The sequence below is a fragment of the Xenopus tropicalis genome, chromosome 10 (assembly GCF_000004195.4).
Source record: "Xenopus tropicalis strain Nigerian chromosome 10, UCB_Xtro_10.0, whole genome shotgun sequence".
In the NCBI taxonomy this organism is placed as follows: Eukaryota; Metazoa; Chordata; class Amphibia; order Anura; family Pipidae; genus Xenopus; species Xenopus tropicalis.
This window is the reverse complement of record NC_030686.2, coordinates 4,659,904-4,721,905: the sequence shown is the minus strand read 5'-3', so window position 1 is coordinate 4,721,905 and position 62,002 is coordinate 4,659,904. Positions and strand designations below refer to the sequence as shown.

Genomic DNA, 62,002 nt, shown 5'->3' with positions numbered 1-62,002 from the left:
TCATTCGGGGTGACCCCATTATTATGGGATTCAAGTTTGGGGGGTGTGGCCTCAAAGCTGTAAGAGTGGCAGCAGTTTGAAAATCTTCCCTGTCAAAGTCAATGGGAAAATTGGGGGGTTCGGAGCCACAAAAAGCCGGGGGGCGGGATCCTTAGAAAAGCACAAGCAACCTGCTCCGCTATAGGGCGAAAATGTGTGGGGAGTTTGGGTATTGTACCCCTAAAACTGTAGGAGGAGCAGCGTTTAGAAAATGGGGGGCGCTAAGAATAAGAAGAATCAGCAGAAGTGGTTTCACCCCAACGTAATTAAACAGTTCAGCGGCAATTACCCAATCATTCGTTTAAACAGAGCTCCTTCTCATTGTCTGCGCTTACCTGCGATGTTTCCTGCGCCGACAGATGCGCCATTAGCAGCCCCTCCCCCCGATAATGGGCACAGAACCCCTCAGTGACTGCTAATATCCTTATCATTTACAGTAGGGGGTACATTATCCCTTATAATACATGAGTGATACTCAGAGTTCCCTGTATAACTCAGCCTGCAGCCTTGTGCCTTTATATGGGGGGCACAGAACCCCTCAGTGACTGCTAATATCCTTATCATTTACAGTAGGGGGTACATTATCCCTTATAATACATGAGTGATACTCAGAGTTCCCTGTATAACTCAGCCTGCAGCCTTGTGCCTTTATATGGGCACAGAACCCCTCAGTGACTGCTAATATCCTTATCATTTACAGTAGGGGGTACATTATCCCTTATAATACATGAGTGATACTCAGAGTTCCCTGTATAACTCAGCCTGCAGCCTTGTGCCTTTATATGGGCACAGATCCCCTCAGTGACTGCTAATATCCTTATCATTTACAGTAGGGGGGTACATTATCCCTTATAATACATGAGTGATACTCAGAGTTCCCTGTATAACTCAGCCTGCAGCCTTGTGCCTTTATATGGGCACAGATCCCCTCAGTGACTGCTAATATCCTTATCATTTACAGTAGGGGGGTACATTATCCCTTATAATACATGAGTGATACTCAGAGTTCCCTGTATAACTCAGCCTGCAGCCTTGTGCCTTTATATGGGCACAGATCCCCTCAGTGACTGCTAATATCCTTATCATTTACAGTAGGGGGGTACATTATCCCTTATAATACATGAGTGATACTCAGAGTTCCCTGTATAACTCAGCCTGCAGCCTTGTGCCTTTATATGGGCACAGAACCCCTCAGTGACTGCTAATATCCTTATCATTTACAGTAGGGGGTACATTATCCCTTATAATACATGAGTGATACTCAGAGTTCCCTGTATAACTCAGCCTGCAACCTTGTGCCTTTATATGGGGGGCACAGAACCCCTCAGTGACTGCTAATATCCTTATCATTTACAGTAGGGGGTACATTATCCCTTATAATACATGAGTGATACTCAGAGTTCCCTGTATAACTCAGCCTGCAGCCTTGTGTCTTTATATGGGGGGCACAGAACCCCTCAGTGACTGCTAATATCCTTATCATTTACAGTAGGGGGTACATTATCCCTTATAATACATGAGTGATACTCAGAGTTCCCTGTATAACTCAGCCTGCAGCCTTGTGCCTTTATATGGGGGGCACAGAACCCCTCAGTGACTGCTAATATCCTTATCATTTACAGTAGGGGGTACATTATCCCTTATAATACATTATATGGGCACAGAACCCCTCAGTTACAGGTAATATCTATGTGCCCTGACGTGGCTAATAGGTTACAGAACGTTGGGGTTTGTAGCCCGGTACTGAATAAAGTGCAGGAAGGTTTAGTTCCCCTTTAAAAGCCTCCCGTTCTTTCCACTCATGGAATAAAATAAGAAAGACCAATGGGAAAAGAACCATCAGTTTCTAGATGTCAGTGACACGTTGGTTCAGTCGGCAATAAATGTTACAGAAAATAAATCCTATTAAATGAAAGTAAAAAAACGAACAGAGATTAATGCATCAACCTCCCAATATGTTTTGGTGTCATATTCCCCAAATTATCTTTTATTATTATTATTATTATTACAGGTGTGGGACCTGTTATCCAGAATGCTCAGGACCTTGGGTTTTTCAGATAAGGGGTCTGTCCATAATTTGGATCTTCTACCATAAACCCAATAGGGCTGTTCTGCCCCAATAAGGGGTAATTATATCTTAGTTGGGATCAAGTACAGCTACTGTTTTATTATTACAGTGAAAAGGGAATCATTTAACCATGAAATAAACCCAATAGGGCTGTTCTGCCCCAATAAGGGGTAATTATATCTTAGTTGGGATCAAGTACAGGTACTGTTTTATTATTACAGAGAAAAGGGAATCATTTAACCATGAAATAAACCCAATAGGGCTGTTCTGCCCCAATAAGGGGTAATTATATCTTAGTTGGGATCAAGTACAGGTACTGTTTTATTATTACAGAGAAAAAGGAATCATTTAACCATTAAATAAACCCAATAGGGCTGTTCTGCCCCCAATAAGGGGTAATTATATCTTAGTTGGGATCAAGTACAGGTACTGTTTTATTATTACAGAGAAAAGGGAATCATTTAACCATTAAATAAACCCAATAGGGCTGTTCTGCCCCAATAAGGGGTAATTATATCTTAGTTGGGATCAAGTACAGGTACTGTTTTATTATTACAGAGAAAAGGGAATTATTTTTTAAAAATGTGAATTATTTGAATAAAATGGGAGTCTATGGGAGATGATCTTTCCGTAATTCTGAACTTTCTGGATACTGGGTTTGCGGATAAGGGGGCCGATACCTGTATTATGATTAATATGATTATGTGCAAGCTGCTATCAGTAATACAGAAATAACAAACAGGCTGCGGCCGCTCTTGTTGCAAAACAAAGAAGTTAAAACAAATAAAAAGGAAAGGAAACCAAAGGGTTAATGTGGCGCCAGAGATAAAAAACCTTTTTTTGGGGGGAACTGAAGCCAAAACCCCCCAAAGACCCTGTAAGTTCTATGTGGCGCTTTTCTGAAAAAAATTGCAAGAAAATTTCATGAAACCGCCGAAAATTCATTCAACGCATTATTTCTGCGCGCGGCTGTTTTTCTCTCCCCAAACGCATTAAAGTGAATAGAATTTTTTCATTTTATTGAAACATTTTTTTTTAAGTTTTTAAAACTTGAATAATTCAGTTTCCTAAACTCAAGATCAAAAGTAGCTGAGATCCCTTATTTATCAGGGAAAACTTCATAATTCTTAAAGTTTATAATCAGTTTTTTATTTCACTTCCCCAGTAAGTTTCACTCCCGAACTAAACGCATTGCTGGTTAGTGATTCCCATGTGTGTTGCCATGGCAACAGTGAAGGCATTGTGATGTCATAGTGTTTGCCACAGTGAATGCAGTCTGTGTTCCCATGGCAACAGGGTGATCACATTGTGATGTCATCCTTATCAGATCAGATAAGGAGTCGTCACTGACAATCCTGAATCATTTGCTGGATTGTAGCCAATCAGTGCGCAGCGTTACTGTTTGTCCCTAATCGGCCATTTGTTATCTTCAGATCTACTTCAATCGGATTATCTGTAAGTAATATCTAATTATTAATTATTCTTTTATAAACAATATAATAGAATCTAATGATTTAATAGTATATATTTTATAGAAAGTGGCTGTTTGCCCCAGTTTTCCCCCAAACCGTTACACTTTGCGCCGCTAGGCCCCGCCTTCCTTCCTATTTTTGAAATGCAAATTGCGCCCAAACATTGGCCAATGAGATTGCTGCTTGCACGAGCCCCTGTGCGGGTTTCACGCTGCGACTATAAATGCGCCGTTTGGGGAATCAGTTTAGCGAATATCTTTCCTTTACCCTTTAGGCCGTATATAAAAAGTTTTTGGGGACATTCGCGCTGCAAAAAAAATTGCAATGATGTTCGCACATTAAATGCACCAGTCGTGTCCAGTTTGTTACCAGAAACTCGGGCAAATACATTCACTGGGCAAATAATTCTGCGCTCAGTTTATAAATGACCCCCACTATGTTGTTACTTATAAACCTGCAGCCGGTCATGTGACATTGTATTAGCAACGTCTAACTGGGCTCATAGGGACTTTACTTACACGCCATTGGCTGGTTAGTTACCAATCAGTTCTCATCGTGACTATTAGTTATTAGTTATTATTAGTTATTTTATTGTAACAATCTTTTTAAGTTTTTAAAACCTTAATAATTCTGTTTCCTAAACTCAACTTTCCCTTATTTATCAGGGAAAACTTCATAATTCCTTTAGATAAAGTTTATAATCAGTTTTTTAATTTAGTTCCCCATTAAGTTTCACTCCCAAACTAAATGCATTGATGGTTAGTGATTCCCATGTGTGTTGCCATGGCAGCAGTGAAGGCATTGTGATGTCATAGTGTTTGCCACAGTGAATGCAGTCTGTTCCCATGGCAACAGGGCATTGTGAGGTCATCCTTATCAGATAACCAGATCAGATAAGGAGGCGTCACTGACAATCCTAAATCATTTGCTGGATAGTAGCCAATCAGTGCGCATTGTTTACTGTTTGTCTCTAATAAGTCACTTGTTATAATCAGATCTAATTCAATCGGATTATCTGTAAGTAATATCTAATTGTTGATTTAATTAATATCTAGCTATTTAATAGTATATAAAAAAAATTGCTGGGGGTCATTTATAAAGTGCAGCGCATATTTTTTTCATCTTATTTTTTTCCAATTGCATCTGCTCCCATTTTTGATGCAACCGCGACTTGCTTTGACGCACAATATATGTATATTGTATATATATTGTATATTGAGTTGTATCAGTATTAGAATAATAGAGGAGGGAATAAAACAAATGATTCCATGAAAGTGACAATCGGGGGGACTGACTTGACCTTTAGGCCCAACCCTTTCCCAGGCAATATAGGGAAGCCATTCTACTATTGGGTATTTAGTAACAACACTGTTGCAGTTGGTCTCCCTAATAAATGATTGGTTTAACTCTTTATTTTCTCATTTAGGAATAACAACAATGTTTTCCAGACTTGGAAAAACGCTTGGGAACATCTTTAGGTCTAACCCTAAGGTAAGGCTCAAACTTGTCTCTTTAATATTCCGGGAACATAGAATGGGATTGGCTGCTGGGGCTCCGCTCTGTCATATCGTTGGTTAATTAAGGATTCTAATTAGTGTAAAAACCCCAAAAAGTCTGTTTTACAAACAATGAGACTTCCCATTAGTATTTATTTCTGTTCCCACTACTGATATCTCGCTATTGGCACAGCCGCTCTCTAAATAAGAGCTGGAAAGAACCGCGCAGAATGGCGAGAATCAGTGGGGAAACGGCTAATATCTCCCAAATAAACAAATGTGTCAATTGTAATATGTACAGAACAGCAGCCATGTTACAGCGTTACAGTGGGATTAATATCTCGGCACGATTCTATAATAATAATTCTGAATTATAAAGAACAGAAGAAGTTACCAAAATTTGAGTATATGTTTTTTTTTTACGATTGAAAAAACTCAATGAGACTTTACTGGAGAATATTCTTAAGAACCATGAATAGTCGGTATTTATTCTCAAGGAGAATTGTCTCTAATACATTTATTTAGTTAGTTAGTTATTAATTAAAACATTCAGGTTTTTAACCTCATAGAAAATAAAGAGAAGAACAAGATTCTCGCCTAAATGCTCGCGGGAATAGTCTGTTGCGGTTTTATATTAAATTAGCTAGCATTCGAGAAGAAAATTCACATGAGTTTTGTTGCGTTTTTTTTCACAAACTCGAATTTTGATAAAAATGCCCCTATGTATTCGGCTCAGGTTTCTGGGTATTTGTTGGGCTTCAGCGCTTAATTTTGTGTATTTCATTTCTCCAGGATCCCAAAGCAGCACCAACCTTTCAGCGCGAGATGAAAGGTAAAGAAGCGCTTGAGAAACAGGCTCAGGAGGAAGCGGAAGGATTCGCCCGGCAGCGGGATATTCGAATGGCTTTGCAGGAGAGGATAAAGGAACAACTCAATGATGAATTTCTGGACGAAGCTGTACAATTTACTGTTCAGCAGATCCAGAGAGGATTTGAGATTGATTCCTGCCGAATGCAGCAAGAAGAAGAACAAGAAAAAGCCAAGAAGGAAATAAAAAAGCGCAAATTAAGAAATTTGCTTCTTAGGAAAAGGGAGATCGAACGACAAACAGAACGCGAAACAGAAGTGGAGAGACAGACCGAACAGAGACTGAGACAAATGGAAGAATGGAAACATCTACAGAGAGAAGCGCAGGAAGAAGCCAACAAAGAGATTGCGAAGCGCAAACTCAGAAATGAGCTTCTTCTTGAAATGCTTGTAAACAAGAAAGAAGAGGAGAAAGTAATGGAAGGTCGTGCAATCGTTGAGGAAGAAGAGAAGAAGGAGAGCTTCGTGGCAGTGATGGAAGCACAGAGCCAAGAAGAAATCACTCCACCGGGAGAAGCTCTGATGCTTTCAATTCCAGAAACATCTGCTGAGAAACTGAGGGTGAGTTTGGTTTTCATGTTTAATTCAGGATAATCGGTTTGTGTGGCCGTTCTAGGCCGTCTCTTCTCCAGCCGAGACTTGATGCCGTAACTCGGCCAAGAATCATATTGTTCCATTCAGCTTTAAACGTTTGATTTCAATTTCCACAAATGAAATCATTACTTTTCAATTTTTACAAATTAAGGCAAACGCTCATAAGTTACATTTTTCTAAACGAGCTTTGTGCGCATTATTAGGAGTAACATTTTCCCTTTTTAAGCAAAATTAATTTCAAACAGAAGTCACAATAACATTTACACTGAACCCTTTTTGCTTTGGATCCCTATAGGACTCTTTACCTGAAGAGAATGACGATATCGAAGATATCGAGGCGGCCATAGAGGCTCGAGCTGCAGTCCGGAGAAAGGAGTTTGAGAAGAGCGAAAGAAAGAGAGCAGCTCGAATCCGCAAAGGTGATTTTTCTCCTACAAATGTTTTACTAATTGATGTTCAACCATAAACCTGATCCCAATTCCCAGCTAGAATAATGTACTACTGTACTGTATGTTCTATTGAGAGAGGCACCCAATCCGGGATTCGGCCAAGATTCCGCCTTTTTCAGCAGGATTCGGCTAAATCAATAGTCCTGGCTGAACCGACTCCCAATCGTGTAACTTTGAATTCGGATTCAGGATTTTGGACGAATCTTTCATGAAGGATTCGGCCAAATCCCAAGACAGTGGATTCGGTGCACCCCTAGTTCTAGTCAATTTCTGCATTTTATATTAATTAGTTTTTGAAAATAGTTTCTAATGGTTCTCAGTACGAGGCCATTGATATAATGTTGCCCAAACCAACAGCTTTACACTTAGGCCTCAACCTATTCATTCCAACTCACAAACAGACGGTCCTACAGCCATTTTGTCCCCACAGTTCCCAATGGTACTTTTTGCAAAGTAGTGACTTAAATCTAAACCGACCTTTTTTTTTTTTCTTTTAATCAGCACCTCTAAGGAAACCGCCTTCCTTTTTCGACATTCCTGACAGGGTAAAGGTAAGTTTTGGTTGTGAAATAAATTGGCTTTTCTCACACGAGGAATATTGAACATGAATTAATGGTATTTCCTTCTCTTCTCTAGAGGAGAACTCGTTTCTACCAGATTGTGGAGAAGATTGATGGAACCCTGGACCCGACTGGGTTGGAGAGAAGGTAATGATTCTAAGATATGTTTGTTGTACTGTCTGTGGTTTATTTGGGATGGTGGATTGCATGAAATCTTATCCATAGTGCATATATGTATATATATATAAATGTTCCATAAGAACACCTGTTTGGGCCGAGGTACCCTGCTATGTATATGCATCTTGGCCCATAACAGAGAAGGTACCAGAAATAGGTTTAATCAAATAAATGTGTTTCATTTTAGGCTGGTGGAAAAAACGCCACCAACTATCGAAGACTTCCAACTCCAGTCGTATCTCGGCGAGGGATCGTTCGGGAAGGTGAGCTTTTCCGTCTCTATATTATATATCTAATCCCATTCTGGGTGACCCAGGGATATAACACTTGAACCCTTTGGCTAGAAATGAATCAGCATGAAAAAGTGTTGGGTTCCTGTATTTCAACAGCTTGTGCCTAAGGCCAACGCTGAGCATAAAATAGGCTGCACCGTCATCTACTCATTGGTGCCGGCACAGGGACTTACCTAGAGCCGCTCTAACTAAAAACAAATAAAAAAGCTTCTAGCAACCAGTCAGTGACCAGCAAATGGTGTGCGCTGATTCATTATATAGGTTGTATTGTAAAGATAGGTTGGGATGTAAGGAACAGAGCTAAGGGCCAAGTAGGTTACCCTGGTTAGAAGACCTGGCCTTACCATGTATAATATCCAATTTCCATTCTGTTTTTTCTCTATTACAAATAGAACTGCAGCAGCAAATATGTATTGCACTTTATCTCATGTATCTCTTCCATTGCAGGTCTATAGGGCACAGCACAGAAGCTCAGGGAAGATTTTTGCCATTAAGGCAATTGAGATGCACGAAATCAACGAGAGGGAGATCTTTCACTGGTAAGTTTTGGGTAAAAAAGTGATTTTATTTAGCTATAAAAATCATGATTTTTCCCCCTAAAAGAAAAATGCTCTGTGCCCCTGCGGATAAAAATAATGTGGCTACACAAGTCATATGCACATTCATCTCTCTAACTAATGGGGGCGCTCAGAGATGTAAATCATTAACTGGGGGGCTAATATAATGTAGAATAAGTGCATTTAAGAACAGTTGAACCCTCCCCCCACTCTCTCGGCCATAAGTCAATGTGTATAACTTGTAAACTGTTCTTGTATTAACTTTTAATGGTTTTTATTTACAGTGTCACCCTAGAGCAGCGAATCCTCCGACTAGTCGACGAGGAACAATGTCTGTTCCTTGCTGGGCTACTCGGCTCCTTCCAGACACAAAACCACATGTGTCTGGCTTTGGAGTTCGCGGAAGGAGGAGATTTGGCTGCCTACGCGGATACAGAGGAACTTCCACTCGACAGAGTTCGGTAAGTACTAATTAGCTTTTAGGGAGCTCAACCCAAGGCCAATTACCCCTATGGCATTCTTACCACTATATGGACATAATACCATTATTATTGGCTCAATAACTCACTCAGTAGGTAGAACACTGGCGTCTCTCCCACTAGTCACACAATACTATTTACTGGGAAACATGGGGGGCTGCTCATGTCCTTAAAGGTTTCAGTGCAATTTCAATCCAAGTTCCGCTGAATATTGGGGTCTAAGGAATAACTTACATTTGTAGTAGTTCTATATTGATAGGTTTGCATTTATAAAAAGGATATATGTTTAACTTTATTCATTTATTCTTTGCAGGTTCTATTCCGCTTGCATGGTGCTGGGGATACAATTCCTGCACCAACACAACATCGCGCACAGGTAAGCAACAATGAACATTAATGGGACACAGAGCCCCAATCCTAGAAATCATCATTCTCTTTAGATTATTTATACTAAATCTCTGATATTAAACATATTTTGAATAATAAATGAATCTGTATTTTATAATGTGCTTCTGTTTTATTGTAGGGATATAAAAGCCGACAATGTTCTCCTGTATGAAGACGGGTACGTGAAGATCACCGACTTTGGGCTTTGCAAAGCAGGTAAGTTGTATAAGTAAGATGGTGTAGCATATACACAGTGTAGCAGCTGAGCTGTAGCATTGGCCATATATATATATATATATATATATTATTATAACCAGAGGGAGACAGAGATAGATAATAAGAGAGCTGCTGCTGTTCAGCCAATGAATGCAGCCTTTCTATGGATAAACTCTTAAACTCACTGTTTTCTTTCTGCTTCAGGAATGGCTGCTGACAGCACAGCCTCAAGTCATTGCGGTACCCTTTTCTACATGGCCCCGGAAATCTTCAAAGGTCGATATACAAGATCAGTCGACTGGTGGGCACTCGGAGTGACCATCTACAAACTGCTCACTGGAGATGTAAGTATCCATTTATGGAAAAAACTAGGCAATCGCTGGCATAGGTTTCCACAAATCCACTTTTTATCCACCTTTTGTCTGCTTGCGCAAAAATGTAGGCAGAGAAAAGGCCGATCTTCTGACTTCTGCTCTGTGTTCCAAATGTTCCGACAACCGCGGCATCGCCGTAATCCGCTCTATGCGCTGATTGGCCAATGATGTGCCTGAGAATTTTGCCTCAGCAGAAGTCAGAGGCTCAGCCTTTTCCCCAGCCTGTGTTTCTACCCAAGCCAATAGAATACCTAGTGTCCCGCAGGCCTTAGGGTGATAATAATCCTCTCATAGTATTACCATTTAATGTGAAATGGATCATGGCCACCCTCATAACATGGGAAACCTTGGGAAATTTATATTTTCACTATATATAATTCAGCTTGAAATTTAAAAAATGTATTATTACTAAACTTCCACTCAATGTAATGCAGCTTATGCTGAAGGTAGGGGTTAGAAATCAGAGCAGACAATATCAGATCACATTATTGTATGTTAGTTGTATCTCCCATAAATCACTCTCTGTTTATATTTGTTTGTTTTCCAGGTACCGTTTTATGCCGATACTGATCTCGAGTACCTGATGTTAGCAGGTCGTGAGGAGCCCGAATATCCTGACGACTTAACAGAAGACACTCGAGACATATTGGAAAATGTAAGTATGAAGCAGGATATCCGCATGTTGTTATCTGTATGGGGAGAGTTTTGCTCAGAAGCCTTTCCATTATTACTTACCCTATGCTTATATTTGCCCTTACTCTTATCCTTTATAAAGTAAAGTCCCGCTCTTGTTCTAGTGGCTTCACCAAACCATAACTGTCCCTTTGGGATTAGGGTGTTGAACTGTAAGCTTCTGTCTAACAACAATTTCTTTTTGCAGCTCCTAAAGAAAGATCCAGAGCAGCGCCTTGGGGCCGGAGAACATGGAGCCGAGGACGTGAGGAAGAGCCCATTCTTTGAGGGATTAGACTGGGAGGCTCTTGAAAAGAAAGAGATCGAGCCGCCATTTATCCCCAGAGGAAGAGCACACGGACAACCTGAAATCAGCCTTAAACTAAAGGCTCAGGTTGAAGCCAATGTGTGCGAAGAAGCCGAATGGGCACTGGTGGAGCTGAACTACCCTTTCAGTTCAGCTTCAGAAACAGAAGAAGAATTGTAAGAAACGTTCCTCGGAATGAAGCAGAGATGATTGGCAGGAAGAAAGTCTGTTCCCAGCTTGAGAAATCCAATCAGCGTTCCGGAGTCCTATTATGGATTGAAAATGCAAACATCGCAACTCCGGGAGTAGGAAAAGGGGTGAGTCTGTTGGGCAGGATGTCGGGTCAGTCAAGAGTTAATTTGCCCAACAGGGGTGGAGGAGGGTTCAACTTTAAGCCAAAAACATCGCTTAAAGTTTAAAAAAAAAAAAAAAAAAACATCACCCACGAGCTGATTGGTGCACAGCGACATGAAGAGGGTGAGACTGTTGGGCAGGGAGTAAGTCAGTCAAGAGTTAATTTGCCCAACAGGGGTGGAGGAGGGTTCAACTTTAAGCCAAAAACATTGCTTAAAGTTTAAAAAACAAAAAAAGATCACCCACAAGCTGATTGGTGCACAGCGACATGAAGAGGGTGAGACTGTTGGGCAGGAAGTCAGTCAAGAATTAATTTGCCCAACAGGGGTGGAGGAGGGTTCAACTTTAAGCCAAAAACATCGCTTAAAGTTTAAAAAAAAAAAAAAAAAAAAAAGATCACCCTCGAGCTGATTGGTGCACAGCGACATGAAGAGGGTGAGACTGTTGGGCAGGAAGTAAGTCAGTCAAGAGTTAATTTGCCCAACAGGGGTGGAGGAGGGTTCAACTTTAAGCCAAAAACATCGCTTAAAGTTTAAAAAAAAAAAAAAAAGATCACCCTCGAGCTGATTGGAGCACAGCACCATGAAGAGGGTGAGACTGTTGGGCAGGAAGTCAGTCAAGAGTTCATTTGCCCGACAGGGGTGGAGGAGGGTTCAACTTTAAGCCAAAAACATCGCTTAAAGTTTAAAAAAAAAAAAAAGATCACCCTCGAGCTGATTGGTGCACAGCACCATGAAGTGGGTGAGTCTGTTGGGCAGGATGTCGGGTCAGTCAAGAGTTAATTTGCCCAACAGGGGTGGAGGAGGGTTCAACTTTAAGCCAAAAACATCGCTTAAATAAAAAAAAAAAAAAAAAGATCACCCACGAGCTGATTGGTGCACAGCACCATGAAGAGGGTGAGACTGTTGGGCAGGAAGTCAGTCAAGAGTTCATTTGCCCAACAGGGGTGGAGGAGGGTTCAACTTTAAGCCAAAAACATCGCTTAAATAAAAAAAAAAAAAAAAGATCACCCACGAGCTGATTGGAGCACAGCACCATGAAGAGGGTGAGACTGTTGGGCAGGAAGTCAGTCAAGAGTTCATTTGCCCAACAGGGGTGGAGGAGGGTTCAACTTTAAGCCAAAAACATCGCTTAAAGTTTAAAAAAAAAAAAAAAGATCACCCACAAGCTGATTGGAGCACAGCACCATGAAGAGGGTGAGACTGTTGGGCAGGAAGTCAGTCAAGAGTTCATTTGCCCAACAGGGGTGGAGGAGGGTTCAACTTTAAGCCAAAAACATCGCTTAAAGTTAAAAAAAAAAAAAAAAAAAGATCACCCTCGAGCTGATTGGTGCACAGCACCATGAAGAGGGTGAGACTGTTGGGCAGGAAGTCAGTCAAGAGTTCATTTGCCCAACAGGGGTGGAGGAGGGTTCAACTTTAAGCCAAAAACATCGCTTAAAGTTTAAAAAAAAAAAAAAAAAAAAGATCACCCTCGAGCTGATTGGTGCACAGCGACATGAAGAGGGTGAGACTGTTGGGCAGGAAGTAAGTCAGTCAAGAGTTAATTTGCCCAACAGGGGTGGAGGAGGGTTCAACTTTAAGCCAAAAACATCGCTTAAAGTTTAAAAAAAAAAAAAAAAAGATCACCCTCGAGCTGATTGGAGCACAGCACCATGAAGAGGGTGAGACTGTTGGGCAGGAAGTCAGTCAAGAGTTCATTTGCCCGACAGGGGTGGAGGAGGGTTCAACTTTAAGCCAAAAACATCGCTTAAAGTTTAAAAAAAAAAAAAAGATCACCCTCGAGCTGATTGGTGCACAGCACCATGAAGTGGGTGAGTCTGTTGGGCAGGATGTCGGGTCAGTCAAGAGTTAATTTGCCCAACAGGGGTGGAGGAGGGTTCAACTTTAAGCCAAAAACATCGCTTAAATAAAAAAAAAAAAAAAAGATCACCCACGAGCTGATTGGTGCACAGCACCATGAAGAGGGTGAGACTGTTGGGCAGGAAGTCAGTCAAGAGTTCATTTGCCCAACAGGGGTGGAGGAGGGTTCAACTTTAAGCCAAAAACATCGCTTAAAGTTTAAAAAAAAAAAAAGATCACCCACGAGCTGATTGGTGCACAGCACCATGAAGAGGGTGAGACTGTTGGGCAGGAAGTCAGTCAAGAGTTCATTTGCCCAACAGGGGTGGAGGAGGGTTCAACTTTAAGCCAAAAACATCGCTTAAAGTTTAAAAAAAAAAAAAAGATCACCCACGAGCTGATTGGTGCACAGCACCATGAAGAGGGTGAGACTGTTGGGCAGGAAGTCAGTCAAGAGTTAATTTGCCCAACAGGGGTGGAGGAGGGTTCAAAAACATGGTTAATGGCCATGGACCGTCAACGGCAACCTGTAAGTACTTTGCTATATTGGTCGGATCTCTGAAGGAAACTGGATCCCAGTGCACATTGCAGCAGAAAGTCCGGGGGCCAAAAGGGCGTCGGTGAAGCCCAATGTTAGCCGGGGTTCAGCTTGTTCAGGTTCGTATCGTTACAATAAAGTGATTTTACTCTAATACTGAGCTACTCTGAGACTTTCATTAGGAGTTGGATCTGCTGCAGGGAGTTGGGCGACTGTAATGGGGGGGATTTGGGAATCACTTGGAGCCATTTAGACTTTCCTTCTTTGCGCAGATTATCATTTATGGCTGATAATAGTGTATAACCCCGATGTTGGCAGGAGTTGCCCTTTGTTTGCACTAATTAGGGTATCTAGGGGGTTATGGGGCAGTTGTGCTTTTATTTTTATCTTGCAAATGACGTACGTTTTGGAGTTAATCTGCCCTTTAACTATTAGGTACCTGCCTTTGGGATCTTCTATTTTGCTTGTTCCCAGTGTAAGTGCTTGTGTATTAATATGGCCGCCCCCCTACTACGTGTTGTATACGGAGCTGCGTAACAGGGGCCGACCCAGTCTCTGCGTAGTTTTTGGTTTTCTCCTACTGAGAGATGTGTTTCTTGGGTAAGTGCTACATTGGGGGGCAAAGACTTACGGTGGGGAAGGATTTTATAGCGTTTCATTGGCTGGTTAATGCCTTCCACATCCCACCCCCCCCTTATTGTTTGTGTGTTTGTGCCATGATGGTGTATGATATTCAGTACATACGGCTGGTCAGAGGCTTCTGGGGCTTTGTGGGTATTGGGTCCTGCCGCCTCCTGACTGTCAGTTGGAAGGAGAGAGAACTACAGGGAAGGGGAAGAAAAAAAGAGAAAAAAGTATAAATTGAACATAATAAGAATAAAAAACATTCAACTTTTTAACTCTGCACAAAGGCCTATTGTTACTGTATTCAACTGTGTGTTTGGGGGGTAATAGGGGAGCCAAGGGGCCGGGGGCCACACACATGCCATATTGTGTTATTTTAGGGTACCTGAGGGGAAAGTGGCTATAGGGGGTTGAGAGGGGGGTAGGGTTGGGGGGAAGGGAGGGATCCTAGATCTCATATGCGGCCTTTTCCCCTGTTAAGGTGCCCATACACGGACCGATTCTAGCTGCTGATATCAGTCCCTTACACCGGTTCGGCAGCTTATCGGCCCGTGTAGGGGCAGAAACAACAGGCCTGACCCACATCTGGCCGATTTCAAATCTGGATCAGGTTTAAAAAATGAGTCGAATCAGGGACCGCATCGGCTCGTTGCCTGTACTCGTTGTTCTAATTCGATCGTTTGGCCCCAGAGCCAAACGGCTGAATTAGCCCAACATCACCCTCCCGTAGGTGGGGATATTGGGAGATCTGCTCACTTGAGGGAAATCTTCTCCCAATAATCCCCACCTATGGGTGGGCAGATCTTAGCGTATATGGCCACCGTTACTATATCTATCTATCTTGTATTGAGGTTACCCATAATCCCTGAGCCCAATACGCTGTTCCTGGTTAGTTGCAGTCGCTATTAGTTGATAGTAGGACTCCGGGGTACAGTCAATGTGTCTAGTTGTTGCTTGTTGTAGGGCCCCAAAACTGAGCCGGGTATATTACTTTAGCCCTGGGTATTTCCAGCTCAGAAAGCCATACAAGCAGCAATAAAAGGCATTAAAGGGACAGTACGCTCTATTTCTGGCCATTAGTGCAATAAACAGGGCTTGGCCGGAGCTTACTATTTGGCAGTTGTTTCAGTTAGAAAACTGCATGGGGTTTATTTATTTTTCACAGGACGGGGGCTTCTTAGTGAACAACTGCCGTGTTGTGATTGTGCTCATAGGGATCAGGGAACAGAACGGGACTTTACTTTCAATCTCCCATTTTGCTGTGTTTAGCGCAACCTCCCCACTCATTAAGCTTTTGGGCCAAAACACGGGAGTCGTTTCCCAATAAGATTAGAATTACAAAGTGCGGCGACAGATCCGAGCTCATTCCCATTAACCCGCGAGCTAATAAGTAAGAATCCGACTTTAATGACAACTAGAAAGGGACGTTTGAGAACAAACTTCATGTTGGGTTGAAAAATGTGAAGTCACTGAATGAAATCTGATTGGCTGTTGTTGGCTCCGCCCACTGTTTCTAACCGTGGACCCACAGTTATACAGTAAAAACCACTGTGCAAAGTTTGGGGATCCTGGTTTTAATAGTGTCTGAATGGCAGCAATTTAAATTTCAGAGTGACATCTGATTGGCTGTTGGTGGCTCCACCCACTTTTTCTAACGCTGAACCGCAGTTACCAGGTGACTAGCTCTGCAAAGTTTGGGGACCTTAGTATTAATATTTAGAGAACGGCAGCAGTTTAAATGTAAACATATGAAGTCTATAGGTGAAATCTGATTGGCTGTTGTTGGCCCCGCCCACTTCTCCAAACTTGAAACATAGTCACCCAGTGACAAACTGAGCAAAGTTTGGGGACCCTGGGATTAAACATGTGACAATGGCAGCAGTTAAAATTTCCCCACTGAAAACAATGAAAGAAATGTGATTGGCTTTTGGTGGCCCCGCCCACTTTGGGGTCATCCAACAAATGTCGCTGTTTCATTCGGGGTGACCCCATTATTATGGGATTCAAGTTTGGGGGGTGTGGCCTCAAAGCTGTAAGAGTGGCAGCAGTTTGAAAATCTTCCCTGTCAAAGTCAATGGGAAAATTGGGGGGTTCGGAGCCACAAAAAGCCGGGGGGCGGGATCCTTAGAAAAGCACAAGCAACCTGCTCCGCTATAGGGCGAAAATGTGTGGGGAGTTTGGGTATTGTACCCCTAAAACTGTAGGAGGAGCAGCGTTTAGAAAATGGGGGGCACTAAGAATAAGAATCAGCAGAAGTGGAAGAACAGTCTGTGGGTTTCACCCCAAAGTAATTAAACAGTTCAGCGGCAATTACCCAATCATTCGTTTAAACAGAGCTCCTTCTCATTGTCTGCGCTTACCTGCGATGTTTCCTGCGCCGACAGATGCGCCATTAGCAGCCCCTCCCCCGATAATGGCCACAGAACCCCTCAGTGACTGCTAATATCCTTATCATTTACAGTAGGGGGTACATTATCCCTTATAATACATGAGTGATACTCAGAGTTCCCTGTATAACTCAGCCTGCACCCTTGTGCCTTTATATGGGGGGCACAGAACCCCTCAGTGACTGCTAATATCCTTATCATTTACAGTAGGGGGTACATTATCCCTTATAATACATGAGTGATACTCAGAGTTCCCTGTATAACTCAGCCTGCACCCTTGTGCCTTTATATGGGGGGCACAGAGCCCCTCAGTGACTGCTAATATCCTTATCATTTACAGTAGGGGGTACATTATCCCTTATAATACATGAGTGATACTCAGAGTTCCCTGTATAACTCAGCCTGCAGCCTTGTGCCTTTATATGGGGGGCACAGAACCCCTCAGTGACTGCTAATATCCTTATCATTTACAGTAGGGGGTACATTATCCCTTATAATACATGAGTGATACTCAGAGTTCCCTGTATAACTCAGCCTGCAGCCTTGTGCCTTTATATGGGGGGCACAGAGCCCCTCAGTGACTGCTAATATCCTTATCATTTACAGTAGGGGGTACATTATCCCTTATAATACATGAGTGATACTCAGAGTTCCCTGTATAACTCAGCCTGCAGCCTTGTGCCTTTATATGGGGGGCACAGAGCCCCTCAGTGACTGCTAATATCCTTATCATTTACAGTAGGGGGTACATTATCCCTTATAATACATGAGTGATACTCAGAGTTCCCTGTATAACTCAGCCTGCAGCCTTGTGCCTTTATATGGGCACAGAACCCCTCAGTGACTGCTAATATCCTTATCATTTACAGTAGGGGGTACATTATCCCTTATAATACATGAGTGATACTCAGAGTTCCCTGTATAACTCAGCCTGCAGCCTTGTGCCTTTATATGGGGGGCACAGAGCCCCTCAGTGACTGCTAATATCCTTATCATTTACAGTAGGGGGTACATTATCCCTTATAATACATGAGTGATACTCAGAGTTCCCTGTATAACTCAGCCTGCAGCCTTGTGCCTTTATATGGGGGGCACAGAACCCCTCAGTGACTGCTAATATCCTTATCATTTACAGTAGGGGGTACATTATCCCTTATAATACACAAGTGATACTCAGAGTTCCCTGTATAACTCAGCCTGCAGCCTTGTGCCTTTATATGGGCACAGAACCCCTCAGTGACTGCTAATATCCTTATCATTTACAGTAGGGGGTACATTATCCCTTATAATACATGAGTGATACTCAGAGTTCCCTGTATAACTCAGCCTGCAGCCTTGTGCCTTTATATGGGGGGCACAGAGCCCCTCAGTGACTGCTAATATCCTTATCATTTACAGTAGGGGGTACATTATCCCTTATAATACATGAGTGATACTCAGAGTTCCCTGTATAACTCAGCCTGCAGCCTTGTGCCTTTATATGGGGGGCACAGAACCCCTCAGTGACTGCTAATATCCTTATCATTTACAGTAGGGGGTACATTATCCCTTATAATACATTATATGGGCACAGAACCCCTCAGTTACAGGTAATATCTAGGTGCCCTGACGTGGCTAATAGGTTACAGAACGTTGGGGTTTGTGGCCCGGTACTGAATAAAGTGCAGGAAGGTTTAGTTCCCCTTTAAAAGCCTCCCGTTCTTTACACTCATGGAATAAAATAAGAAAGAACAATGGGAAAAGAACCATCAGTTTCTAGATGTCGGTGACACGTTGGTTCAGTCGGCAATAAATGTTACAGAAAATAAATCCTATTAAATGAAAGTAAAAAAATGAACAGAGATTAATGCATCAACCTCCCAATATGTTTTGGTGTCATATTCCCCAAATTATCTTTTATTATTATTATTATTACAGGTGTGGGACCTGTTATCCAGAATGCTCAGGACCTTGGGTTTTTCAGATAAGGGGTCTGTCCATAATTTGGATCTTCTACCATAAACCCAATAGGGCTGTTCTGCCCCCAATAAGGGGTAATTATATCTTAGTTGGGATCAAGTACAGGTACTGTTTTATTATTACAGAGAAAAGGGAATCATTTAACCATGAAATAAACCCAATAGGGCTGTTCTGCCCCCAATAAGGGGTAATTATATCTTAGTTGGGATCAAGTACAGGTACTGTTTTATTATTACAGAGAAAAGGGAATCATTTAACCATGAAATAAACCCAATAGGGCTGTTCTGCCCCAATAAGGGGTAATTATATCTTAGTTGGGATCAAGTACAGGTACTGTTTTATTATTACAGAGAAAAGGGAATCATTTAACCATTAATTAAACCCAATAGGGCTATTCTGCCCCAATAAGGGGTAATTATATCTTAGTTGGGATCAAGTACAGGTACTGTTTTATTATTACAGAGAAAAGGGAATCATTTAACCATGAAATAAACCCAATAGGGCTGTTCTGCCCCAATAAGGGGTCATTATATCTTAGTTGGGATCAAGTACAGGTACTGTTTTATTATTACAGAGAAAAGGGAATTATTTTTTAAAAATGTGAATTATTTGAATAAAATGGGAGTCTATGGGAGATGATCTTTCCGTAATTCGGAACTTTCTGGATACTGGGTTTGCGGATAAGGGGGCCGATACCTGTATTATGATTAATATGATTATGTGCAAGCTGCTATCAGTAATACAGAAATAACAAACAGGCTGCGGCCGCTCTCGTTGCAAAACAAAGAAGTTAAAACAAATAAAAAGGAAAGGAAACCAAAGGGTTAATGTGTCGCCAGAGATAAAGTCAAACCCTGAGACACTTGGGGCAAAAACCTTTTTTGGGGGGAACTGAAGCCAAAACCCCCCAAAGACCCTGTAAGTTCTATGTGGCGCTTTTCTGAAAAAAATTGCAAGAAAATTTCATAAAACCGCCGAAAATTCATTCAACGCATTATTTCTGCGCGCGGCTGTTTTTCTCTCCCCAAACGCATTAAAGTGAATAGAATTTTTTCATTTTATTGAAACATTTTTTTTTAAGTTTTTAAAACTTGAATAATTCAGTTTCCTAAACTCAAGATCAAAAGTAGCCGAGATCCCTTATTTATCAGGGAAAACTTCATAATTCTTAAAGTTTATAATCAGTTTTTTATTTCACTTCCCCAGTAAGTTTCACTCCCGAACTAAACGCATTGCTGGTTAGTGATTCCCGTGTGTGTTGCCATGGCAACAGTGAAGGCATTGTGATGTCATAGTGTTTGCCACAGTGAATGCAGTCTGTGTTCCCATGGCAACAGGGTGATCACATTGTGATGTCATCCTTATCAGATCAGATAAGGAGTCTTCACTGACAATCCTGAATCATTTGCTGGATTGTAGCCAATCAGTGCGCAGCGTTACTGTTTGTCCCTAATCGGCCATTTGTTATCTTCAGATCTACTTCAATCGGATTATCTGTAAGTAATATCTAATTATTAATTATTCTTTTATAAACAATATAATAGAATCTAATGATTTAATAGTATATATTTTATAGAAAGTGGCTGTTTGCCCCAGTTTTCCCCCAAACCGTTACACTTTGCGCCGCTAGGCCCCGCCTTCCTTCCTATTTTTGAAATGCAAATTGCACCCAAACATTGGCCAATGAGATTGCTGCTTGCACGAGCCCCTGTGCGGGTTTCACGCTGCGACTATAAATGCGCCGTTTGGGGAATCAGTTTAGCGAATATCTTTCCTTTACCCTTTAGGCCGTATATAAAAAGTTTTTGGGGACATTCGCGCTGCAAAAAAAATTGCAATGATGTTCGCACATTAAATGCACCAGTCGTGTCCAGTTTGTTACCAGAAACTCGGGCAAATACATTCACTGGGCAAATAATTCTGCGCTCAGTTTATAAATGACCCCCACTATGTTGTTACTTATAAACCTGCAGCCGGTCATGTGACATTGTATTAGCAACGTCTAACTGGGCTCATAGGGACTTTACTTACACGCCATTGGCTGGTTAGTTACCAATCAGTTCTCATCGTGACTATTAGTTATTAGTTATTATTAGTTATTTTATTGTAACATTCTTTTTAAGTTTTTAAAACCTTAATAATTCTGTTTCCTAAACTCAACTTTCCCTTATTTATCAGGGAAAACTTCATAATTCCTTTAGATAAAGTTTATAATCAGTTTTTTAATTTAGTTCCCCATTAAGTTTCACTCCCAAACTAAATGCATTGATGGTTAGTGATTCCCATGTGTGTTGCCATGGCAGCAGTGAAGGCATTGTGATGTCATAGTGTTTGCCACAGTGAATGCAGTCTGTTCCCATGGCAACAGGGCATTGTGAGGTCATCCTTATCAGATAACCAGATCAGATAAGGAGGCGTCACTGACAATCCTAAATCATTTGCTGGATAGTAGCCAATCAGTGCGCATTGTTTACTGTTTGTCTCTAATAAGTCACTTGTTATAATCAGATCTAATTCAATCGGATTATCTGTAAGTAATATCTAATTATTGATTTCATTAATATCTAGCTATTTAATAGTATATAAAAAAAATTGCTGGGGGTCATTTATAAAGCGCAGCGCATATTTTTTTCATCTTATTTTTTTCATCTTATTTTTTTCCAATTGCATCTGCTCCCATTTTTGATGCAACCGCGACTTGCTTTGACGCACAATATATGTATATTGTATATATATTGTATATTGAGTTGTATCAGTATTAGAACAATAGAGGGGGGAATAAAACAAATGATTCCATGAAAGTATGAAAGTGACAATCGGGGGGACTGACTTGCCCTTTAGGCCCAACCCTTTCCCAGGCAATATAGGGAAGCCATTCTTCTATTGGGTATTTAGTAACAACACTGTTGCAGTTGGTCTCCCTAATAAATGATTGGTTTAACTCTTTATTTTCTCATTTAGGAATAACAACAATGTTTTCCAGACTTGGAAAAACGCTTGGGAACATCTTTAGGTCTAACCCTAAGGTAAGGCTCAAACTTGTCTCTTTAATATTCCAGGAACATAGAATGGGATTGGCTGCTGGGGCTCCGCTCTGTCATATCGTTGGTTAATTAAGGATTCTAATTAGTGTAAAAACCCCAAAAAGTCTGTTTTACAAACAATGAGACTTCCCATTAGTATTTATTTCTGTTCCCACTACTGATATCTCGCTATTGGCACAGCCGCACTCTAAATAAGAGCTGGAAAGAACCGCGCAGAATGGCGAGAATCAGTGGGGAAACGGCTAATATCTCCCAAATAAACAAATGTGTCAATTGTAATATGTACAGAACAGCAGCCATGTTACAGCGTTACAGTGGGATTAATATCTCGGCACGATTCTATAATAATAATTCTGAATTATAAAGAACAAAAGAAGTTACCAAAATTCGAGTATATGTTTTTTTTTTTACGATTGAAAAAACTCAATGAGACTTTACTGGAGAATATTCTTAAGAACCATGAATAGTTGGTATTTATTCTCAAGGAGAATTGTCTCTAATACATTTATTTATTTAGTTAGTTATTAATTAAAACATTCAGGTTTTTAACCTCATAGAAGATAAAGAGAAGAACAAGATTCTCGCCTAAATGCTCGTGGGAATAGTCTGTTGCGGTTTTATATTAAATTAGCTAGCATTCGAGAAGAAAATTCACATGAGTTTTGTTGCGTTTTTTTTCACAAACTCGAATTTTGATAAAAATGCCCCTATGTATTCGGCTCAGGTTTCTGGGTATTTGTTGGGCTTCAGCGCTTAATTTTGTGTATTTCATTTCTCCAGGATCCCAAAGCAGCACCAACCTTTCAGCGCGAGATGAAAGGTAAAGAAGCGCTTGAGAAACAGGCTCAGGAGGAAGCGGAAGGATTCGCCCGGCAGCGGGATATCCGAATGGCTTTGCAGGAGAGAATAAAGGAACAACTCAATGATGAATTTCTGGACGAAGCTGTACAATTTACTGTTCAGCAGATCCAGAGAGGATTTGAGATTGATTCCTGCCGAATGCAGCAAGAAGAAGAACAAGAAAAAGCCAAGAAGGAAATAAAAAAGCGCAAATTAAGAAATGTGCTTCTTAGGAAAAGGGAGATCGAACGACAAACAGAACGCGAAACAGAAGTGGAGAGACAGACCGAACAGAGACTGAGACAAATGGAAGAATGGAAACATCTACAGAGAGAAGCGCAGGAAGAAGCCAACAAAGAGATTGCGAAGCGCAAACTCAGAAATGAGCTTCTTCTTGAAATGCTTCTAAACAAGAAAGAAGAGGAGAAAGTAATGGAAGGTCGTGCAATCGTTGAGGAAGAAGAGAAGAAGGAGAGCTTCGTGGCAGTGATGGAAGCACAGAGCCAAGAAGAAATCACTCCACCGGGAGAAGCTCTGATGCTTTCAATTCCAGAAACATCTGCTGAGAAACTGAGGGTGAGTTTGGTTTTCATGTTTAATTCAGGATAATCGGTTTGTGTGGCCGTTCTAGGCCGTCTCTTCTCCAGCCGAGACTTGATGCCGTAACTCGGCCAAGAATCATATCGTTCCATTCAGCTTTAAACGTTTGATTTCAATTTCCACAAATGAAATCATTACTTTTCAATTTTTACAAATTAAGGCAAACGCTCATAAGTTACATTTTTCTAAACGAGCTTTGTGCGCATTATTAGGAGTAACATTTTCCCTTTTTAAGCAAATTAATTTCAAACAGAAGTCACAATAACATTTACACTGAACCCTTTTTGCTTTGGATCCCTATAGGACTCTTTACCTGAAGAGAATGACGATATCGAAGATATCGAGGCGGCCATAGAGGCTCGAGCTGCAGTCCGGAGAAAGGAGTTTGAGAAGAGCGAAAGAAAGAGAGCAGCTCGAATCCGCAAAGGTGATTTTTCTCCTACAAATGTTTTACTAATTGATGTTCAACCATAAACCTGATCCCAATTCCCAGCTAGAATAATGTACTACTGTACTGTATGTTCTATTGAGAGACGCACCCAATCCGGGATTCGGCCAAGATTCCGCCTTTATCAGCAGGATTCGGATTCGGCTGAATCAATAGTCCTGGCTGAACCGACTCCCAATCCTTAAAAGCACATAACTTTGAATTCAGATTCAGTTCGGTATTTGGACGAATCTTCCATGAAGGATTCGGGGTTCGGCCAAATCCCAAGACAGTGGATTCGGTGCACCCCTAGTTCTAGTCAATTTCTGCATTTTATATTAATTAGTTTTTGAAAATAGTTTCTAATGGTTCTCAGTACGAGGCCATTGATATAATGTTGCCCAAACCAACAGCTTTACACTTAGGCCTCAACCTATTCATTCCAACTCACAAACAGACGCTCCTACAGCCATTTTGTCCCCACAGTTCCCAATGGTACTTTTTGCAAAGTAGTGACTTAAATCTAAACCGACCTTTTTTTTTTTTCTTTTAATCAGCACCTCTAAGGAAACCGCCTTCCTTTTTCGACATTCCTGACAGGGTAAAGGTAAGTTTTGGTTGTGAAATAAATAGGCTTTTCTCACACGAGGAATATTGAACATTAATTAATGGTATTTCCTTCTCTTCTCTAGAGGAGAACTCGTTTCTACCAGATTGTGGAGAAGATTGATGGAACCCTGGACCCGACTGGGTTGGAGAGAAGGTAATGATTCTAAGATATGTTTGTTGTACTGTCTGTGGTTTATTTGGGATGGTGGATTGCATGAAATCTTATCCATAGTGCATATATGTATATATATATAAATGTTCCATAAGAACACCTGTTTGGGCCGAGGTACCCTGCTATGTATATGCATCTTGGCCCATAACAGAGAAGGTACCAGAAATAGGTTTAATCAAATAAATGTGTTTCATTTTAGGCTGGTGGAAAAAACGCCACCAACTATCGAAGACTTCCAACTCCAGTCGTATCTCGGCGAGGGATCGTTCGGGAAGGTGAGCTTTTCCGTCTCTATATTATATATCTAATCCCATTCTGGGTGATCCAGGGATATAACACTTGAACCCTTTGGCTAGAAATGAATCAGCATGAAAAAGTGTTGGGTTCCTGTATTTCAACAGCTTGTGCCTAAGGCCAACGCTGAGCATAAAATAGGCTGCACCGTCATCTACTCATTGGTGCCGGCACAGGGACTTACCTAGAGCCGCTCTAACTAAAAACAAATAAAAAAGCTTCTAGCAACCAGTCAGTGACCAGCAAATGGTGTGCGCTGATTCATTATATAGGTTGTATTGTAAAGATAGGTTGGGATGTAAGGAACAGAGCTAAGGGCCAAGTAGGTTACCCTGGTTAGAAGACCTGGCCTTACCGTGTATAATATCCAATTTCCATTCTGTTTTTTCTCTATTACAAATAGAACTGCAGCAGCAAATATGTATTGCACTTTATCTCATGTATCTCTTCCATTGCAGGTCTATAGGGCACAGCACAGAAGCTCAGGGAAGATTTTTGCCATTAAGGCAATTGAGATGCACGAAATCAACGAGAGGGAGATCTTTCACTGGTAAGTTTTGGGTAAAAAAGTGATTTTATTTAGCTATAAAAATCATGATTTTTCCCCCTAAAAGAAAAATGCTCTGTGCCCCTGCGGATAAAAATAATGTGGCTACACAAGTCATATGCACATTCATCTCTCTAACTAATGGGGGCGCTCAGAGATGTAAATCATTAACTGGGGGGCTAATATAATGTAGAATAAGTGCATGAATTAAAGATAGGCCTCGCACAAACCTGACACTGTAACATCTTTACACTTGCAAATGCATTTCGAATCAGAAATTATTTTAGATCTTTAATTAAGAACAGCTGAACCCCCCCCCCCACTCTTTCTGCCATAAGTCAATGTGTATAACTTAACTTTAATATTTTTTATTTCCCAGTGTCACCCTAGAGCAGCGAATTCTCCGACTAGTCGACGAGGAACAATGTCTGTTCCTTGCTGGGCTACTCGGCTCCTTCCAGACACAAAACCACATGTGTCTGGCTTTGGAGTTCGCGGAAGGAGGAGATTTGGCTGCCTACGCGGATACAGAGGAACTTCCACTCGACAGAGTTCGGTAAGTACTAATTAGCTTTTAGGGAGCTCAACCCAAGGCCAATTACCCCTATGGCATTCTTACCACTATATGGACATAATACCATTATTATTGGCTCAATAACTCACTCAGTAGGTAGAACACTGGCGTCTCTCCCACTAGTCACACAATACTATTTACTGGGAAACATGGGGGGCTGCTCATGTCATTAAAGGTTTCAGTGCAATTTCAATCCAAGTTCCGCTGAATATTGGGGTCTAAGGAATAACTTACATTTGTAGTAGTTCTATATTGATAGGTTTGCATTTATAAAACGGATATATGTTTAACTTTGTTCATTTATTCTTTGCAGGTTCTATTCCGCTTGCATGGTGCTGGGGATACAATTCCTGCACCAACACAACATCGCGCACAGGTAAGCAACAATGAACATTAATGGGACACAGAGCCCCAATCCTAGAAATCATCATTCTCTTTAGATTATTTATACTAAACCTCTGATATTAAACATATTTTGAATAATAAATGAATCTGTATTTTATAATGTGCTTCTGTTTTATTGTAGGGATATAAAAGCCGACAATGTTCTCCTGTATGAAGACGGGTACGTCAAGATCACCGACTTTGGGCTTTGCAAAGCAGGTAAGTTGTATAAGTAAGATGGTGTAGCATATACACAGTGTAGCAGCTGAGCTGTAGCATTGGCCCTATATATATATATATATATTATTATAACCAGAGAGAGACAGAGATAGATAATAAGAGAGCTGCTGCTCTTCTGTTCAGCCAATGAATGCAGCCTTTCTATGGATAAACTCTTAAACTCACTGTTTTCTTTCTGCTTCAGGAATGGCTGCTGGCAGCAAAGCCTCAAGTCGCTGCGGTACCCTTTTCTACATGGCCCCGGAAATCTTCAAAGGTCGATATACAAGATCAGTCGACTGGTGGGCACTCGGAGTGACCATCTACAAACTGCTCACTGGAGATGTAAGTATCCATTTATGGAAAAAACTAGGCAATCGCTGGCATAGGTTTCCACAAATCCACTTTTTATCCACCTTTTGTCTGCTTGCGTAAAAATGTAGGCAGAGAAAAGGCCGATCTTCTGACTTCTGCTCTGTGTTCCGAATGTTCCGACAACCGCGGCATCGCCGTAATCCGCTCTATGCGCTGATTGGCCAATGATGTGCCTGAGAATTTTGCCTCAGCAGAAGTCATAGGCTCAGCCTTTTCCCCAGCCTGTGTTTCTACCCAAGCCAATAGAATACCTAGTGTCGCACAGGCCTTAGGGTGATAATAATCCTCTCATAGTATTACCATTTAATGTGAAATGGATCATGGCCACCCTCATAACATGGGAAACCTTGGGAAATTTATATTTTCACTATATATAATTCAGCTTGAAATTTAAAAAATGTATTATTACTAAACTTCCACTCAATGTAATGCAGCTTATGCTGAAGGTAGGGGTTAGAAATCAGAGCAGACAATATCAGATCACATTATTGTATGTTAGTTGTATCTCCCATAAATCACTCTCTGTTTATATTTGTTTGTTTTCCAGGTACCGTTTTATGCCGATACTGATCTCGAGTACCTGATGTTAGCAGGTCGTGAGGAGCCCGAATATCCTGACGACTTAACAGAAGACACTCGAGACATATTGGAAAATGTAAGTATGAAGCAGGATATCCGCATGTTGTTATCTGTATGGGGAGAGTTTTGCTCAGAAGCCTTTCCATTATTACTTACCCTATGCTTATATTTGCCCTTACTCTTATCCTTTATAAAGTAAAGTCCCGCTCTTGTTCTAGTGGCTTCACCAAACCATAACTGTCCCTTTGGGATTAGGGTGTTGAACTGTAAGCTTCTGTCTAACAACAATTTCTTTTTGCAGCTCCTAAAGAAAGATCCAGAGCAGCGCCTTGGGGCCGGAGAACATGGAGCCGAGGACGTGAGGAAGAGCCCATTCTTTGAGGGATTAGACTGGGAGGCTCTTGAAAAGAAAGAGATCGAGCCGCCATTTATCCCCAGAGGAAGAGCACACGGACAACCTGAAATCAGCCTTAAACTAAAGGCTCAGGTTGAAGCCAATGTGTGCGAAGAAGCCGAATGGGCACTGGTGGAGCTGAACTACCCTTTGAGTTCAGCTTCAGAAACAGAAGAAGAATTGTAAGAAACGTTCCTCGGAATGAAGCAGAGATGATTGGCAGGAAGAAAGTCTGTTCCCAGCTTGAGAAATCCAATCAGCGTTCCGGAGTCCTATTATGGATTGAAAATGCAAACATCGCAACTCCGGGAGTAGGAAAAGGGGTGAGTCTGTTGGGCAGGATGTCGGGTCAGTCAAGAGTTAATTTGCCCAACAGGGGTGGAGGAGGGTTCAACTTTAAGCCAAAAACATCGCTTAAAGTTTAAAAAAAAAAAAAAAAAAAACATCACCCACGAGCTGATTGGTGCACAGCGACATGAAGAGGGTGAGACTGTTGGGCAGGAAGTCAGTCAAGAGTTAATTTGCCCAACAGGGGTGGAGGAGGGTTCAACTTTAAGCCAAAAACATCGCTTAAAGTTTAAAAAAAAAAAAACATCACCCTCGAGCTGATTGGTGCACAGCGACATGAAGAGGGTGAGACTGTTGGGCAGGAAGTCAGTCAAGAGTTCATTTGCCCAACAGGGGTGGAGGAGGGTTCAACTTTAAGCCAAAAACATCGCTTAAAGTTTAAAAAAAAAAAAAAGATCACCCACGAGCTGATTGGTGCACAGCACCATGAAGAGGGTGAGACTGTTGGGCAGGAAGTCAGTCAAGAGTTCATTTGCCCAACAGGGGTGGAGGAGGGTTCAACTTTAAGCCAAAAACATCGCTTAAAGTTAAAAAAAAAAAAAAAAAGATCACCCACGAGCTGATTGGTGCACAGCGACATGAAGAGGGTGAGACTGTTGGGCAGGAAGTCAGTCAAGAGTTAATTTGCCCAACAGGGGTGGAGGAGGGTTCAACTTTAAGCCAAAAACATCGCTTAAAGTTAAAAAAAAAAAAAAAAGATCACCCACGAGCTGATTGGTGCACAGCACCATGAAGAGGGTGAGACTGTTGGGCAGGAAGTCAGTCAAGAGTTAATTTGCCCAACAGGGGTGGAGGAGGGTTCAACTTTAAGCCAAAAACATCGCTTAAAGTTTTAAAAAAAAAAAAAGATCACCCACGAGCTGATTGGTGCACAGCACCATGAAGAGGGTGAGACTGTTGGGCAGGAAGTCAGTCAAGAGTTCATTTGCCCAACAGGGGTGGAGGAGGGTTCAACTTTAAGCCAAAAACATCGCTTAAAGTTAAAAAAAAAAAAAAAGATCACCCTCGAGCTGATTGGTGCACAGCACCATGAAGAGGGTGAGACTGTTGGGCAGGAAGTCAGTCAAGAGTTAATTTGCCCAACAGGGGTGGAGGAGGGTTCAACTTTAAGCCAAAAACATCGCTTAAAGTTTAAAAAAAAAAAAAAGATCACCCACGAGCTGATTGGTGCACAGCACCATGAAGAGGGTGAGACTGTTGGGCAGGAAGTCAGTCAAGAGTTCATTTGCCCAACAGGGGTGGAGGAGGGTTCAACTTTAAGCCAAAAACATCGCTTAAAGTTAAAAAAAAAAGATCACCCACGAGCTGATTGGTGCACAGCACCATGAAGAGGGTGAGACTGTTGGGCAGGAAGTCAGTCAAGAGTTCATTTGCCCAACAGGGGTGGAGGAGGGTTCAAAAACATGGTTAATGGCCATGGACCGTCAACGGCAACCTGTAAGTACTTTGCTATTGGTCGGATCTCTGAAGGAAACTGGATCCCAGTGCACATTGCAGCAGAAAGTCCGGGGGCCAAAAGGGCGTCGGTGAAGCCCAATGTTAGCCGGGGTTCAGCTTGTTCAGGTTCGTATCGTTACAATAAACTGATTTTACTTTAATACTGAGCTACTCTGAGACTTTCATTAGGAGTTGGATCTGCTGCAGGGAGTTGGGCGACTGTAATGGGGGGGATTTGGGAATCGCTTGGAGCCATTTAGACTTTCCTTCTTTGCGCAGATTATCATTTATGGCTGATAATAGTGTATAACCCCGATGTTGGCAGGAGTTGCCCTTTGTTTGCACTAATTAGGGTATCTAGGGGGTTATGGGGCAGTTGTGCTTTTATTTTTATCTTGCAAATGACGTATGTTTTGGAGTTAATCTGCCCTTTAACTATTAGGTACTTGCCTTTGGGATCTTCTATTTTGCTAGTTCCCAGTGTAAGTGCTTGTGTATTAATATGGCCGCCCCCCTACTACGTGTTGTATACGGAGCTGCGTAACAGGGGCCGACCCAGTCTCTGCGTAGTTTTTGGTTTTCTCCTACTGAGAGATGTGTTTCTTGGGTAAGTGCTACATTGGGGGGCAAAGACTTACGGTGGGGAAGGATTTTATAGCGTTTCATTGGCTGGTTAATGCCTCCCACATCCCACCCCCCCTTATTGTTTGTGTGTTTGTGCCATGATGGTGTATGATATTCAGTACATACGGCTGGTCAGAGGCTTCTGGGGCTTTGTGGGTATTGGGTCCTGCCGCCTCCTGACTGTCAGTTGGAAGGAGAGAGAACTACAGGGAAGGGGAAGAAAAAAAGAGAAAAAAGTATAAATTGAACATAATAAGAATAAAAAACATTCAACTTTTTAACTCTGCACAAAGGCCTATTGTTACTGTATTCAACTGTGTGTTTGGGGGGTAATAGGGGAGCCAAGGGGCCGGGGGGCCACACACATGCCATATTGTGTTATTTTAGGGTACCTGAGGGGAAAGTGGCTATAGGGGGTTGAGAGGGGGGTAGGGTTGGGGGGAAGGGAGGGATCCTAGATCTCATATGCGGCCTTTTCCCCTGTTAAGGTGCCCATACACGGGCCGATTCTAGCTGCTGATATCAGTCCCTTACACCGGTTCGGCAGCTTATCGGCCCGTGTAGGGGCAGAAACAACAGGCCTGACCCACATCTGGCCGATTTCAAATCTGGATCAGGTTTAAAAAATGAGTCGAATCAGGGACCGCATCGGCTCGTTGCCTGTACTCGTTGTTCTAATTCGATCGTTTGGCCCCAGAGCCAAACGGCTGAATTAGCCCAACATCACCCTCCCGTAGGTGGGGATATTGGGAGATCTGCTCACTTGAGGGAAATCTTCTCCCAATAATCCCCACCTATGGGTGGGCAGATCTTAGCGTATATGGCCACCGTTACTATATCTATCTATCTTGTATTGAGGTTACCCATAATCCCTGAGCCCAATACGCTGTTCCTGGTTAGTTGCAGTCGCTATTAGTTGATAGTAGGACTCCGGGGTACAGTCACTGTGTATAGTTGTTGCTTGTTGTAGGGCCCCAAAACTGAGCCGGGTATATTACTTTAGCCCTGGGTATTTCCAGCTCAGAAAGCCATACAAGCAGCAATAAAAGGCATTAAAGGGACAGTACGCTCTATTTCTGGCCATTAGTGCAATAAACAGGGCTTGGGCGGAGCTTACTATCTGGCAGTTGGTTTAATAGTGCTCATAGGGATCAGGGAACAGAACGGGACTTTACTTTCAATCTCCCATTTTGCTCTGTTTAGCGCAACCTCCCCACTCATTAAGCTATTGGGCCAAAACACGGGACTCGTTTCCCAATAAGATTAGAATTACAAAGTGCGGCGACAGATCCGAGCTCATTCCCATTAACCCGCGAGCAAATAAGTAAGAATCCGACTTTAATGACAACTAGAAAGGGACGTTTGAGAACAAACTTCATGTTGGGTGAAAAATGTGAAGTCACTGAATGAAATCTGATTGGCTGTTGTTGGCTCCGCCCACTGTTTCTAACCATGGACCCACAGTTATACAGTAAAAACCACTGTGCAAAGTTTGGGGATCCTGGTTTTAATAGTGTCTGAATGGCAGCAATTTAAATTTCAGAGTGACATCTGATTGGCTGTTGGTGGCTCCACCCACTTTTTCTAACGCTGAACCGCAGTTACCAGGTGACTAGCTCTGCAAAGTTTGGGGACCTTAGTATTAATATTTAGAGAACGGCAGCAGTTTAAATGTAAACATATGAAGTCTATAGGTGAAATCTGATTGGCTGTTGTTGGCCCCGCCCACTTCTCCAAACTTGAAACATAGTCACCCGGTGACAAACTGAGCAAAGTTTGGGGACCCTGGGATTAAACATGTGACAATGGCAGCAGTTAAAATTTCCCCACTGAAAACAATGAAAGAAATGTGATTGGCTTTTGGTGGCCCCGCCCACTTTGGGGTCATCCAACAAATGTCGCTGTTTCATTCGGGGTGACCCCATTATTATGGGATTCAAGTTTGGGGGGTGTGGCCTCAAAGCTGTAAGAGTGGCAGCAGTTTGAAAATCTTCCCTGTCAAAGTCAATGGGAAAATTGGGGGGTTCGGAGCCACAAAAAGCCGGGGGGCGGGATCCTTAGAAAAGCACAAGCAACCTGCTCCGCTATAGGGCGAAAATGTGTGGGGAGTTTGGGTATTGTACCCCTAAAACTGTAGGAGGAGCAGCGTTTAGAAAATGGGGGGCGCTAAGAATAAGAAGAATCAGCAGAAGTGGAAGAACAGTCTGTGGGTTTCACCCCAACGTAATTAAACAGTTCAGCGGCAATTACCCAATAATTCGTTTAAACAGAGCTCCTTCTCATTGTCTGCGCTTACCAAGAGCCTGCAATGTTTTCTGCACCGACAGATGCGCCATTAGCAGCCCCTCCCCCCGATAATGGGCACAGAACCCCTCAGTGACTGCTAATATCCTTATCATTTACAGTAGGGGGTACATTATCCCTTATAATACATGAGTGATACTCAGAGTTCCCTGTATAACTCAGCCTGCAGCCTTGTGCCTTTATATGGGGGCACAGAACCCCTCAGTGACTGCTAATATCCTTATCATTTACAGTAGGGGGTACATTATCCCTTATAATACATGAGTGATACTCAGAGTTCCCTGTATAACTCAGCCTGCAGCCTTGTGCCTTTATATGGGGGGCACAGAACCCCTCAGTGACTGCTAATATCCTTATCATTTACAGTAGGGGGTACATTATCCCTTATAATACATGAGTGATACTCAGAGTTCCCTGTATAACTCAGCCTGCAGCCTTGTGCCTTTATATGGGCACAGATCCCCTCAGTGACTGCTAATATCCTTATCATTTACAGTAGGGGGGTACATTATCCCTTATAATACATGAGTGATACTCAGAGTTCCCTGTATAACTCAGCCTGCAGCCTTGTGCCTTTATATGGGGCACAGAACCCCTCAGTGACTGCTAATATCCTTATCATTTACAGTAGGGGGTACATTATCCCTTATAATACATGAGTGATACTCAGAGTTCCCTGTATAACTCAGCCTGCAAGCCTTGTGCCTTTATATGGGGCACAGATCCCCTCAGTGACTGCTAATATCCTTATCATTTACAGTAGGGGGTACATTATCCCTTATAATACATGAGTGATACTCAGAGTTCCCTGTATAACTCAGCCTGCAACCTTGTGCCTTTATATGGGGGGCACAGAACCCCTCAGTGACTGCTAATATCCTTATCATTTACAGTAGGGGGTACATTATCCCTTATAATACATGAGTGATACTCAGAGTTCCCTGTATAACTCAGCCTGCAGCCTTGTGTCTTTATATGGGGGGCACAGAACCCCTCAGTGACTGCTAATATCCTTATCATTTACAGTAGGGGGTACATTATCCCTTATAATACATGAGTGATACTCAGAGTTCCCTGTATAACTCAGCCTGCAGCCTTGTGCCTTTATATGGGGGGCACAGAACCCCTCAGTGACTGCTAATATCCTTATCATTTACAGTAGGGGGTACATTATCCCTTATAATACATTATATGGGCACAGAACCCCTCAGTTACAGGTAATATCTATGTGCCCTGACGTGGCTAATAGGTTACAGAACGTTGGGGTTTGTAGCCCGGTACTGAATAAAGTGCAGGAAGGTTTAGTTCCCCTTTAAAAGCCTCCCGTTCTTTCCACTCATGGAATAAAATAAGAAAGACCAATGGGAAAAGAACCATCAGTTTCTAGATGTCGGTGACACGTTGGTTCAGTCGGCAATAAATGTTACAGAAAATAAATCCTATTAAATGAAAGTAAAAAAACGAACAGAGATTAATGCATCAACCTCCCAATATGTTTTGGTGTCATATTCCCCAAATTATCTTTTATTATTATTATTATTATTACAGGTGTGGGACCTGTTATCCAGAATGCTCAGGACCTTGGGTTTTTCAGATAAGGGGTCTGTCCATAATTTGGATCTTCTACCATAAACCCAATAGGGCTGTTCTGCCCCAATAAGGGGTAATTATATCTTAGTTGGGATCAAGTACAGCTACTGTTTTATTATTACAGTGAAAAGGGAATCATTTAACCATGAAATAAACCCAATAGGGCTGTTCTGCCCCAATAAGGGGTAATTATATCTTAGTTGGGATCAAGTACAGGTACTGTTTTATTATTACAGAGAAAAGGGAATCATTTAACCATGAAATAAACCCAATAGGGCTGTTCTGCCCCAATAAGGGGTAATTATATCTTAGTTGGGATCAAGTACAGGTACTGTTTTATTATTACAGAGAAAAAGGAATCATTTAACCATTAAATAAACCCAATAGGGCTGTTCTGCCCCCAATAAGGGGTAATTATATCTTAGTTGGGATCAAGTACAGGTACTGTTTTATTATTACAGAGAAAAGGGAATCATTTAACCATGAAATAAACCCAATAGGGCTGTTCTGCCCCAATAAGGGGTAATTATATCTTAGTTGGGATCAAGTACAGGTACTGTTTTATTATTACAGAGAAAAGGGAATTATTTTTTAAAAATGTGAATTATTTGAATAAAATGGGAGTCTATGGGAGATGATCTTTCCGTAATTCTGAACTTTCTGGATACTGGGTTTGCGGATAAGGGGGCCGATACCTGTATTATGATTAATATGATTATGTGCAAGCTGCTATCAGTAATACAGAAATAACAAACAGGCTGCGGCCGCTCTTGTTGCAAAACAAAGAAGTTAAAACAAATAAAAAGGAAAGGAAACCAAAGGGTTAATGTGGCGCCAGAGATAAAAAACCTTTTTTGGGGGGAACTGAAGCCAAAACCCCCCAGAGACCCTGTAAGTTCTATGTGGCGCTTTTCTGAAAAAAATTGCAAGAAAATTTCATGAAACCGCCGAAAATTCATTCAACGCATTATTTCTGCGCACGGCTGTTTTTCTCTCCCCAAACGCATTAAAGTGAATAGAATTTTTTCATTTTATTGAAACATTTTTTTTTAAGTTTTTAAAACTTGAATAATTCAGTTTCCTAAACTCAAGATCAAAAGTAGCTGAGATCCCTTATTTATCAGGGAAAACTTCATAATTCTTAAAGTTTATAATCAGTTTTTTATTTCACTTCCCCAGTAAGTTTCACTCCCGAACTAAACGCATTGCTGGTTAGTGATTCCCGTGTGTGTTGCCATGGCAACAGTGAAGGCATTGTGATGTCATAGTGTTTGCCACAGTGAATGCAGTCTGTGTTCCCATGGCAACAGGGTGATCACATTGTGATGTCATCCTTATCAGATCAGATAAGGAGTCGTCACTGACAATCCTGAATCATTTGCTGGATTGTAGCCAATCAGTGCGCAGCGTTACTGTTTGTCCCTAATCGGCCATTTGTTATCTTCAGATCTACTTCAATCGGATTATCTGTAAGTAATATCTAATTATTAATTATTCTTTTATAAACAATATAATAGAATCTAATGATTTAATAGTATATATTTTATAGAAAGTGGCTGTTTGCCCCAGTTTTCCCCCAAACCGTTACACTTTGCGCCGCTAGGCCCCGCCTTCCTTCCTATTTTTGAAATGCAAATTGCGCCCAAACATTGGCCAATGAGATTGCTGCTTGCACGAGCCCCTGTGCGGGTTTCACGCTGCGACTATAAATGCGCCGTTTGGGGAATCAGTTTAGCGAATATCTTTCCTTTACCCTTTAGGCCGTATATAAAAAGTTTTTGGGGACATTCGCGCTGCAAAAAAAATTGCAATGATGTTCGCACATTAAATGCACCAGTCGTGTCCAGTTTGTTACCAGAAACTCGGGCAAATACATTCACTGGGCAAATAATTCTGCGCTCAGTTTATAAATGACCCCCACTATGTTGTTACTTATAAACCTGCAGCCGGTCATGTGACATTGTATTAGCAACGTCTAACTGGGCTCATAGGGACTTTACTTACACGCCATTGGCTGGTTAGTTACCAATCAGTTCTCATCGTGACTATTAGTTATTAGTTATTATTAGTTATTTTATTGTAACAATCTTTTTAAGTTTTTAAAACCTTAATAATTCTGTTTCCTAAACTCAACTTTCCCTTATTTATCAGGGAAAACTTCATAATTCCTTTAGATAAAGTTTATAATCAGTTTTTTAATTTAGTTCCCCATTAAGTTTCACTCCCAAACTAAATGCATTGATGGTTAGTGATTCCCATGTGTGTTGCCATGGCAGCAGTGAAGGCATTGTGATGTCATAGTGTTTGCCACAGTGAATGCAGTCTGTTCCCATGGCAACAGGGCATTGTGAGGTCATCCTTATCAGATAACCAGATCAGATAAGGAGGCGTCACTGACAATCCTAAATCATTTGCTGGATAGTAGCCAATCAGTGCGCATTGTTTACTGTTTGTCTCTAATAAGTCACTTGTTATAATCAGATCTAATTCAATCGGATTATCTGTAAGTAATATCTAATTATTGATTTAATTAATATCTAGCTATTTAATAGTATATAAAAAAAATTGCTGGGGGTCATTTATAAAGTGCAGCGCATATTTTTTTCATCTTATTTTTTTCCAATTGCATCTGCTCCCATTTTTGATGCAACCGCGACTTGCTTTGACGCACAATATATGTATATTGTATATATATTGTATATTGAGTTGTATCAGTATCAGAACAATAGAGGGGGGAATAAAACAAATGATTCCATAAAAGTGACAATCGGGGGGACTGACTTGACCTTTAGGCCCAACCCTTTCCCAGGCAATATAGGGAAGCCATTCTTCTATTGGGTATTTAGTAACAACACTGTTGCAGTTGGTCTCCCTAATAAATGATTGGTTTAACTCTTTATTTTCTCATTTAGGAATAACAACAATGTTTTCCAGACTTGGAAAAACGCTTGGGAACATCTTTAGGTGTAACCCTAAGGTAAGGCTCAAACTTGTCTCTTTAATATTCCGGGAACATAGAATGGGATTGGCTGCTGGGGCTCCGCTCTGTCATATCGTTGGTTAATTAAGGATTCTAATTAACCTAAAAAACCCCAAAAAGTCTGTTTTACAAACAATGAGACTTCCCATTAGTATTTATTTCTGTTCCCACTACTGATATCTCGCTATTGGCACAGCCGCTCTCTAAATAAGAGCTGGAAAGAACCGCGCAGAATGGCGAGAATCAGTGGGGAAACGGCTAATATCTCCCAAATAAACAAATGTGTCAATTGTAATATGTACAGAACAGCAGCCATGTTACAGCGTTACAGTGGGATTAATATCTCGGCACGATTCTATAATAATAATTCTGAATTATAAAGAACAAAAGAAGTTACCAAAATTCGAGTATATGTTTTTTTTTTTACGATTGAAAAAACTCAATGAGACTTTACTGGAGAATATTCTTAAGAACCATGAATAGTCGGTATTTATTCTCAAGGAGAATTGTCTCTAATACATTTATTTATTTAGTTAGTTATTAATTAAAACATTCAGGTTTTTAACCTCATAGAAAATAAAGAGAAGAACAAGATTCTCGCCTAAATGCTCGCGGGAATAGTCTGTTGCGGTTTTATATTAAATTAGCTAGCATTCGAGAAGAAAATTCACATGAGTTTTGTTGCGTTTTTTTTCACAAACTCGAATTTTGATAAAAATGCCCCTATGTATTCGGCTCAGGTTTCTGGGTATTTGTTGGGCTTCAGCGCTTAATTTTGTGTATTTCATTTCTCCAGGATCCCAAAGCAGCACCAACCTTTCAGCGCGAGATGAAAGGTAAAGAAGCGCTTGAGAAACAGGCTCAGGAGGAAGCGGAAGGATTCGCCCGGCAGCGGGATATTCGAATGGCTTTGCAGGAGAGGATAAAGGAACAACTCAATGATGAATTTCTGGACGAAGCTGTACAATTTACTGTTCAGCAGATCCAGAGAGGATTTGAGATTGATTCCTGCCGAATGCAGCAAGAAGAAGAACAAGAAAAAGCCAAGAAGGAAATAAAAAAGCGCAAATTAAGAAATGTGCTTCTTAGGAAAAGGGAGATCGAACGACAAACAGAATGCGAAACAGAAGTGGAGAGACAGACCGAACAGAGACTGAGACAAATGGAAGAATGGAAACATCTACAGAGAGAAGCGCAGGAAGAAGCCAACAAAGAGATTGCGAAGCGCAAACTCAGAAATGAGCTTCTTCTTGAAATGCTTCTAAACAAGAAAGAAGAGGAGAAAGTAATGGAAGGTCGTGCAATCGTTGAGGAAGAAGAGAAGAAGGAGAGCTTCGTGGCAGTGATGGAAGCACAGAGCCAAGAAGAAATCACTCCACCGGGAGAAGCTCTGATGCTTTCAATTCCAGAAACATCTGCTGAGAAACTGAGGGTGAGTTTGGTTTTCATGTTTAATTCAGGATAATCGGTTTGTGTGGCCGTTCTAGGCCGTCTCTTCTCCAGCCGAGACTGTTGTAACAACTTGATGCCGTAACTCGGCCAAGAATCATATCGTTCCATTCAGCTTTAAACGTTTGATTTCAATTTCCACAAATGAAATCATTACTTTTCAATTTTTACAAATTAAGGCAAACGCTCATAAGTTACATTTTTCTAAACGAGCTTTGTGCGCATTATTAGGAGTAACATTTTCCCTTTTTAAGCAAAATTAATTTCAAACAGAAGTCACAATAACATTTACACTGAACCCTTTTTGCTTTTGATCCCTATAGGACTCTTTACCTGAAGAGAATGACGACACCGAAGAGTCTGAGGCGGCCATAGAGGCTCGAGCTGCAGTCCGGAGAAAGGAGTTTGAGAAGAGCGAAAGAAAGAGAGCAGCTCGAATCCGCAAAGGTGATTTTTCTCCTACAAATGTTTTACTAATTGATGTTCAACCATAAACCTGATCCCAATTCCCAGCTAGAATAATGTACTACTGTACTGTATGTTCTATTGAGAGACGCACCCAATCCGGGATTCGGCCAAGATTCCGCCTTTATCAGCAGGATTCGGATTCGGCTGAATCAATAGTCCTGGCTGAACCGACTCCCAATCCTTAAAAGCACATAACTTTGAATTCAGATTCAGTTCGGTATTTGGACGAATCTTCCATGAAGGATTCGGGGTTCGGCCAAATCCCAAGATAGTGGATTCGGTGCACCCCTAGTTCTAGTCAATTTCTGCATTTTATATTAATTAGTTTTTGAAAATAGTTTCTAATGGTTCTCAGTACGAGGCCATTGATATAATGTTGCCCAAACCAACAGCTTTACACTTAGGCCTCAACCTATTCATTCCAACTCACAAACAGACGCTCCTACAGCCATTTTGTCCCCACAGTTCCCAATGGTACTTTTTGCAAAGTAGTGACTTAAATCTAAACCGACCTTTTTTTTTTTTCTTTTAATCAGCACCTCTAAGGAAACCGCCTTCCTTTTTCGACATTCCTGACAGGGTAAAGGTAAGTTTTGGTTGTGAAATAAATAGGCTTTTCTCACATGAGGAATATTGAACATGAATTAATGGTATTTCCTTCTCTTCTCTAGAGGAGAACTCGTTTCTACCAGATTGTGGAGAAGATTGATGGAACCCTGGACCCGACTGGGTTGGAGAGAAGGTAATGATTCTAAGATATGTTTGTTGTACTGTCTGTGGTTTATTTGGGATGGTGGATTGCATGAAAGCTTATCCATAGTGCATATATGTATATATATATAAATGTTCCATAAGAACACCTGTTTGGGCCGAGGTACCCTGCTATGTATATGCATCTTGGCCCATAACAGAGAAGGTACCAGAAATAGGTTTAATCAAATAAATGTGTTTCATTTTAGGCTGGTGGAAAAAACGCCACCAACTATTGAAGACTTCCAACTCCAGTCGTATCTCGGCGAGGGATCGTTCGGGAAGGTGAGCTTTTCCGTCTCTATATTATATATCTAATCCCATTCTGGGTGACCCAGGGATATAACACTTGAACCCTTTGGCTAGAAATGAATCAGCATGAAAAAGTGTTGGGTTCCTGTATTTCAACAGCTTGTGCCTAAGGCCAACGCTGAGCATAAAATAGGCTGCACCGTCATCTACTCATTGGTGCCGGCACAGGGACTTACCTAGAGCCACTCTAACTAAAAACAAATAAAAAAGCTTCTAGCAACCAGTCAGTGACCAGCAAATGGTGTGCGCTGATTCATTATATAGGTTGTATTGTAAAGATAGGTTGGGATGTAAGGAACAGAGCTAAGGGCCAAGTAGGTTACCCTGGTTAGAAGACCTGGCCTTACCGTGTATAATATCCAATTTCCATTCTGTTTTTTCTCTATTACAAATAGAACTGCAGCAGCAAATATGTATTGCACTTTATCTCATGTATCTCTTCCATTGTCCATTGCAGGTCTATAGGGCACAGCACAGAAGCTCAGGGAAGATTTATGCCATTAAGGCAATTGAGATGCACGAAATCAACGAGAGGGAGATCTTTCACTGGTAAGTTTTGGGTAAAAAAGTGATTTTATTTAGCTATAAAAATCATGATTTTTCCCCCTAAAAGAAAAATGCTCTGTGCCCCTGCGGATAAAAATAATGTGGCTACACAAGTCATATGCACATTCATCTCTCTAATTAATGGGGGCGCTCAGAGATGTAAATCATTAACTGGGGGGCTAATATAATGTAGAATAAGTGCATGAATTAAAGATAGGCCTCGCACAAACCTGACACTGTAACATCTTTACACTTAAAATGCATTTCGAATCAGAAATTATTTTAGATCTTTAATTAAGAACAGCTGAACCCCCCCCCCCACTCTTTCTGCCATAAGTCAATGTGTATAACTTAACTTTAATATTTTTTATTTCCCAGTGTCACCCTAGAGCAGCGAATTCTCCGACTAGTCGACGAGGAACAATGTCTGTTCCTTGCTGGGCTACTCGGCTCCTTCCAGACACAAAACCACATGTGTCTGGCTTTGGAGTACGCGGAAGGAGGAGATTTGGCTGCCTACGCGGATACAGAGGAACTTCCACTCGACAGAGTTCGGTAAGTACTAATTAGCTTTTAGGGAGCTCAACCCAAGGCCAATTACCCCTATGGCATTCTTACCACTATATGGACATAATACCATTATTATTGGCTCAATAACTCACTCAGTAGGTAGAACACTGGTGTCTCTCCCACTAGTCACACAATACTATTTACTGGGAAACATGGGGGGCTGCTCATGTCATTAAAGGTTTCAGTGCAATTTCAATCCAAGTTCCGCTGAATATTGGGGTCTAAGGAATAACTTACATTTGTAGTAGTTCTATATTGATAGGTTTGCATTTATAAAACGGATATATGTTTAACTTTGTTCATTTATTCTTTGCAGGTTCTATTCCGCTTGCATGGTGCTGGGGATACAATTCCTGCACCAACACAACATCGCGCACAGGTAAGCAACAATGAACATTAATGGGACACAGAGCCCCAATCCTAGAAATCATCATTCTCTTTAGATTATTTATACTAAATCTCTGATATTAAACATATTTTGAATAATAAATGAATCTGTATTTTATAATGTGCTTCTGTTTTATTGTAGGGATATAAAAGCCGACAATGTTCTCCTGTATGAAGACGGGTACGTGAAGATCACCGACTTTGGGCTTTGCAAAGCAGGTAAGTTGTATAAGTAAGATGGTGTAGCATATACACAGTGTAGCAGCTGAGCTGTAGCATTGGCCCTATATATATATATATATTATTATAACCAGAGGGAGACAGAGATAGATAATAAGAGAGCTGCTGCTGTTCAGCCAATGAATGCAGCCTTTCTATGGATAAACTCTTAAACTCACTGTTTTCTTTCTGCTTCAGGAATGGCTGCTGACAGCACAGCCTCAAGTCATTGCGGTACCCTTTTCTACATGGCCCCGGAAATCTTCAAAGGTCGATATACAAGATCAGTCGACTGGTGGGCACTCGGAGTGACCATCTACAAACTGCTCACTGGAGATGTAAGTATCCATTTATGGAAAAAACTAGGCAATCGCTGGCATAGGTTTCCACAAATCCACTTTTTATCCACCTTTTGTCTGCTTGCGCAAAAATGTAGGCAGAGAAAAGGCCGATCTTCTGACTTCTGCTCTGTGTTCCGAATGTTCCGACAACCGCGGCATCGCCGTAATCCGCTCTATGCGCTGATTGGCCAATGATGTGCCTGAGAATTTTGCCTCAGCAGAAGTCAGAGGCTCAGCCTTTTCCCCAGCCTGTGTTTCTACCCAAGCCAATAGAATACCTAGTGTCCCGCAGGCCTTAGGGTGATAATGATCCTCTCATAGTATTACCATTTAATGTGAAATGGATCATGGCCACCCTCATAACATGGGAAACCTTGGGAAATTTATATTTTCACTATATATAATTCAGCTTGAAATTTAAAAAATGTATTATTACTAAACTTCCACTCAATGTAATGCAGCTTATGCTGAAGGTAGGGGTTAGAAATCAGAGCAGACAATATCAGATCACATTATTGTATGTTAGTTGTATCTCCCATAAATCACTCTCTGTTTATATTTGTTTGTTTTCCAGGTACCGTTTTATGCCGATACTGATCTCGAGTACCTGATGTTAGCAGGTCGTGAGGAGCCCGAATATCCTGACGACTTAACAGAAGACACTCGAGACATATTGGAAAATGTAAGTATGAAGCAGGATATCCGCATGTTGTTATCTGTATGGGGAGAGTTTTGCTCAGAAGCCTTTCCATTATTACTTACCCTATGCTTATATTTGCCCTTACTCTTATCCTTTATAAAGTAAAGTCCCGCTCTTGTTCTAGTGGCTTCACCAAACCATAACTGTCCCTTTGGGATTAGGGTGTTGAACTGTAAGCTTCTGTCTAACAACAATTTCTTTTTGCAGCTCCTAAAGAAAGATCCAGAGCAGCGCCTTGGGGCCGGAGAACATGGAGCCGAGGACGTGAGGAAGAGCCCATTCTTTGAGGGATTAGACTGGGAGGCTCTTGAAAAGAAAGAGATCGAGCCGCCATTTATCCCCAGAGGAAGAGCACACGGACAACCTGAAAACAGCCTTAAACTAAAGGCTCAGGTTGAAGCCAATGTGTGCGAAGAAGCCGAATGGGCACTGGTGGAGCTGAACTACCCTTTGAGTTCAGCTTCAGAAACAGAAGAAGAATTGTAAGAAACGTTCCTCGGAATGAAGCAGAGATGATTGGCAGGAAGAAAGTCTGTTCCCAGCTTGAGAAATCCAATCAGCGTTCCGGAGTCCTATTATGGATTGAAAATGCAAACATCGCAACTCCGGGAGTAGGAAAAGGGGTGAGTCTGTTGGGCAGGATGTCGGGTCAGTCAAGAGTTAATTTGCCCAACAGGGGTGGAGGAGGGTTCAACTTTAAGCCAAAAACATCGCTTAAAGTTTAAAAAAAAAAAAAAGATCACCCACGAGCTGATTGGTGCACAGCGACATGAAGAGGGTGAGACTGTTGGGCAGGAAGTCAGTCAAGAGTTCATTTGCCCAACAGGGGTGGAGGAGGGTTCAACTTTAAGCCAAAAACATCGCTTAAAGTTTAAAAAAAAAAAAAAAAAGATCACCCACGAGCTGATTGGTGCACAGCGACATGAAGAGGGTGAGACTGTTGGGCAGGAAGTCAGTCAAGAGTTCATTTGCCCAACAGGGGTGGAGGAGGGTTCAACTTTAAGCCAAAAACATCGCTTAAAGTTTAAAAAAAAAAAAAAAAGATCACCCTCGAGCTGATTGGTGCACAGCACCATGAAGAGGGTGAGACTGTTGGGCAGGAAGTCAGTCAAGAGTTCATTTGCCCAACAGGGGTGGAGGAGGGTTCAACTTTAAGCCAAAAACATCGCTTAAAGTTAAAAAAAAAAAAGATCACCCACGAGCTGATTGGAGCACAGTGACATGAAGAGGGTGAGACTGTTGGGCAGGAAGTCAGTCAAGAGTTCATTTGCCCAACAGGGGTGGAGGAGGGTTCAACTTTAAGCCAAAAACATCGCTTAAAGTTAAAAAAAAAAAAAAAAGATCACCCTCGAGCTGATTGGTGCACAGCACCATGAAGTGGGTGAGTCTGTTGGGCAGGAAGTCAGTCAAGAGTTCATTTGCCCAACAGGGGTGGAGGAGGGTTCAACTTTAAGCCAAAAACATCGCTTAAAGTTAAAAAAAAAAAAAAAAGATCACCCTCGAGCTGATTGGTGCACAGCACCATGAAGAGGGTGAGACTGTTGGGCAGGAAGTCAGTCAAGAGTTCATTTGCCCAACAGGGGTGGAGGAGGGTTCAAAAACATGGTTAATGGCCATGGACCGTCAACGGCAACCTGTAAGTACTTTGCTATATTGGTCGGATCTCTGAAGGAAACTGGATCCCAGTGCACATTGCAGCAGAAAGTCCGGGGGCCAAAAGGGCGTCGGTGAAGCCCAATGTTAGCCGGGGTTCAGCTTGTTGAGGTTCGTATCGTTACAATAAACTGATTTTACTTTAATACTGAGCTACTCTGAGACTTTCATTAGGAGTTGGATCTGCTGCAGGGAGTTGGGCGACTGTAATGGGGGGGATTTGGGAATCGCTTGGAGCCATTTAGACTTTCCTTCTTTGCGCAGATTATCATTTATGGCTGATAATAGTGTATAACCCCGATGTTGGCAGGAGTTGCCCTTTGTTTGCACTAATTAGGGTATCTAGGGGGTTATGGGGCAGTTGTGCTTTTATTTTTATCTTGCAAATGACGTACGTTTTGGAGTTAATCTGCCCTTTAACTATTAGGTACCTGCCTTTGGGATCTTCTATTTTGCTAGTTCCCAGTGTAAGTGCTTGTGTATTAATATGGCCGCCCCCCTACTACGTGTTGTATACGGAGCTGCGTAACAGGGGCCGACCCAGTCTCTGCGTAGTTTTTGGTTTTCTCCTACTGAGAGATGTGTTTCTTGGGTAAGTGCTACATTGGGGGGCAAAGACTTACGGTGGGGAAGGATTTTATAGCGTTTCATTGGCTGGTTAATGCCTCCCACATCCCACCCCCCCTTATTGTTTGTGTGTTTGTGCCATGATGGTGTATGATATTCAGTACATACGGCTGGTCAGAGGCTTCTGGGGCTTTGTGGGTATTGGGTCCTGCCGCCTCCTGACTGTCAGTTGGAAGGAGAGAGAACTACAGGGAAGGGGAGGAAAAAAAGAGAAAAAAGTATAAATTGAACATAATAAGAATAAAAAACATTCAACTTTTTAACTCTGCACAAAGGCCTATTGTTACTGTATTCAACTGTGTGTTTGGGGGGTAATAGGGGAGCCAAGGGGCCGGGGGCCACACACATGCCATATTGTGTTATTTTAGGGTACCTGAGGGGAAAGTGGCTATAGGGGGTTGAGAGGGGGTAGGGTTGGGGGCAGGGAGGGATCCTAGATCTCATATGCGGCCTTTTCCCCTGTTAAGGTGCCCATACACGGGCCGATTCTAGCTGCTGATATCAGTCCCTTACACCGGTTCGGCAGCTTATCGGCCCGTGTAGGGGCAGAAACAACAGGCCTGACCCACATCTGGCCGATTTCAAATCTGGATCAGGTTTAAAAAATTAGTCGAATCAGGGACCGCATCGGCTCGTTGCCTGTACTCGTTGTTCTAATTCGATCGTTTGGCCCCAGAGCCAAACGGCTGAATTAGCCCAACATCACCCTCCCGTAGGTGGGGATATTGGGAGATCTGCTCACTTGAGGGAAATCTTCTCCCAATAATCTTAGCGTATATGGCCACCGTTACTATATCTATCTATCTTGTATTGAGGTTACCCATAATCCCTGAGCCCAATACGCTGTTCCTGGTTAGTTGCAGTCGCTATTAGTTGATAGTAGGACTCCGGGGTACAGTCAATGTGTATAGTTGTTGCTTGTTGTAGGGCCCCAAAACTGAGCCGGGTATATTACTTTAGCCCTGGGTATTTCCAGCTCAGAAAGCCATACAAGCAGCAATAAAAGGCATTAAAGGGACAGTACGCTCTATTTCTGGCCATTAGTGCAATGAACAGGGCTTGGGCGGAGCTTACTATTTGGCAGTTGTTTCAATTAGAAAACTGCATGGGGTTTATTTATTTTTCACAGGACGGGGGCTTCTTAGTGAACAACTGCCGTGTTGTGATTGTGCTCATAGGGATCAGGGAACAGAATGGGACTTTACTTTCAATCTCCCATTTTGCTGTGTTTAGCGCAACCTCCCCACTCATTAAGCTATTGGGCCAAAACGCGGGACTCGTTTCCCAATAAGATTAGAATTACAAAGTGCGGCGACAGATCCGAGCTCATTCCCATTAACCCGCGAGCAAATAAGTAAGAATCCGACTTTAATGACAACTAGAAAGGGACGTTTGAGAACAAACTTCATGTTGGGTTGAAAAATGTGAAGTCACTGAATGAAATCTGATTGGCTGTTGTTGGCTCCGCCCACTGTTTCTAACCGTGGACCCACAGTTATACAGTAAAAACCACTGTGCAAAGTTTGGGGATCCTGGTTTTAATAGTGTCTGAATGGCAGCAATTTAAATTTCAGAGTGACATCTGATTGGCTGTTGGTGGCTCCACCCACTTTTTCTAACGCTGAACCGCAGTTACCAGGTGACTAGCTCTGCAAAGTTTGGGGACTTTAGTATTAATATTTAGAGAACGGCAGCAGTTTAAATGTAAACATATGAAGTCTATAGGTGAAATCTGATTGGCTGTTGTTGGCCCCGCCCACTTCTCCAAACTTGAAACATAGTCACCCGGTGACAAACTGAGCAAAGTTTGGGGACCCTGGGATTAAACATGTGACAATGGCAGCAGTTAAAATTTCCCCACTGAAAACAATGAAAGAAATGTGATTGGCTTTTGGTGGCCCCGCCCACTTTGGGGTCATCCAACAAATGTCGCTGTTTCATTCGGGGTGACCCCATTATTATGGGATTCAAGTTTGGGGGGTGTGGCCTCAAAGCTGTAAGAGTGGCAGCAGTTTGAAAATCTTCCCTGTCAAAGTCAATGGGAAAATTGGGGGGTTCGGAGCCACAAAAAGCCGGGGGGCGGGATCCTTAGAAAAGCACAAGCAACCTGCTCCGCTATAGGGCGAAAATGTGTGGGGAGTTTGGGTATTGTACCCCTAAAACTGTAGGAGGAGCAGCGTTTAGAAAATGGGGGGCACTAAGAATAAGAATCAGCAGAAGTGGAAGAACAGTCTGTGGGTTTCACCCCAACGTAATTAAACAGTTCAGCGGCAATTACCCAATCATTCGTTTAAACAGAGCTCCTTCTCATTGTCTGCGCTTACCTGCGATGTTTCCTGCGCCGACAGATGCGCCATTAGCAGCCCCTCCCCCCGATAATGGGCACAGAACCCCTCAGTGACTGCTAATATCCTTATCATTTACAGTAGGGGGCACATTACCCCTTATAATACATGAGTGATACTCAGAGTTCCCTGTATAACTCAGCCTGCAGCCTTGTGCCTTTATATGGGGGGCACAGAACCCCTCAGTGACTGCTAATATCCTTATCATTTACAGTAGGGGGTACATTATCCCTTATAATACATGAGTGATACTCAGAGTTCCCTGTATAACTCAGCCTGCAGCCTTGTGCCTTTATATGGGGGGCACAGAACCCCTCAGTGACTGCTAATATCCTTATCATTTACAGTAGGGGGTACATTATCCCTTATAATACATGAGTGATACTCAGAGTTCCCTGTATAACTCAGCCTGCAGCCTTGTGCCTTTATATGGGGGGCACAGAACCCCTCAGTGACTGCTAATATCCTTATCATTTACAGTAGGGGGTACATTATCCCTTATAATACATGAGTGATACTCAGAGTTCCCTGTATAACTCAGCCTGCAGCCTTGTGCCTTTATATGGGGGGCACAGAACCCCTCAGTGACTGCTAATATCCTTATCATTTACAGTAGGGGGTACATTATCCCTTATAATTCATGAGTGATACTCAGAGTTCCCTGTATAACTCAGCCTGCAGCCTTGTGCCTTTATATGGGGGGCACAGAACCCCTCAGTGACTGCTAATATCCTTATCATTTACAGTAGGGGGTACATTATCCCTTATAATACATGAGTGATACTCAGAGTTCCCTGTATAACTCAGCCTGCAGCCTTGTGCCTTTATATGGGGGGCACAGAACCCCTCAGTGACTGCTAATATCCTTATAATTTACAGTAGGGGGTACATTATCCCTTATAATACATGAGTGATACTCGGAGTTCCCTGTATAACTCAGCCCCACTCTGGCAGACAAAGGGTTACACAGTGGGTTGGACGCTGCTCGGGGCAGTTGATCCCCCTGGCACGGATATAAATATTTACATTTCTCACTGGGAAGAGATGTCGGGAATTCCTGTGCATCTCAGTGCCTGTATATCCTTATAGACCTCACGTGGGGCAGAGCCGTGACTCCAGGCGGCTTTGACAGTAAATGTTTGGGTCGTTTCCCCTGAAAGTCCCCGGAAAAGTGACAAATAATAAGCAGAAGGGAATGTCCCTGCGTCTCCTTACTGTCTGACCCCAAATCCTACAATAATACATGGGCCATTACACTGTGCTTTGTGCTCTGTAACAGCGTTGCTCTACTACAACTCCCAGTGATTTCCAACGTGGCACAAAGCATTCTGGGAGTTGTAGTTGAGTTTCATTGAATGTTTATATTGCTTTTAATAATCTGTCTGTTATGTGTGTCTCTATGGGGAAGAAAGCTGCCATGTTAGGTTTCAGCTGCAGTGCCTCATATTGTCCTGTAGGTGGTGCTAGCGTCACTACTGATGTAGTATTATTATTAGTATTTACAGTTTCTTGCATTAGGCTAAAGCAAACGGTGGTGAAGTTCCCCTTTACATATAAAAACCTTTTTCTTCTATTGATCTTGGCTGGATCGATAGAATCCAATTCTTATTCTCTGAATCACTTGTTATTGCTTTATAGCCCTGCAGGCTTGGGGGGCTAATGGTAAGGGGGTCACTGCTGGCCCCCACTCATGTTATGTTATTTTAGTATGTTATAGAATGGTCAGTTCCAAAAAACTTTTCAATTGGTCTTTATTATTTATAGTTTTTAATCATTTGCCTTTATCTTTCGACTCTTCAAATGGGGGTCACTGACCCCGGCAGCCAAACCCTATTGCTCTGTGAGGCTCCAGTTTCATTGTTATTGTTACTTTTTATTACTTTTCTTTATGTTTAGGCCTTTGCCTAAAAATGTACCAGTCTCTCATTCAAACTGGTTGCTAAGGTAATTTGCACCCTAGCAACCAGATAACTGCTGAAATTTCAGAAAAAGTGAAATTATTAGAAAACCACAAATAATAAAAAATGAAGACCAATTGCAAAGTGTCTCGGAATATTACTCCCTACATCATAGTAACAGTTAACAGCAGCTTATCCCTCTGCTGAAGGCATTCACTGTACAACACAATGGCCCACAGCGTCCCTGCCCAGAGCATTCCCCCCGCCTCACCATAAACAATACCCGGCTTTATTACTGGGGGAAGTCTAATTTCCTTGAGGTTACTGGGGGGTAACAGGGGGCGACCCTGTGTTCCCTTAGCCGCCCATGGAAAGAAAAGGTCTCTCTAACGGCCTTGAATATATTTGTATAAAGTAACGACGTACAGTGGGCAGTTATAATAATAATAATATGGGGGGGGGAGTTGTAGTTCAGCTGTACCAAGTCTGGGAGACAGGGAGGGAATGGGTACCGGACCCCCAGGATCAAGGGGCCATAGATATAACATATACAAGGGATGGGGTTTATTGTAATGGGAAGGTGCAACTCCCAGCCTGTCTCTGTGTCAGACATCAGTCACATTTCTGGCTAATTAATGTCTCAGTGAAGCCTTTAATTCCCTTCCCAGGCAGCCGGGAGGTCCCATTAAACAGGCACAAGCGGCAACGTGCCCCAAATTGGGATCCTTTCACGCGCGTCTCCCAGGCATGAAGCTTCCCTGTAATTACCCCGGCCGTTCCCACGCAAAGGGCCCCTCGGTGACATCACAGGTGGGGCAGGTAGGGGTCCCGGGCCCTTAACCAGGGTTGCCTGTCAGTCAGCTTTCAGCATGATACAGAGAGTGATATTCTGAGACAATTTGCAATTGGTCTTCATTTTTTATTATCTGTAGTCTTTGAGTTATTACACTTTTTATTCAGCAGCTATCTGGTTGCTAAGAGCCAAATGACCTTAGCAACCAGGGAGCGGTTGAAATGAGAGGCTGATATATGAACAGGAGAGGGACTTAGTTGAAAGATATGGTTTAAAAAGTAACAGTAACAATAAAGCTGGAGCTTCGCGGAGCAATAGGGTTTGGCTGCCGGGGTCAGTGACCCCCATTTGAAAGCTGCAAGTTAGATTAAGAAGGTAAATCATTAAAAAAAAATCTTGCCTAGGATTAGCCATTCTATTGTGCAATTCCCAACTTTCCATAAAGGACACTAAACGTTTGTCTAGTTGCTAAGGTCTCACTGACCCTAGAAACCAGTACCCTGCATGACTGAGGTTACATGGGGGATCAGCCAGATATTTTTTAGACATCAGTTCTTCTGCTTTGTTTGTAGAATCTCCCAGCGCCAGAGATTTTCCTATAAACTCCAATTGCATGAGTCAGATCTTCCTCCCCCCCCTTCCTCTGTGCCACCCCCACGTGTCATTATAAAGGATTCACCCTGTGCTGTCTGCACTGGCACCGACTCCCTGCAGCTCCCTGAAACATGGAAACGGATCCATATTCCCTGTCCTCAGCCCGACCCAATGAGCGGAAACGGATGTTTGGGGACTGGAGATCCGCTCAGTTATAAATAGATACGAGCCTTTCCCCCCGAGCCAAACGTGCTGACAATTACCCCCCCATCTTTCTCCCAGCCCCCCCCCCCCCCACTGTCACAGTGTAACCCCCATATCATATATGCACATAATGTAACTGTATAATATATAGGCACAGATATACCCCCCATCTTTCCCCCAGCCCCCCCCCCCCACTGTCACAGTGTAACCCCCATATCATATATGCACATAATGTAACTGTATAATATATAGGCACAGATATACCCCCCATCTTTCCCCCAGCCCCCCCCCCCCACTGTCACAGTGTAACCCCATATCATATATGCACATAATGTAACTGTATAATATATAGGCACAGATATACCCCCCATCTTTCCCCCAGCCCCCCCCCCACTGTCACAGTGTAACCCCCATATCATATATGCACATAATGTAACTGTATAATATATAGGCACAGATATACCCCCCATCTTTCCCCCAGCCCCCCCCCCCCCCACTGTCACAGTGTAACCCCCATATCATATATGCACATAATGTAACTGTATAATATATAGGCACAGATATACCCCCCATCTTTCCCCCAGCCCCCCCCCCCCACTGTCACAGTGTAACCCCCATATCATATATGCACATAATGTAACTGTATAATATATAGGCACAGATATACCCCCCATCTTTCCCCCAGCCCCCCCCCCCCCACTGTCACAGTGTAACCCCCATATCATATATGCACATAATGCAACTGTATAATATATAGGCACAGATATACCCCCCATCTTTCCCCCAGCCCCCCCCCCCCACACTGTCACAGTGTAACCCCCATATCATATATGCACATAATGTAACTGTATAATATATAGGCACAGATATACCCCCCATCTTTCCCCCAGCCCCCCCCCCCACTGTCACAGTGTAACCCCCATATCATATATGCACATAATGTAACTGTATAATATATAGGCACAGATATACCCCCCATCTTTCCCCCAGCCCCCCCCCCCACTGTCACAGTGTAACCCCCATATCATATATGCACATAATGTAACTGTATAATATATAGGCACAGATATACCCCCCATCTCCCCCCCCCCCCACTGTCACAGTGTAACCCCCATATCATATATGCACATAATGTAACTGTATAATATATAGGCACAGATATACCCCCCATCTTTCCCCCAGCCCCCCCCCCCCCCCCCACTGTCACAGGGTAACCCCCCATATCATATATGGGGACTCATTTATAAACACTGGGCAAATTTGGACCTGGGCAGTAACCCATGGCAACCAATCAGAAGTTTGCTTTCATTGTTCTACTTGCAGTTGGATGAAAAAATCTTATGATAGGTTGGTTGCTATGGGTTACTGCCCAGGAGCAAATTTGCCCAGTGTTCATAAATGAGCCCATGTGAGTTTTAGGGGAATGTTCCACTATTCTTAAGTAGTGCATGCTGGGGCCCCCCTGCAAAAAAAATCTTCAGAGGGGCCCATTGCACAGCGATCCATGCCCACCCCCACATACCCTACCCCCCTGGATCCCCCCTCTCCACTGCCAATGAGGTAGGAGAGTGACTGGGGAGGGCCCTCCTGTCCCCCCGGGCCCCTCTGTGACTGCGGTTTCTGCCTCCCCTATAGTTACGCCCCTGTCTTTATGCAGTCCATTTGATTTGCTTTCTGGAAACAATCACGGCAGTTTTCCCTCACTTTATGGCAGGGATTCTAGACACATATTGCTGTCATAAGGATCAGTTGGGGGGGGGGGGGGGTGTTGTTTTAGTGGTTTGGTGCAAGGGCTGCTGTCCAAGGTGCTAGAGAATAGATCATTCCAGTCCTGATGCCCCCTTGATCCCCCCCCAATTGTTCCCCTGTACCCCCTGTTTAACAAGAAGGTGCAGAAATTCATTGGATTCAAAATTCCTCCCCCCCACTTCCCACTTGTGATTGGTTGAACCCGGTTATAAAGTGGGGGAGCTGTATGAAGAACACGTTCTGGCCAAGGGGCCCCTGGGAATCTGGGGGGGCCCTGAATAAATGCTTTCTCTTATCTCAAAGCAACCCTCAGTTTGTAACGTGTGGGAACCCAGATAAGACAAACGCTCTCTATCACTAACCAGCTGGAACCCCCACTCCCCCAGTCCAATCAGAGTAGCGCCACCTGGTGCCTCGGGGCCCCCCCACTCCCTCCCAGAATGCCAGGAATTCCCTCTCCTGTCACTCATTCCCTCAAATGCGACTGTTTCCTTTTCCTTCTTCATCGGCTTCAACCTGCGCCGCAACTTATTGTCATTTACTCTTTCTCTTCTCATAGAATAACGGTCATTAAACTCCATTATTATTACTGTCCTGCGGGGGGAAAGTGTTGGAAGGGTTACTGCCTGCTCTGCTCTCATTTCCCTACAGAAATAGGGGTTGGTAGCACTAGGTAGGTACCTAATATATAGGGGCAGAGACAGGGGAAAGTGTTGGAAGGGTTACTGCCTGCTCTGCTCTCATTTCCCTACAGAAATAGGGGTTGGTAGCACTAGGTAGGTACCTAATATATAGGGGGCAGAGACAGGGGAAAGTGTTGGAAGGGTTACTGCCTGCCCTGCTCTCATTTCCCTACAGAAATAGGGGTTGGTAGCACTAGGTAGGTACCTAATATATAGGGGCAGAGACAGGGGAAAGTGTTGGAAGGTTACTGCCTGCCCTGCTCTCATTTCCCTACAGAAATAGGGGTTGGTAGCACTAGGTAGGTACCTAATATATAGGGGCAGAGACAGGGGAAAGTGTTGGAAGGGTTACTGCCTGCTCTGCTCTCATTTCCCTACAGAAATAGGGGTTGGTAGCACTAGGTAAGTACCTAATATATAGGGGCAGAGACAGGGGAAAGTGTTGGAAGGGTTACTGCCTGCCCTGCTCTCATTTCCCTACAGAAATAGGGGTTGGTAGCACTAGGTAGGTACCTAATATATAGGGCAGAGACAGGGGAAAGTGTTGGAAGGGTTACTGCCTGCCCTGCTCTCATTTCCCTACAGAAATAGGGGTTGGTAGCACTAGGTAGGTACCTAATATATAGGGGCAGAGACAGGGGAAAGTGTTGGAAGGGTTACTGCCTGCCCTGCTCTCATTTCCCTACAGAAATAGGGGTTGGTAGCACTAGGTAGGTACCTAATATATAGGGGCAGAGACAGGGGAAAGTGTTGGAAGGGTTACTGCCTGCCCTGCTCTCATTTCCCTACAGAAATAGGGGTTGGTAGCACTAGGTAGGTACCTAATATATAGGGGCAGAGACAGGGGAAAGTGTTGGAAGGGTTACTGCCTGCCCTGCTCTCATTTCCCTACAGAAATAGGGGTTGGTAGCACTAGGTAGGTACCTAATATATAGGGGTTGGTAGCACTAGGTAGGTACCTAATATATAGGGGTTGGTAGCACTAGGTAGGTACCTAATATATAGGGGTTGGTAGCACTAGGTAGGTACCTAATATATAGGGGTTGGTAGCACTAGGTAGGTACCTAATATATAGGGGTTGGTAGCACTAGGTAGGTACCTAATATATAGGGGTTGGTAGCACTAGGTAGGTACCTAATATATAGGGGTTGGTAGCACTAGGTAGGTACCTAATATATAGGGGTTGGTAGCACTAGGTAGGTACCTAATATATAGGTAGGTATTGGCAGCTGATTATTATACATATTCAAACAGGGAGGGGAGAGCAATTTCCACTCCAGATTACAGTGCATTATGGGAAGGTTGATCCAAAGCTGTTGTTGTGACTTTATTCTAATAACAAGCAGCCTGCAACTTACAGAGCAAATTCTTGGAATAATCTGACCTCCAACGTCACTGACAATTTAATAATAATAATAATCTCTGTTTTTTTGTTTAAATTGGGCAATAAATATCCTAAGGGAGTGTAACACGGCCCTTACAGCCCCGAACCCTGGCTACTAACCAAACAAAATTATAAACAAGTCACTGAATACAGAACCATTCATATGGGATTTATTCAACAATTAGGATTCAAACACTTTCCCCTGTCTCTGCCCCTATATATTAGGTACCTACCTAGTGCTACCAACCCCTATTTCTGTAGGGAAATGAGAGCAGGGCAGGCAGTAACCCTTCCAACACTTTCCCCTGTCTCTGCCCCTATATATTAGGTACCTACCTAGTGCTACCAACCCCTATTTCTGTAGGGAAATGAGAGCAGGGCAGGCAGTAACCCTTCCAACACTTTCCCCTGTCTCTGCCCCTATATATTAGGTACCTACCTAGTGCTACCAACCCCTATTTCTGTAGGGAAATGAGAGCAGGGCAGGCAGTAACCCTTCCAACACTTTCCCCTGTCTCTGCCCCTATATATTAGGTACCTACCTAGTGCTACCAACCCCTATTTCTGTAGGGAAATGAGAGCAGGGCAGGCAGTAACCCTTCCAACACTTTCCCCTGTCTCTGCCCCTATATATTAGGTACCTACCTAGTGCTACCAACCCCTATTTCTGTAGGGAAATGAGAGCAGGGCAGGCAGTAACCCTTCCAACACTTTCCCCTGTCTCTGCCCCTATATATTAGGTACCTACCTAGTGCTACCAACCCCTATTTCTGTAGGGAAATGAGAGCAGGGCAGGCAGTAACCCTTCCAACACTTTCCCCTGTCTCTGTCCCTATATATTAGGTACCTACCTAGTGCTACCAACCCCTATTTCTGTAGGGAAATGAGAGCAGGGCAGGCAGTAACCCTTCCAACACTTTCCCCTGTCTCTGCCCCTATATATTAGGTACCTACCTAGTGCTACCAACCCCTATTTCTGTAGGGAAATGAGAGCAGGCAGGCAGTAACCCTTCCAACACTTTCCCCTGTCTCTGCCCCTATATATTAGGTACCTACCTAGTGCTACCAACCCCTATTTCTGTAGGGAAATGAGAGCAGGGCAGGCAGTAACCCTTCCAACACTTTCCCCTGTCTCTGCCCCTATATATTAGGTACCTACCTAGTGCTACCAACCCCTATTTCTGTAGGGAAATGAGAGCAGGGCAGGCAGTAACCCTTCCAACACTTTCCCCTGTCTCTGCCCCTATATATTAGGTACCTACCTAGTGCTACCAACCCCTATTTCTGTAGGGAAATGAGAGCAGGGCAGGCAGTAACCCTTCCAACACTTTCCCCTGTCTCTGCCCCTATATATTAGGTACCTACCTAGTGCTACCAACCCCTATTTCTGTAGGGACATGAGTCGCTGGTTCTTTTCCATGGGATTCCATGATTGTACATTTTGGCCGGGGGTGAGGAATGACATCCCAGGAGATCACATACAGTTGGAGGATATGGATATTACAGGATTTTCCCCCACTCAGAGGGGATTTCATTCCACCATCTGTTACCAAATTCCAGATCTGCCTTTTCCCCTCCAGCAGTCTGTAGTACGATACATATTTTGGCCATTGCCCCAACCATCTTACCCCCCCAGTACAAGGCAGGACCCCAGTAATAAAGGTGGTGGAGGGGTTAATAGCACCATTCCCATGGTTGTTTGCGAATGGTTTGGCATTTACCTTTATTGAAACATAACAGGAATAATAACCTTGGAATCTGCAAATATAGAAATAATAGAACCCCCCAACCCCCCCACCCTGCAAAAATCACTGCATATTTTGAATGTTTAGAAATCTTTTGAGGCTGAAATAGACATTAATCAATATCTGTACTTGGTGACAGTAAGAAAGGAAACGTATAGAAATAGTCTGTACATGGATCCGCTTCCCAGTAATGGGGTGGGAGGTGCCATATAACTTCCCCGGATACATTCAGATACAGACCAGGTAACTAACGGGTTGGGAAAGGGCCCAAAACCTATTACATTGATAAAAGTAGATTTTGCTCCTACGTTTTGTAAAGGTGAAGTTACCCTTTAAAGTAGGCGGAGCTGTACCTCTCAGCCCACAAGAATGAAATATCTTAATAATAATAATAATACGGAGCAGAGAGGTTGTGCCCGGCCCGGGGGAATGCCAGGAATGCACTCACAGCTTCATCTGTGCCATAAAGATAATCTGCCCAAGTGCCCCCGGGGGGGGGGGGGGTTATGGGATTTCTGGGAAAAAGAAGTTTTTCTTTTTCTTTCTTTCACTCTAAAAAACGAGTTACATGTTTTTAGATTTAAAGGGAAAGTAGACATTTTTAAACTGTATTTACTGATATCTGGGAGGGGCTTGTTGGCCACATCCATAGTAATGCCGAGACCACACCCAGTCATGCCCCTCCCTGCCCAATCCTGCCCCTGATTTGCCCATGCATCCAGGACAGATGTTCATTTCCTGTAACCCACAGACAGAATTGGGGCTCCCCCCGTGGGCAGTAAATGCGGCAGAATCCCCTTTGCTATATCGGGGGCATCACCAGTACCATCAGCGAGTGGAGCTAAGGGGTTAAGCCCACTGCCACACCCACTCAGGGGCCCTTCTGCTCCAGCTTGGCTTTTGTCATAATATAATAGAACTGACAGGTTGTGAATACTTGTGCAAGGCACTGTGCGTGTATGTATATAGTGTACAGGTATAGGATCCCTTATCCGGAAACCCATTATCCAAAAAGCTCTGAATTACAAAAACCCTTCTCCCATAGACTCCATTTTAATCAAATAATTCAGAATTTGAAAACTGCTTTCCCTTTTCTCTGTAATAATAAAACAGTACCTGTACTTGATCCCAACTAAGATATAATTACCCCTTATTGGGGGCAGAACAGCCCTATTGGGTTTATTTCATGGTTAAATGATTCCCTTTTCTCTGTAATAATAAAACAGTACCTGTACTTGATCCCAACTAAGATATAATTACCCCTTATTGGGGCAGAACAGCCCTATTGGGTTTATTTAATGGTTAAATGATTCCCTTTTCTCTGTAATAATAAAACAGTACCTGTACTTGATCCCAACTAAGATATAATTACCCCTTATTGGGGGCAGAACAGCCCTATTGGGTTTATTTAATGGTTAAATGATTCCCTTTTCTCTGTAATAATAAAACAGTACCTGTACTTGATCCCAACTAAGATATAATTACCCCTTATTGGGGCAGAACAGCCCTATTGGGTTTATTTCATGGTTAAATGATTCCCTTTTCTCTGTAATAATAAAACAGTACCTGTACTTGATCCCAACTAAGATATAATTACCCCTTATTGGGGCAGAACAGCCCTATTGGGTTTATTTAATGGTTAAATTATTCCCTTTTCTCTGTAATAATAAAACAGTACCTGTACTTGATCCCAACTAAGATATAATTACCCCTTATTGGGGGCAGAACAGCCCTATTGGGTTTATTTAATGGTTAAATGATTCCCTTTTCTCTGTAATAATAAAACAGTACCTGTACTTGATCCCAACTAAGATATAATTACCCCTTATTGGAGCAGAACAGCCCTATTGGGTTTAATTAATGTTTTATTGATTTTTTAGTAGACTTTAGGTATGGAGATCCAAATTACAGAAAGACCCCTTATCTGGAATACCCTTGGTCCTGAGCATTCTGGATAATGGGTCCTATACCTGTATATGTATGTATGTGTGTGTATATAGTGTGTATTTAGTCTATATAGTGTGTATATAGTGTGTATATAGTATATATGTGTGTGTATATAGTGTATATAGTATATATGTGTGTGTGTATATAGTGTATATATAGTGTATATAGTATATATGTGTGTGTGTATATAGTGTATATATAGTGTATATAGTGTGTATATAGTATATATGTGTGTGTGTATATAGTGTATATATAGTGTATATAGTATATATGTGTGTGTATATGGATTTCAGGAGAATATTTAGTAGAAATGGGCAGAACACAATACAGACACAGAAGAATTTCAGGTTATGGGCTGAACTGGTACCTGGGAGCCCAGTCGTGGCCGTTACAGTCTGCGGCTGGTTCTGCCCCCCCCCGGCCCACTCCCGCCCACTGATGTCATAGGCAGGGCACGCGGCTATCCCAGTGCCAAGGGGGCAGCTGTATTCCAGCTGGCAGGGGCCTTACTGTAACCTGAGCCCCCCTAGTAGGTCTGTTATTAACAACATCATTGTTCCAACAAACACAGATTCCCATAGAGATTTCCCTACGTTTATCTGCCTGATTCCATGGACTTTCCCATAATCCCCAATCAGCCACATCTGCCAAAACTGCCCACCCAAGGCCTGGGTATTGCCCTGTACCCCAATACATTGAGGGGCCCTGCCGACCCCATTAAAGGGGATATAAACCCAACCCTAACGCTGTCCCACGGCGCCCCCTGGTTTTGCTATAGAAGTTGCCAAAAAACGCAATTATAGATGCAAGAAAATTCACCAATGAGAATTCTACTGCATTATAAATGCAAAATAACTGACCAATGAGAATGCTGATTCCCAGCACTGTGTCTGGCCCCTTGCTGGTACCTTACATATAGACTCCCAGTGACACCCAGACAGTAAGCTGCATCCACATTGCCACTCACACCAGGGGGACATGTACAGGGTCGGATTGGGCCGCCGGGATACTGGGAAAATACCCAGTGGGCCCCAGCAGCCCAGACATGACCCTATTGCCGCTTCTTCTGGCCTCCGATGTCCTCCCCTGGCGTGTTTCACATACATGTGTTCAGGGGAGGACATAGGACAGGGGCGGTTAGGGGTGCACAGCGGGGGACGCGGCCGGAGGAGGCACCTTGGGGGGTGTGGGGCAGCAGCCCCGGTGGGCCCTGCGTCCCCCAGTCCGACCCTGGACATGTAGGATCAGAGAGATAATGGAAAGTATAAAGGATAAGTCACAATGTCGCTATTACACAGCTGCTGTACATCTGAGCCCGTAGAGCAGCCCTATGCATAATGTGCATCATGTCAGCATTACACCCATAGTGTTATCATTACCCCAGGCGCTGATTTGGGTATTACAGCGTGTTTATGGGGTCTAATTTCACTGCACTCGGGGCACTGGGTTGCACTCACATCTGCTGAAGGGAGGTTGATTCTTAGAATCTCTAATGCAGAAATCTCAAATCCAGGGAGATTTCACTCTGAGCCCAGAGCATTGTTACGGCAGGAAGAGTAAGTGTTAGCTTTGTGCAGAATTCCGCCCTTCCTCTTCCTCCTCTCAACATCTTCACTTCTCCGACTCCAGGTCCAATGTGTTGTACCAGGACTCAGGGTTCAGTCTTTATCTGAGACAGTACAGTATGGGGGTACAGCTTATTGTGTGCCCAGAACATTCCTTCTCTGTATATTTGTATTTATACACATGGGTAGGGGGTGCCATAGTGTTTCCCTTAGACAGTACAGTATGGGGGTACAGCTTATTGTGTGCCCAGAACATTCCTTCTCTGTATATTTGTATTTATACACATGGGTAGGGGGTGCCATAGTGTTTCCCTTAGACAGTACAGTATAGGGGTACAGCTTATTGTGTGCCCAGAACATTCCTTCTCTGTATATTTGTATTTATACATATGGGTAGGGGGTGCCATAGTGTTTCCCTTAGACAGTACAGTATGGGGGTACAGCTTATTGTGTGCCCAGAACATTCCTTCTCTGTATATTTGTATTTATACACATGGGTAGGAGGTGCCATAGTGTTTCCCTTAGACAGTACAGTATGGGGGTACAGCTTATTGTGTGCCCAGAACATTCCTTCTCTGTATATTTGTATTTATACACATGGGTAGGGGGTGCCATAGTGTTTCCCTTAGACAGTACAGTATGGGGGTACAGCTTATTGTGTGCCCAGAACATTCCCTCTCTGTATATTTGTATTTATACATATGGGTAGGGGGTGCCATAGTGTTTCCCTTAGACAGTACAGTATGGGGGTACAGCTTATTGTGTGCCCAGAACATTCCTTCTCTGTATATTTGTATTTATACATATGGGTAGGGGGTGCCATAGTGTTTCCCTTATACAGTACAGTATGGGGCTGCGCTTGTGAATGCTGTTTCCCCCCTTACACAAGTTAGTAATTACTTGTTACTTGTGTGATTACATTGGGAAGTGATGATGTCATGTACATTTACCTATGATGTCATCCTTTCTCTGAATTAAGATGAATATATAATTACAGGTACTGGGGTGTCCCTGGGCTCACCCCTAGTGCTACAGAGCAGGCCGTGCCGCCTGGATTGTATATAATTCTATGGAGACCTTTCCCATTGGCCATAATATATCATCGTTTGACATTAACTAAATAAACGGTTGCTCCTTTATAAACAAACCCATCCCAGGTGCCATAAATCTACTCTCAGCCCCGGGGGCCACGGGAAGGAGGGAGAGTTTAGTGTGTATATAGTGCGACACACGTGTGTATATACAGGCATTGCTAAGTACACACACACGGCTACAATAAACTCAGGAATTGTATCATTCATCAGCGCATCAGTGTTACACGCGTGTTATGTGAGTGTTACACGCCTGGGATACAGGGCTGAATAGGTGGGAAATTATTATTATTATATACAGAGACCGTGTGTTTGCCCAGCACTTTACAGAGAGTGTTCATCCTTCTCATCAGTCCCTGCCCCAGTGAGCTTACAATCTAAGGTCCCTATCCCATTCCCATCAGCCCCTGCCCCAGTGATCTTACAATCTAAGGTCCCTATCCCATTCCCATCAGTCCCTGCCCCAGTGAGCTTACAATCTAAGGTCCCTATCCCATTCCCATCAGTCCCTGCCCCAGTGAGCTTACAATCTAAGGTCCCTATCCCATTCCCATCAGCCCCTGCCCCAGTGAGCTTACAATCTAAGGTCCCTATCCCATTCCCATCAGTCCCTGCCCCAGTGAGCTTACAATCTAAGGTCCCTATCACATTCCCATCAGTCCCTGCCCCAGTGAGCTTACAATCTAAGGTCCCTATCACATTCCCATCAGTCCCTGCCCCAGTGAGCTTACAATCTAAGGTCCCTATCCCATTCCCATCAGTCCCTGCCCCAGTGAGCTTACAATCTAAGGTCCCTATCCCATTCCCATCAGTCCCTGCCCCAGTGAACTTACAATCTAAGGTCTCTATCCCATTCCCATCAGCCCTGCCCCAGTGAGCTTACAATCTAAGGTCCCTATCCCATTCCCATCAGTCCCTGCCCCAGTGAGCT

General features: G+C 42.8%; 5 protein-coding genes across 6 annotated transcripts; all 5 read left to right on the top strand.

The window, feature by feature from the left end:
• The first annotated feature begins 4,844 nt into the window (after positions 1-4,844).
• Positions 4,845-11,187, top strand: LOC101733833 (serine/threonine-protein kinase N1). Its single transcript, XM_031894593.1, has 13 exons — positions 4,845-5,070; positions 5,868-6,503; positions 6,832-6,955; positions 7,487-7,536; positions 7,622-7,692; positions 7,910-7,985; positions 8,463-8,554; positions 8,857-9,033; positions 9,365-9,427; positions 9,578-9,654; positions 9,859-9,998; positions 10,576-10,683; positions 10,909-11,187. Exons 1-13 carry the CDS (start codon positions 5,017-5,019, stop codon positions 11,185-11,187), a joined length of 1,947 nt encoding a protein of 648 aa, XP_031750453.1. The 5' UTR covers positions 4,845-5,016.
• An 8,656-nt stretch (positions 11,188-19,843) lies between these two features.
• LOC108645541 (serine/threonine-protein kinase CBK1-like) lies at positions 19,844-26,445 on the top strand. 2 transcript variants are annotated; one of them, XM_031894820.1, is made up of 11 exons: positions 19,844-20,206; positions 21,672-21,736; positions 22,535-23,170; positions 23,498-23,621; positions 24,179-24,228; positions 24,314-24,384; positions 24,602-24,677; positions 25,155-25,246; positions 25,623-25,799; positions 26,131-26,193; positions 26,344-26,445. In XM_031894820.1, exons 2-11 carry the CDS (start codon positions 21,683-21,685, stop codon positions 26,435-26,437), a joined length of 1,437 nt encoding a protein of 478 aa, XP_031750680.1. In that variant the 5' UTR covers positions 19,844-20,206; positions 21,672-21,682; the 3' UTR covers positions 26,438-26,445. The 2 variants fall into 2 exon arrangements, with proteins under 2 accessions (XP_031750680.1, XP_031750681.1); XM_031894821.1 differs by lacking the exon at positions 19,844-20,206 and having other exon boundaries at positions 21,586-21,736.
• A 102-nt stretch (positions 26,446-26,547) lies between these two features.
• Positions 26,548-28,198, top strand: LOC116408057 (serine/threonine-protein kinase N2-like). The gene is made up of 3 exons (XM_031894822.1): positions 26,548-26,765; positions 27,343-27,450; positions 27,676-28,198. The coding sequence occupies exons 1-3, from the start codon at positions 26,628-26,630 to the stop codon at positions 27,952-27,954; spliced, it is 525 nt and encodes a 174-aa protein (XP_031750682.1). The 5' UTR covers positions 26,548-26,627; the 3' UTR covers positions 27,955-28,198.
• An 8,963-nt stretch (positions 28,199-37,161) lies between these two features.
• On the top strand, positions 37,162-40,210 carry LOC100498008 (vicilin-like seed storage protein At2g18540). The gene is made up of 6 exons (XM_031894592.1): positions 37,162-38,483; positions 38,824-38,947; positions 39,505-39,554; positions 39,640-39,710; positions 39,928-40,003; positions 40,130-40,210. Exons 1-6 carry the CDS (start codon positions 37,881-37,883, stop codon positions 40,208-40,210), a joined length of 1,005 nt encoding a protein of 334 aa, XP_031750452.1. The 5' UTR covers positions 37,162-37,880.
• An 838-nt stretch (positions 40,211-41,048) lies between these two features.
• Positions 41,049-43,530, top strand: LOC116407989 (serine/threonine-protein kinase N2-like). The gene is made up of 6 exons (XM_031894591.1): positions 41,049-41,131; positions 41,463-41,525; positions 41,676-41,752; positions 41,951-42,090; positions 42,668-42,775; positions 43,001-43,530. The coding sequence occupies exons 1-6, from the start codon at positions 41,049-41,051 to the stop codon at positions 43,277-43,279; spliced, it is 750 nt and encodes a 249-aa protein (XP_031750451.1). The 3' UTR covers positions 43,280-43,530.
• The last annotated feature ends 18,472 nt before the right edge of the window (positions 43,531-62,002 follow it).

Coding starts and splice junctions, on each gene's coding strand:
- LOC101733833 (XM_031894593.1), top strand. CDS start 5,017: ATGTTTTCCAGACTTGGAAAAACGCTTGGGAACATCTTTAGGTCTAAC. Junction 5,071..5,867: donor TCTTTAGGTCTAACCCTAAG/GTAAGGCTCAAA, acceptor TCATTTCTCCAG/GATCCCAAAGCAGCACCAAC. Junction 6,504..6,831: donor CATCTGCTGAGAAACTGAGG/GTGAGTTTGGTT, acceptor GGATCCCTATAG/GACTCTTTACCTGAAGAGAA.
- LOC108645541 (XM_031894820.1), top strand. CDS start 21,683: ATGTTTTCCAGACTTGGAAAAACGCTTGGGAACATCTTTAGGTCTAAC. Junction 21,737..22,534: donor TCTTTAGGTCTAACCCTAAG/GTAAGGCTCAAA, acceptor TCATTTCTCCAG/GATCCCAAAGCAGCACCAAC. Junction 23,171..23,497: donor CATCTGCTGAGAAACTGAGG/GTGAGTTTGGTT, acceptor GGATCCCTATAG/GACTCTTTACCTGAAGAGAA.
- LOC116408057 (XM_031894822.1), top strand. CDS start 26,628: ATGGCTGCTGGCAGCAAAGCCTCAAGTCGCTGCGGTACCCTTTTCTAC. Junction 26,766..27,342: donor ACAAACTGCTCACTGGAGAT/GTAAGTATCCAT, acceptor TTTGTTTTCCAG/GTACCGTTTTATGCCGATAC. Junction 27,451..27,675: donor CTCGAGACATATTGGAAAAT/GTAAGTATGAAG, acceptor TTCTTTTTGCAG/CTCCTAAAGAAAGATCCAGA.
- LOC100498008 (XM_031894592.1), top strand. CDS start 37,881: ATGAAAGGTAAAGAAGCGCTTGAGAAACAGGCTCAGGAGGAAGCGGAA. Junction 39,555..39,639: donor ACATTCCTGACAGGGTAAAG/GTAAGTTTTGGT, acceptor TCTCTTCTCTAG/AGGAGAACTCGTTTCTACCA. Junction 40,004..40,129: donor GCGAGGGATCGTTCGGGAAG/GTGAGCTTTTCC, acceptor GTATTTCAACAG/CTTGTGCCTAAGGCCAACGC.
- LOC116407989 (XM_031894591.1), top strand. CDS start 41,049: ATGTGTCTGGCTTTGGAGTACGCGGAAGGAGGAGATTTGGCTGCCTAC. Junction 41,526..41,675: donor CAACACAACATCGCGCACAG/GTAAGCAACAAT, acceptor GTTTTATTGTAG/GGATATAAAAGCCGACAATG. Junction 41,753..41,950: donor CTTTGGGCTTTGCAAAGCAG/GTAAGTTGTATA, acceptor TTTCTGCTTCAG/GAATGGCTGCTGACAGCACA.